This window comes from Momordica charantia, assembly GCF_013281855.1.
Source record: "Momordica charantia cultivar OHB3-1 chromosome 9 unlocalized genomic scaffold, Mcharantia_2.0 BLBB01000009.1, whole genome shotgun sequence".
Lineage (NCBI taxonomy): Eukaryota > Viridiplantae > Streptophyta > Magnoliopsida > Cucurbitales > Cucurbitaceae > Momordica > Momordica charantia.
The window spans coordinates 18,305,068-18,377,156 of NW_028275167.1; the positions used below are offsets into that span (position 1 = coordinate 18,305,068).

The following is a 72,089-nucleotide window of genomic DNA, read 5'->3' on the forward strand; positions in this document are numbered from 1 at the left end:
AGTGAGCTTCCAGGCTTCCAAGAAAGCCTTGATAGGCTTATCTCTATTTTTGCAAATAAGGGCCTTAGTGCACGAGATATGGTTGCACTATCAGGTAATTAAATCATGTACTTTTTGAATTATCTCCTCGAAATATTATTGGTACGCATGGACCTCCATTAAGTATATCAATATTAAATCTATTGCAGGTTCTCATACCATTGGACAAGCCCAATGCTTTCTTTTCCGCAATAGGATATACAATCAAAGTAACATTGATGCGGGATTTGCTAGCACTCGTCGAAGAAATTGTCCAACATCGGGTGGAAATGGAAATTTGGCACCACTTGATTTGGTCACACCCAATTCCTTTGACAACAACTACTTTAAAAATTTAATTCAAAGGAAGGGTTTGCTAGAAACAGATCAAGTACTCTTTAACGGAGGATCGACAGATAGTATTGTTACAGAGTATAGTAGAAATCCATCAACATTCAAATCTGACTTTGCAACTGCAATGATCAAAATGGGAGATATCGAGCCTCTCACCGGTTTGGAAGGCCAAATAAGAAATATATGTGGCGCTGTCAACTAAGTTCCTTTTTCTTTATTTGATGTCTATGCTCGTGGAAGATAATTATATAATCAATTTATTCATTTGTTATGTAATTTCAATTTCAATTACAATTATTTGGTAATCGGTTGTATTCATATCTTGTTTTGTTTGGTATCATTATTCAAAAGTGTAGTTATGTTTTTACTTCTAATTTAAATGGTGAGATATTTTAATCTCTTGTTCTCTTTTTAATTTACAAAGCTGCAATTTTAACTTGAAATCTGCATAACTTTATAAATTTTACTTCAATTACCATACTACTTCTAATAATGCTGTTTATATATATAAAAAAAAGCGAGGTGTCTTATAATTTTAGCGAGAAAATGTTGGATTTGTAAGGAAAATACAAATAAAATCCTACATTGGTTAGAGAAATGAGTGATCCATGGTATATACGAGAGGATAATTATCTCTATTGGTTCGAGATCTTTACGGTGGAACTAAAACCAAAGTCGGACTATGCCAAAAACGGACAATACCATACAATTAGTAGGATACAAATGCATTTATCTAGGGTTAGTTGCTGTTAAATTTTTTATAAACGTTAAAAGTCAAACGTAAAGGAGCTGACTTTCGGCATTCATGAATGGAAGCCTTTCACATGCTAAGTAGTGCAAGTGGAAGTAACATTTGTACGAATATTGGCCCTACTTGTCACCCCTTTGTTTTGACAACTTAACTTGGATACTTTTACCTCTTTGATAAATTATTTTTTTGACTTGTTTTTAAAGAACACGATGACAGCCGCTTTCATTTATGTTTTTGGTTTCCAATTATTCAAAAGTTAGGGAAAATGAAATGTTAGAGAGAGGAAATTCTATATAAATTGGGAGAAATTTTAGAGAGAAATGTGTTAGAGAAAGAAAGTAAACTAGAGAAAGAAATTGTAACATACCTTCTCAAGATGGTCGCTCTTTTTGACTCACTAATATTTTCTGGATCTCGTTTTTTGATTGAATGCTCATTTGAGGTTGTTGGACTTTGATACCATATCATGATTCATTGGGGTTCAATCTCAAACTAATTGACTATGAGAGAAGTAGTCATGTATATTATAAATCTTTCTTAGGTGGTTTATATATGCCCCTTAAGATGACAGTTCTTCTAGGCTCATCAATCTTTGGTCTGGTCCCACTTTTGGATCAGATGCTCATTTGAGCTTTTTTGACTCTGATATCATATCAATATTCATGGGATTCCATCACAAAACCAAGAGGCTATAATGATGAAACGTTGTATCGTCAATGATCAACAGCTGTGTTTCGGCGATGATAGATTTGACAAAATGATTTTCGTTGCAAAAACTGAACAACGACTATTTTTTGGCTTTCAACAACATTTTTTTATCGCTGAAAGCCTCAATTTTTGTAGTAGTATGTGTTAAAACAGAACAGTTCTCAATGCTTCAATCTTGGCGGTTAGGATCCTCTACTGTCAATCTTTACTAGCCCCCAAACCTCAATCTCCAATGGTCAACATCTCTCGCTAATTTTGTATCACAGCTAGAACTTTCGTTATTGACACAAGTGGAGAAAAAGAGAGGAGCAGATCATTGCTGAAATCAGCAAAAGTTTATGGCAAATGACAATCTGCAGCATACCCATGGCAAAAGACAAAATCTTTGTTTTGTCTTTTTTCTTTCCTTGTTTATGCTATTAGTCTTCTTTATTTTTTATGAATATTATGTATTAAAAGCCTCTCCATATTAGGAATGGATGATTGACCTACCATTGAGCGATTAGCGCTCCTTCCTTTTATTTATAGTGTTTTGTGCAGCCTTCTTAAGTTGGTTTTCTCAGCACTTTGAAATTCGAATTGAGCTAGCTTTTCTTTCAAAATTGATCTAGATTTTTTTCATGGTATCAGAGCTTAGGCTGCACGAAAATTTCTTTGATTAATTTTAGATTGAGTCCACTCATGACCAAAGTTGAAACTAATCTCACAATCCAAATATTCCATCAATGCTCTAGCCTAATATCGATCAAACTCAACTCCAACAATTATCTTCTATGGAAATCTCAAGTCCTACCCCTCATTAGAACTATGGGAGTGGAACAACATCTTTATGAAGAAAGGCCTCCAGAAGAATTTGTTGTGGACAATAAGGGAGAAAATGTAGAAAATCCAAACTACAACTTCTGGATCAACAATGATAGATTACTCACATCTTGGTTGTTGAGAATCATCACAGAGGAAGTTCTCAACATGCTTGAAAGCACCAACACATCACATCACATATGGAAATCTTTGGAAGAGCAGCTACTTGCCATCACCAAAGAAAATGAGCTTCATCTTAATGAAGCGTTGCTCAGCTTAAGAAAAGGAAGTTTAAGCCTTGATGAATTCCTAAAACAATTCAAGAGCTTTTGTTACAAGTTGGCAGCTATGAAGAAGCCATTAGAAGATACAACAAAGGTATTCCATTTAGCAAGGGGCTTGGGAAACAAGTACAAAACTTTAGGGTTGCAATACTATTTGTTGATACGTGGATTTCGGTCCTCCGGTTCTCCTCCTCGCACCCACAAAACTTGTTGATTCGAGACTAGTACCTGCAAAACCAAATCGAGCTAAACCGGTGTGACTCTAGTCACACGGGCTCCGATGCTTAAGTTAGCAAGAGAATAACGTAAATGTAGTCAACTTTTAGATGCCTGTACCTCTAAGGCTGGATCGCTACTTATAGCTGTGAAGTTGTTCCAGAACTTTCCGTAGCTAACCCCAATTTCGTTGGAGGGCCTGGGCGAAATCGTCGATCGAAGATGGGGAGCGCTGGAGGGCCGTGGGCCGAGCACGACTCGGGACCGAGCCCCGGGTCGAGACCGAGCTTAGGTCGGGACCGAGCCCCTCGCGGCCCAGTGGGCTTCCCTCCAATCATAACCTGTAGCTCGACTACCAATTCCCATTGCATAACACTGTCAAAGCCCCCTAATCCTACATATAACCAATTTGTGGCTGCCTTGAAAAATCATGAGGTTCAAGTTATGTCAGAAACTGTAGAAGTAGAAAAATCAAGAGCTGTTGACCAACATCAAGCGTTTCATGCTCAAAAAGGAATTTCTAGAGGGAGCTGAAGACATTACAACATAAAGGGAAGGGGAACTATCATGGAAGGAATTCAACATCAGAATCAATCCCCACAAAGAAAACACAGCAGCAACCCAAATATCAAAGAATCAAGTGTGCAATGCCAAATTTGTGGGAAATTTAATCATTTTGCACTTCAATGTTAGAAGAGATTTGATCATACTTACCAAAATGAAGATATACCGAAGGCCTAAGCTGCTTTATCATTCAATGAAATGGTTGCAACAGATCCAAATCTATATGCAGATTCAGGTGCATCAACACATGTCATAAGCAATACTGGTACGCTTTTTTGTGTTAAACCTTATATTGGGATTGAAAAACTATATATAGGTGATGGTAAAGGCCTAAATATCTCACACACTGTAAAACACGTAATAAAATCTGGTTCAAATAATCTAAGTTTGAATAATGTGCTGGTGGTACCTGAAATAAGAAAAAAATCTGCTTTCAATTAGTAAACTTAGAACTGAGAATGATTGTATTATTAGTTTTGATGTTGATGGTTTTGTGATTAAGAGCAAGCAGGGGCAAATCTTGGGCAAGGGGACTAAAAAGGAAGGATTGTATGCCTTAATTGAACAAAATCAAGAAGCTTTCAAGGCGTTTACTGCGGTTTCAAGCTCGAAGAAGGCCCCATACTCCATATGGCATATGAGAATGGGTCATCCTAATGACACTACCTTAAAGTTCTTGAATAATTCCCAACTTCTTAATTTAACTAGTTGGAAAAATGATGCTTCTATTTGTGATTCTTGTCAAATGAGTAAGAGTTATAGGCTTCCTTTTAAACTCAATAATGAAATCTCATCTCATCCTCTGCAAAAGATCCATTGTGACTTATGGGGACATTCTCCCATCCCTTCTTGTCAAAACTTTAATTATTATGTGTGTTTTTGTAGATGATTTTTCAAGATTTTGTTGGCTATACCCACTCAAAAAGAAGTCTGACTTCTTAGATTGTTTCACAAAATTCCAAAAACTAGTTGAAAATCATTTTGACAGAAAAATAAAAATTTTTCAAAGTGATGGAGGAGGAGAATTCAAATCCTTAGCCCTCAAACATCTTTTTGAAGAACAAGGAATATTTCACCAATTTTCTTGCCTTCACACTCCCCAAAAAAAATGGTGCGGTTGAAAGGAAGCATAGACATATTGTAGAAACCGGCTTAACCCTTCTTTTCGAATCTCAGTTCATAGTAGTCTTAGATACCATACTAAAGAGCCAAAAGACGATAGAGAATCAATCACCACACTTTAGACACCAAATTAGACAACTAAATTTCTTCCGACTTATTCATGCGGACGATTTATCATGTCGAGAAAGTACGAGGATGGATAGGAGATGTTTCGCTATACTATGTACCTTGCTTAGGAGAACAGAGGAGTTGATAGCGACTAAATATGTGGATGTCGAGGAGATGGTCGCTATTTTTCTCCATATCCTAGCACATGATGTCAAGATTAGAGTCGTAAGGCGACAATTTGCAAGTTCTAGCGAGACGGTGTCTAGACATTTCAACTCTGTCCTAAATGTCGTACTTAGACTTCACAATGTCCTTTTGAAGACACCCAAGCCACTTACTAACGGAGAGAGGTGGCACTGGTTTTAGGTATAAGAAATAAACTAGGTTCTTAATAGAAATGGGTTTTAAAATCACTTATCCAACGTTTGTATCTCTGCATAACAAAATTGCCTAGGTGCATTAGATTACACACACATAAAAGTGAACGTACCTGTCGGCGATCACCCGAGGTACAGAAATAGGAAGGTGGAGATTACAACGAACGTGCTTGATGTGTGCTCCCAGAATGGACAGTTCATATTTGTTATGCGTGGGTGGGAAGGATCCGCATCCGATTCAAGAGTTCTAAGAGATGCAGTATCTCGACCTAATGGTCTAAATGTCCCAAGGGGTAAGATGATGCTTAGTGTTATAGCATATACCATGTTGTCAATTAAAAAAAATTATTCATCCATGCACCACAGAGTGCTATTATTTGTGTGATGCTGGTTACCCAAATTCTGAAGGATTCTTGGTGCCATATCGTGGAGAACGATACCATTTGACTAAATGGCGTGCGGGAAACGAACCAACTGAAAGGATGTGAATCCCGGAGCGGAAGCAGATCTTCGTTGCTGATTTTCGGGATACAAAATAGAATTTCAAAGAAGAAAAATACAGAGGAAACTTTACCTTTGAAGAACGGTTCTTCAACGAGTTTCCCTCGAACACCACCACTATGTCTTTCTCGCCATCCTTTGGGTACGAGACCGTTCTTGTGGGAAAATTTCTTTGGAATGAGAGGGAGAGATTGAGAGAGCTCTTGAGAGAATTGGTGGGGGTTTTTCTTCTTTTTTTTGTTACTGTTCTGTTTTCTCCAACCCTTGAAAAAGAAGAACAATGACGTGGGGTAACTCCCCACGTCACAACCTCCCACTCCCCTCCAATATTGCAGGGGAGTTTAATATTATTATTATTATTAATAAATAATAATAAACAATATATATAAATATATATATATATAATTAATTAATCAAATTAATTAATAAATATAATTAAGTATTAATCCAATCAATAAATATATATATACATAAATAATTAATTATTTATTATTTATTATAAAATTAGAATCATATTCTAAAACATTTCTCTCGTATAACCTATAGTTTTAATGTACATCTTATGCACATTATTTTTAACCTATAGTTTTAATATGAATCTTATTCATATTAATTATATAGTTTTAATCTTATTCAATTAAAATCTTTCATAATATATAGTTTTAATTTACAATTAACTATATATTATAATGTATCAATATACATATAATCCCTTAAGTAATTTGAACAATTCAAATTCTTCCAAAAACTTGATCCTCGTTCTACCCGTTATGAGCTAGCAAGGGGACCTAATGGACCTACAGATCCGAAGCTTCAACGATGCAAGATTAATCGGTCAAACTCATTGACCGAGTTAATCTAGATTCGTTAACTATGGGTCATTCCACTAAAGACCCGCAGTTGCACTCTTCTCACTACAGAATGTTTTCGTGTCCATGGATATACGACCATTAATGACGAGTCAATCCTTCACTAGTGTTCGTAACTCAAGTTGGGTCAAATTACCGTTTTACCCCTGAGTTACATCTTACTCCTTAAACACCACTGCTCCTCTAATGAACAACCCGGTTATAGTCCAACCAATAATCGGAAGTCCCTCTCGGCCAATGAGAGGGTGGGGCCCCTTGTTCAAGTCTCGACGTCAGCATTTAAGGGAACACTCATCTACTCCCCTAAAGTCGAGCAGGAGTGAATTCCATCTTGTGAAGTTATGTTTCCAGCTCCCCACTCGGTCTCGTCCCCAAAATGGTAGGAATGTTGAGTCGGCGACTCGGGCCACTCTCACCCATACAAATCAAAGGACGAGCCCTCACGGGCAGGAGTCCATAACTCACTCAGGATTGAGAATGAGTTGTCTTGTCATCCTAAGAAATAGCAACCTATTAGTTAACGGTGTTACATCTAAAGATTGCCTATTTCGTGGTCCGGTCTTATACAAACTCATTGTACAAGATACCCCTACTCGCATGTCTCCATACGAAAGACCTGGATCGAGTCGTCTATAACATTTACAAAGTGGGCCGTATCCATAGTGTTGCCAAGATAAGGTACACAACCTTATCCATATACTATATAGACCCTTTAGGTTATTCACGGGACATTATCCATTCATATATCAGGGGTATATCAAATATATACCCCGTATATCAACTATATACCCAGTATATATACTGTCCCGATTACATCAAAATAACCTTGGATGTTTAGTTTATTGGATTTGGACAATGCAATGCTATGTTTCAACAACAAATTTATTGAATAAAACTTTATTGAATATACATTTGTTTTTACATAATACAAACTACGAGTTTAGGGCAACACACCCAACACCAACTACTCCGAAAGAGCTATTCAACATGAGACATTATTCTGCAAGAAATGTTATCGAGACGGCTTTCGGCGCTCTAAAGGGAAGGTGGGCAATCCTACGAGAAAAATCATATTACCCCGCCCAGATACAGTGTAGAACGATAACAACATGTTGCCTGTTACATAGCTTGATATGTAGAGAAGTGGGTCCAAATCCATCATTCGAGCAAGTGTGTCCTGTTGTCAATGAATTTGATGGTTCCAGTGGAGATAGCATAAACTTTGTCGAAACAACTACTGCATAGACTGCATGGAGAGATAGCCTCGCGAACGAGATGTTTGCTCAATGGTAGAATGCATAAATATGTTTTGTTGTATTATGTACGACGCGTTAAAATATAATTTTGTAGGATGTTGAATTTTGAACTACTTATATATATGAATGTATGCATGTGAATTGTTATAAACATATTACATAATTAAATGTGTTTTTCATTTTTTGTACATGTTTTAGTGTTAATGGCAGAGTATGGTACCAAACCCAAACATGTATGGAACTCATTTGAGGACGAGAAGTTAGTTGAATGTCTGGTGCAACTAGTGTAATCAGGTTGATAAGACTTGATTAAAGGTTAAAAATAGTAGTTTTACATGCTTAGTTGGGAGTTAATTATGATGAAAATGTATGTTCAAGCATATAATTTAGGGAAAATGTGCATAATTTGTGATTGGGGACTTTGGAATTCAGTTATAGCTAAATGAAGGCTAATTTGTGTAAATATGCTTATTTTGTAAGGAAAAGTGAAAATTGATGATCAAAATGCGTCAGGCACATTGTAGGACCAGAATTTCCAGCTTACTAGAGGAATGCACCAGCCAAATTGCTTTAAAGTTCCAGCTTCACAATGCTTCAGCCACATTCAATGCCTAGATTGTCAAAACAGAAATAACAACTTTTGACCAAGTAATTGGTCCAAGATTTGTTATTAGTTCCTAAAATCTCTACAACCTCATTTGGTTCCAACCTCCCATGCATTTCTCAACATCTCGTTACCTCCATGGCCTATAAAAGGAGCTCCCAAGCATCACTTCAACACATCTCATTTCCATGCTTTTGTTTTCCTTTCTACTTTAGTTTTGTAGTTTTTTTTTTAAGTTTTGTTTTCAATTATTTTTCTACAATTACTCTTGTCTATTTTATTGTAATTCAATTTTATCCATTTTGTACTTTCTTTCCAATTCTAATTAAAATGCTTTCTTTTGTTATCTTCTCTTGTGTTTTAATTTCTTTCAATTGCATGAGTAGGTAAATTGTTTCTTCAACCCTCCTACGAGTTTAGTTCATCTATTTAAATTACATCTATCAGTGAGCACGGCGTATTACGCTCTCTTTTGCTTATCTTGATTGATCTAATTTATCCAGTTGATTTTCTTGTTGGCCACTTGTTTAAATCACATTAGTTTGAATTTAATTCTGAAAAGGTTAGAGTCAAACGGATCTCATCAAGGTAAAACGGGAAGTTACTTAGAAATAAGAACTAAAACAAGATCCTAGATATAGGCTCTCTTACCCGTTAAACGTAAGTTGGAACTTGATTTATTTAGGATTCTAGAGTTGCATAGACATATGGAAACACTAACCTAAACTTCTAAACAAACCAAAAGTGGTACGGAATAGGAGTTGAACCAGTTTACATAAATTGAGTTTAATTATGGGCACATTTGATAGGTGTAATTCATCTTTTAGAACTAAATCTTAGTAGGGTGGTTGGCCTATTAATTTCCGTGTTTCTAATTCGTGTTCCCAACAATTCTACCAATTTTTATTCCCAAACTCGATTGCTCATTCAAGCAGTTTACAAAATCAATTTTGAAAGAAAACTAGTCCCTGTGGAGATGAACTTGGAATATTTCCAGATTATTACTTGTGACAGTGTGCACTTGCACTTATCCTCTAGCTATTAAGCAGAGGCGCAACACGTTTTTGGCGCCGTTGCCGAGGACTTTGTTTTTGTTTTAATTTTATTTCTTTGTAAATTGTTTTTATGTGTGATCACTCCACTGTTCCTGTTCTGAAAATATCCCCCTATCTAACCTCAAAAGTGAGCATTAGTGCATGAGCACAAATCCGCACTTGCCACCATACGATCCCAAGATCGAGAAAAAACTTGCAAGAGGTTAAAGCGTGAACAAAGACTTAAAAAAAACTGAAAAAGAGAAGGAAATGAAAAGTAGGAGAGGTTACTTGTATTGAGCCAATAGCTAGCAGGAGTGATTGAAATGGATCCAGTAGCTCGTTCAGAGCTCCTGTTAATCAATATTTTTGTTCATATTTGTGGTGATAATTGCCATTCATTTGAATATTGTCCATCTAATCCTACATCTCTTTATTATCCAGGTCCACCAAGGATTCAACAAGAGTTCACTCCTTATTCAAATTCCTACCACCAAGATTGGAGCGATCATTCGAATTTCTTGTGGGGAGAGCAACAACTTGAAAGTAGCTATCCATATGAGCATGCACTCCCACAAGAATTTCCAATACAACCTCAGTAGGAGTACGCTCAACCATGGGATCTAAAGCAAATACAATAGTGGGTAAGGTCTTGCCTTGAATAGACGATGATAGATCTTATGGCGAGAAATGAAGCAACAGTACGCCACAACATGATAGATCTTATGGCGCGAAATGATGCAGCAGTACACAATCTATAGATTCGAATAGATCAATTGGCTGCTGAGCTGAGAAGCCAACAGTTTGTCCTAATGACGTGGAGATCCCAAAGCAAGAAGGGGAACAACAAAGTGAGGCAATAAGCGTATGGAGCAAGCTCGAACATGACGAAGCAGAGTTTCTAGTGGACAATGACGACCCACCATCCCCTAATGTGATGAATGAGGTAGGAACTTATAAGGAAGTTGAAAAAGAGCAACCAGTAGAGGTAATTGAGCATAAGGTTGCAAAGGATGACTGTATGGTAGTCGGAGAAACTTTACTTGCGGACTTCAACAAGGTGAACACATTCCTTGACTTCCCACCAAATTGGAAGTACAGGTACTGCATGCGTCTACTTGCAAGGAACTCATAATCGTGATACTCTAACAATATTTTCATATATTTTTTATATGATATAATTTTGTGGACTAACTTGCTACTACAATAATTTTTAAGCTTATTTTTTTGTAATTACATGTTGGATACGATGTAATTTTGTGAACCAGTACGTATTCCAAGACTTTTGAAGCTTTTAATTATGTTGTCTGTTTATGCAAGGATATGCACAACAGTGTATTTCAGATTGCAGCTCGAACTCGGCCTCCGGACCGACCTGAATACTTGGGCGGACCTGCACAAAAGGGTGAGCACTCCGACGATCAAGTCAGTATAGGTCGGATTCCCAGTTTAGTTCGAGGTCAGAAATCATCGTACCTGATCGTTGAGTGAAGTCTTCTACTTATGGGTGGTAGTCCCGCTAATCTCGCGACGGTTACACCCGGTAATCTCGGGACCGTCGGTTACACCCGGTAATCTCGGGACCGTCGGTTACACCCGGTAATCTCGGGACCGACGGTTATACCCGATAATCACGCCGCTGACAGTAGCTCACATCGGCCCCCACCGAGCTTCCCGGTAGGTCGGACCTCGGTCAGGTTCACCTCGGCCCTCATACTTAGCATCTGTCAACGCCAGTGGTGGTGATCTCGGCCGTCCGAGCTGGGCATGACTCACGAGTCATCTTGGAGCACCAATAGGGGTCCTCCACGTCTCCATGGTATTCTCTTCCCCAAACATTGGCCCCCTCTCTGTCAGGTCTGATCTCGACCTGGCAGAGAAGTTCATTCGATTTGCTTTGGACGCGTGATTACGCTTGTTTACATGCGTAAAAAGAAGGTTTTAGATGCTGTTTTTACAACGTTTCAGCTTTGTTTCAGATTTTTCTCGATCGCTTGAGTTCCAATTCATGCAAAATTCATATATTATGGTTTGTGGTTGGCTTATATTGTATTTATGACATTTTAGGACCATTTGGGAGTGCAAATTAATCAAAAGAAGCAAAAAGACGGAAAAACCATCATGGGAGGCGCCAGACGCCTGGGAAGCCTGCAGAAAAACTGTTTTTCTTCCAACTTTGCCCTTAATGAAACGCGTCTTCCAATGCGTTTTGGTGGTTCCAATCGATGCATACGTGTAGAAGAAGTGTTCCACTATCAGTTTGAGCACGATTTGGTCAGTCAAAAGAGTTGGAAATGGGTGATTCACCATCGTTTTAGGACCTACCTAACCAATTCTGCACAGCTATAAATTCCAGCAACTTCTCCACCAAATTCATCAAGCCTTGCTTCCTTCTCTTGATCATTTTTAGTGTTTCTTTGTTGCTTTCTAAATACTTTTGAGTTGCTTTCATTAGTTGCTTTTGGTTTTTAAATCCCGAGTACTTTACATTCTTTTATTGAGCTTTGTTTTGTTTCCATTTGTACTTAGTTATTTACTACTTATTCAAATATATAAAAATCTAGCACTTTGCTTATCTTCCCTTCGCCTTTACTTTATTTTTAGTTAAGAGAGTTGTGTTTTTGGAGGAAAGAGCACGTGGCACTCTCCCTTGCTTGAAAGAGAAGGGCGAAGCTCTCAATCCCGATAAAAACTCTCCGTTAGTTAACTTTTGTTTTTCACACATGCATTCCACATTCAACCGTTTTACTTGCTGTATTTTCTTCAATATGTCTTTCTAAATTCCCGTCTCTAGCCCGGTTATGGATAGTTAGCCTTTTATGTCTAAAAAGGGTTGCTAAGAGGTAGTGTTTTTGCTTTCCATTCATTGCTCAACGTGTTTTCCCAAAAAGTTAGGATTTAGAGAAGGCCACTGTAAGTCTTAACAAGTCAATACTGAAAAGGTTGCTTATTTGCATTGTTGAGTGGTTAAATCGAGGAGAGGAGCGCCTTAGACATAAGGGTTCCGCTTAAGTAGCCTAGACATAGGACCTTAACCCGAGGTTGCGACTATTTCCATCCTAAAACTAAGATATATCTCATAATAGACATATTAGGGAATGTCTTAGGACTTTGAACTTGCTTAGACATAAGTAAAGTGAGAAGCGTAGTCGTTAGTTTCTAAAGTAAAATGTATATTATCCTTAGCATGTCCTTGATTCTTTGTTGGCTAACTTGAAGTAAATCGGGCTAGGTTTTATTATTATTAGTCCAAATACCAAATCCAAAACCATTATTTGTGACTACTTCCCATTTTACAAGAATCACTCATTTCAACATTCACTATTCTTTAAAACTTCAGAGTTTGGAAATTATTAGAAGTCCTTGAGGATCGATACTTGGATACTCCATCCATTTTATATTACTCTGACAGGTGTGCGCTTGCATCTATATAATTGTTACCACGCTTAGTGCGTGCGTTCAGCATAAACACCCAGTCAAGTTTTTGGCGCCGTTGCCGGGGACTTTAGTTTTAAAATTATTTTCAAATTCTTTTAGTTTTTATTTTTGTGAATTGTTGTTGGGTGTAATTTCCATCCACCGTTTTTGTTCTATATTTTTGGTCGTCTATCTCACAAGGGTAAGTTAAAGTGCATGAGCACAAGATCTTTTCTTCTACCCCTTGACCCTGAGATTGAGCGGACCCTTCGAAAAACTCGAAAGGAGCAAAGACTTCGAAAACAACTAGAAAAGCAAAAAGAGAGACAAGGTGAAATCAGTCCTGAAAGTGAGGTAGAGAGTACGAGCACATCAATGGCAGATATTCCACCTCGTGATCCGGTTGATCCACCTGCTGTTAACGGTAATATGAGGGATCATGCGAGAAATGATGAATTCAACCATATCCAGATGGCGGACAACAGAGACGTGGCAATGCGAGAATATGCCGCCACGGCTTTTCAGAACTTTGATTCAGGGATAGTCAACCCTATTCCAGCCCACGCAAACTTTGAGCTTAAACCAATGATGTTCCAAATGTTGCAGACAATTGGACATTTTGGAGGGCAGGAACATGAGGATCCACATGATCATCTGAAATCATTCATTCAAATTGCAAATGCATTTCGATTACCTGGTATAACAGACGATGCTCTGAGACTAACACTTTTTCCATTTTCTTTGAAGGACCAAGCTAGAGCATGGCTCAATGCATTTCCACCGGGATCCATCACCACATGGGGGTCGTTAGTGGAGAAGTTCTTAACAAAATTCTTCCCACCTACTCGCCACGCTGATATCAGAGAGGAGATCATCTCCTTTAGACAGTATGATCGTGAACCTGTTCACGAGGCGTGGGAGAGATTTAAAGAACTAATCAGGAAATGTCCGAACCATGGCTTGCCGGCATGCATCCAGATAGAACATTTCTTTAGAGGTTTAGATCATCCTACTAAGATGATGCTAAACAATGCTGCCAACGGAGCCTTTACAAAGAAGACATTCAACGAGATAGTTGACATCCTAAATGACTTAGCTTCACACAACGAACTATGGTGTTCGCAAAGATCTAGGGCAGCACCAAAGAAGAAAGATCCAGCTGGAGTTTTGGCTCTGGACATTGCGACCTCGATGCAAAAAGAGATGGTTACAATGAACCAGAGGCTAAAAGAGATGGCATTGGGAATAAAAAATCCATTAGCCACGCCGATACAACCTGTGCAGTCGGATTATTGCACTCCTGCCCCTGTTTGCCAAGTCAACGATCTCATTTGTTCATTTTGCAGTGAAAACCATATTTATGATAATTGTCCACATAACCCTGCTTCTGTTTTTTATGTAGGACATGGGAACAATAGGAACTTTAACCCATATTCGAACACCTACAACCCAGGTTGGAGGCACCACCCTAATTTCTCATAGGGAGGACAAGGAGGTTCGAGCGGTTTTAATCAAGGGCAGAGCCAACAGAACAAGCAGCCCTATGTTCCACCTACACAGCAATACATCCCACCACCGCAACAGCAGTACAATCAGAGAACACAGACTCCACCAGTTCAAAATAACAACTCAAATCTTGAGAATATGATGAAGGAGTACATGGCCCGAACCGACGCAGTGATACAATCCCAAGCGGCATCAATGAGGAATTTTGAGACCCAATTGGGACAGCTCGCCAATGAATTGAAGAATAGACCACAAGGTTCTTTTCCAGGCCATACTGAATTACCAAGACGAGAAGGGAAAGAACAGTGCAAAGCTGTCACCCTCAGGAGTGGACTGGCGTATGATGGACCAACAATGCCAACAACAAATGTACAGATTCCGTCCACTGAACCAATTGTAAAGATACCAGAAAATCCAACAACACCAGAAAAAGAAAATATTAGAAAAGGTAATGAGGACACCTCGAGTGTTCCTCCACAGGTACAGCCTTCTTTTACCCCTACTCCCCCGTTTCCACAAAGATTAGTTAAGAAAAATAATGATTCCCAGTTTAGAAAATTTTTAGATATTTTAAAACAACTGCATATAAATATACCATTAGTAGATGCTCTAGAACAGATGCCAAATTATGCTAAGTTTTTGAAAGATATAGTTTCTAGGAAGAAAAAAATAGGAGAGCATGAACTGGTAGCCATGACAAAATGTAGTAGTGAGGCTGTAGGCAGCCCGCTACCCATGAAATGTAATGATCCTGGCAGTTTTACCATTCCATGTTCCATAGGAGGAAAAAACTTAGGTAGGGCATTATGTGATCTAGGCGCTAGCATTAATCTTATGCCATTATCAGTTTTCAAATCTTTAGGCATAGGAGAAGCTAGACCTACTACGGTTACCCTCCAACTAGCAGATAGATCTATCATAAGACCTGAGGGAAAGATAGAAGATGTTTTAGTCCAGGTGGACAAATTCATTTTCCCTGCGGACTTTATCATTCTAGATTGCGAGGCAGACTTAGACGTTCCCATTATTTTGGGAAGACCATTTCTAGCCACTGGGGATACAGTTTTTAATGTGAGGAAGGGAGAAATTACAATGAGGGTAAATAATGAAGAAGTTAAATTTAACGTTCTAGACGCCATGAAATTACCAGGAGACTTTGAAGAGTGCTCTGCTATAAATAGCTTGAATCCTGTTATGTTTGATGAGTTTTATGACTTATTAGTTACAGAGATTGAAGAAGAGCTTGATAAGATAGCAGAAGGACCAGAAGATGTGGCTAATCCTATTGAAAAAATACAAAAAGAAGAATGCAAGTCGTTACTTCCGTCCATAGTGGAACCACCCACGTTGGAGCAGAAGCCATTGCCGTCGCATTTGAAATATGCGTATCTAGGGGATAACGACACTTTACCAGTTATTATAGCTTCCAATTTATCACCTACTAATGAATATTCTTTATTGCAGATTTTGGAGAAGCACAAAAAGGCCATTGGATGGACGATAGCAGATATCCGAGGGATAAGCCCAGCCTTTTGCATGCACAAAATTCTATTGGAAGAAGATGCTAAAAACTCTATTGAGAGTCAAAGGCGGTTGAACCCGAAGATGAAAGAGGTTGTAAGGAAAGAAATTCTTAAATTGCTTGACGCCGGTGTTATATACCCAATATCCGACAGCAGCTGGGTAAGCCCAGTACAGTGTGTACCAAAGAAAGGGGGTATAACCGTGGTGGCCAACGAGGAGAATGAGCTCATCTCAACCCGAACTGTGAGTAGGTGGAGAGTTTGCATTGACTATCGCAAACTCAATAAGGTAACAAAGAAAGACCATTTTCCTCTCCCGTTTATTGACCAGATGCTCGACCGTCTGGCAGGTAAGGATTTCTATTATTTTTTAGATGGATATTCGGGTTATAATCAAATTACTATTGCTCCAGAAGACCAAGAGAAGACAACATTTACGTGTCCGTATGGTACGTTCGCTTTTAGGCGAATGCCCTTTGGACTATTCAATGCACCCGCGACTTTTCAGAGGTGTATGATGGCCATCTTCTCTGACATGGTAGAAAATATTCTAGAAGTTTTTATGGATGACTTTTCTATTTTTGGAAATTCTTTCGACGCTTGTTTAGTTAATTTGGAGAGAGTATTGGAGAGATGTGAACAAACAAACCTAGTCCTAAATTGGGAGAAGTGTCATTTCATGGTACAAGAGGGTATTGTTTTGGGTCACAAAATTTCCAAGCAAGGAATAGAGGTAGACCACGCTAAGATAGACATCATTTCAAAGCTACCTCCTCCTACAAATGTCAAAGGGATTAGAAGTTTTTTAGGGCATGGGGGATTTTACCGCCGCTTTATAAAAGACTTTGCTAAAATTTCTAAACCCTTGTGTCAATTGTTAGAACATGATAGACCATTTGTTTTTTATGATGACTGTTTAAAATCATTTGAAATGTTGAAAGTTGCTCTAAGTTCAGCTCCTATAATTATCGAACCTAATTGGGATTTACCTTTTGAGCTCATGTGTGATGCCAATGATTATGCAATAGGAGCTATGTTAGGACAACGTAAAAACAAGATCTTGCATCCTGTGTATTATGCTAGTAAGACTCTGACTGGTGCACAACTCAATTACACTACTACTGAAAAGGAACTGTTAGCAGTTGTGTTCGCCTTTGATAAGTTTAGGTCTTACATGATAGGCACATAAGTCATTATTTTTACTGACCATTCTGCTTTAAAATATTTATTTGCTAAAAAAGATGCTAAACCACGTTTGATACGGTGGATTTTGTTACTTCAAGAGTTTGATATTGAAGTTAGGGACAGGAAGGGTACTGAAAACCAAGTTGCTGATCAGCTGTCTAGATTGGAATCCCCGCTCTGTGATGATGGAACTGTTATACGTGAACAGTTTATTGACGAGCAACTCTTGCGAGTTGATTCTGTTCCGTGGTATGCCGATATAGCAAATTATTTGGTAAGTCGAATAGTTCCTTATGAGTTCAACAAGCAACAGGTAAAGAAATTTCTAAATGAAGTTCGATGTTATCGTTGGGATGAGCCTTTTTTATATAAGCTAGGACCTGACAATATCTTACGCAGGTGTGTCGCAGAAGAAGAGCACGAGGCGATATTAGACGCTTGTCATATGTCTCCATATGGAGGACATTTTGCAGGACACAAAACCGCAGCCAAAGTTTTGCAAAGTGGGTTCTTTTGGCCCACTTTGTTCAAAGATGCACATAAGTTTGCCCAGGTTTGTGACAAATGCCAACGGACAGGTAATATATCTAAACGCCACGAAATGCCTCAAACCCCGATCCTGGAGATTGAAATATTTGATGTGTGGGGTATAGATTTTATGGGTCCATTTCCATCTTCTAATGGTAAGCTTTATATATTGTTAGCAGTAGATTATGTTTCGAAATGGATAGAAGCCATTGCAACTGCTACCAATGATTCCAAAGTTGTCATTCGTTTTCTGCAAAAGCACATTTTTACGCGTTATGGAACCCCGCGTTGTCTGATAAGCGATGAGGGGGCTCATTTTGTGAATAGGTCTATGCAAAAGTTGCTGACTAAATACAATGTGCGTCATAGGGTTGCAACAGCATATCATCCTCAGTCGAATGGGTTAGCCGAAATATCTAATAGGGAGATAAAAAACATTTTAGAAAAAACTGTAAATCTTAACCGTAGGGATTGGTCTTTTAAGCTTGATGATTCACTTTGGGCATATAGGACAGCATTTAAGACTCCCCTCGGCATGTCCCCCTATAGGCTAGTTTTTGGAAAAGCATGTCATTTGCCTCTTGAGCTAGAATATAAAGCATTTTGGGCTACTAAGAAATTAAATTTTGATTTGTTGACTGCAGGTGAAGCGAGGAAGTTACAATTGTTGGAATTAGAAGAACACAGGCACTTTTCTTATGAGAATGCTAAGTTGTTTAAGGAAAAAACTAAATAGTGGCATGATAGACGTCTTCGGCTGAACAATCTTCAAGAAGGTGATCTGGTTCTGTTATTCAACTCTAGGTTGAAACTTTTCCCTGGAAAACTTAAGTCTAGATGGTCTGGTCCCTTTCAAATTTTTAAAGTCTACCCATATGGGGCAGTGGATCTAGTTGACTCTAAGGGAAATGTTTTTAAAGTAAATGGGCAGAGACTTAAGCCGTATTTTGGAGAACCAGTGGATAGAGGAAAAACCTCTATTCAACTTTCAGGTCAATAAATTTTTGCGAAAAATGTTTTTTTCCTTCTTATCCGTTTTTGAAAGAACAAAAGTAAAGGAAGGAAGTCTTTGTATCTTGTATTTTCTTTTTGTTTAATTATAAAGTTTTTCTTATTAAGAGAATGTTTGTGAAAACGTTGAAAAAAAAGAAAAAAAGAAAACGTTGAAAAAAAAAAGAATTATGCAGGCGCCTGGCGCCTGCCCTGTTTTTCCAGCATTTCGAAAACTCTCAGGTTCGAGAAGTCGTGCAACATATCTACAACTTAAGGGCTTCATTGGATTTTGCGGTTTTACCTTCATGGCCTCCAGCGCTAGCTGCTATCCTTGGTCATCCATCTCCCAGCACTGACACTGATCCTAGTCCACAACCTCCGACTTCATGAAGGGGAGGTTCCTTCTTTGCTATTTTTTGTGTTTTCTTCTTTTGGTTAATGACGTAGTTTCCATATTCTAGCATTACTACGCATGTTTTTTTTGTATTGATTATGTTTCGAGCTCAGTTGAAGCATGAATAAATTAGTATCGTTTATCTTCTGATCACTTAAAGTATGCATTCACTTAACCTTAGTTTAGCTTTTCACATGCCTATTTTGAAGCATCTGTGCTGTGCATGTGATTTCATGTCGATGATGATTATAAGAGATTGTTGAGTTTTCTGTTCTATGCCTGACTAAGCTTTGAGCTATTTCCTTTGTTTATGTGATAAACTCATTTTCTTTTATGTCTTTTTGATCTTTACAGACTTTAAGCTTTTTCTTTGCCCCTATATAGGAAGTCCTTGTCCTTTTTACTGTTAAGCATTTTTTCATCTGATGCAAAAGTCTTTTCCCAGTGAGGACACTGTCTCTCTTAAGTTTGGGGGGGACAGTCGTTGTGTCAGTCGTTGTTTCAGAAAGATAAGGTGTTATTTATATTTGAAAAATCATGCTATTTTCTTTTGAAAAAGAGTCAGTTGGAAAAACAAATGCTATTAAAAAAAGAAAGTGTTGAAAAGAAAAAAAAAACACAACAAACAATAAAAAAAATTGCAAAAGAGTAAAAAGAGTCTTGTTGAGAGAAAATAAGAGTGGGGAAAAGACTTGTGTTAGAAAGAAAAGAGCGGTAAAAACAATGAGAGTTAAAGAAAATGTATTTATGATTCCCGAGTCCTACTGTAGACACCCATTTAGTTTTAGGTTGGGTGTTGACTTTGAAAATAGCAGTAAAGATGGTGATAAGTGACTTCGTGTTTCTCATTGTCGTCGTTTTATGACCTAGCTGTTAGTTCAAAGTCTTTCTACGAGTAGCTGTGGTTGAAACCGATGTTAGTGTGTGGAAACCTCAGGGGCTAGTAGCCGGTCTGTCAGACGTAAAAGTCTTAGTGTAAGGAGGGAGTGTGCAGATTCCTTAGGGGTATTTGAAAACGTTTTCTGTTTTTGAAAGAGAAAAAATATTTTGAAAGAAAAAGTTTTTATCATTTCAAACTTGGTTTATAGTGACTAAGTTTACAAAGGCAATAGAATGGTAGGCTTTGACATCTTTTCCCTGAGACAATTTATGATTGAACATCTCGGTTGCTTTTGCTTTTCCTTGTCCATGTGTTAGAAAGCTGATTAAAGTTGCTAAGTTTTGCTTGAGGACAAGCAAAAAGTTAAGTTTGGGGGTGTGATTACGCTTGTTTACATGCGTAAAAAGAAGGTTTTAGATGCTGTTTTTACAATGTTTCAGCTTTGTTTCGGATTTTTCTCGATCGCTTGAGTTCCAATTCATGCAAAATTCATATATTATGGTTTGTGGTTGGCTTATATTGTATTTATGACATTTTAGGACCATTTGGGAGTGCAAATTAATCAAAAGAAGCAAAAAGACGGAAAAACCATCATGGGAGGCGCCAGGCGCCTGGGAAGCCTGCAGAAAAACTGTTTTTCTTCCAACTTTGCCCTTAATGAAACGCGTCTTCCAATGCGTTTTGGTGGTTCCAACCGATGCATACGTGTAGAAGAAGTGTTCCACTATCAGTTTGAGCACGATTTGGTCAGTCAAAAGAGTTGGAAATGGGTGATTCACCATCGTTTTAGGACCTACCTAAACAATTCTGCACAGCTATAAATTCCAGCAACTTCTCCACCAAATTCATCAAGCCTTGCTTCCTTCTCTTGATCATTTTTAGTGTTTCTTTGTTGCTTTCTAAGTACTTTTGAGTTGCTTTCATTAGTTGCTTTTGGTTTTTAAATCCCGAGTACTTTACATTCTTTTATTGAGCTTTGTTTTGTTTCCATTTGTACTTAGTTATTTACTACTTATTCAAATATATAAAAATCTAGCACTTTGCTTATCTTCCCTTTGCCTTTACTTTATTTTTAGTTAAGAGAGTTGTGTTTTTGGATGAAAGAGCACGTGACACTCTCCCTTGCTTGAAAGAGAAGGGCGAAGCTCTCAATCCCGATAAAAACTCTCCGTTAGTTAACTTTTGTTTCTCACACATGCATTCCACATTCAACCGTTTTACTTGCTGTATTTTCTTCAATATGTCTTTCTAAATTCCCGTCTCTAGCCCGGTTATGGATAGTTAGCCTTTTATGTCTAAAAAGGGTTGCTAAGAGGTAGTGTTTTTGCTTTCCATTCATTGCTCAACGTGTTTTCCCAAAAAGTTAGGATTTAGAGAAGGCCACTGTAAGTCTTAACAAGTCAATACTGAAAAGGTTGCTTATTTGCATTGTTGAGCGGTTAAACCGAGGAGAGGAGCGCCTTAGACATAAGGGTTCCGCTTAAGTAGCCTAGACATAGGACCTTAACCCGAGGTTGCGACTATTTCCATCCTAAAACTAAGATATATCTCATAATAGACATATTAGGGAATGTCTTAGGACTTTGAACTTGCTTAGACATAAGTAAAGTGAGAAGCGTAGTCGTTAGTTTCTAAAGTAAAATGCATATTATCCTTAGCATGTCCTTGATTCTTTGTTGGCTAACTTGAAGTAAATCGGGCTAGGTTTTATTATTATAAGTCCAAATCCCAAATCCAAAACCATTATTTGTGACCACTTCCCATTTTACAAGAATCACTCATTTCAACATTCACTATTCTTTAAAACTTCAGAGTTTGGAAATTATTAGAAGTCCTTGAGGATCGATACTTGGATACTCCATCCATTTTATATTACTCTGACAGGTGTGCGCTTGCATCTATATAATTGTTACCACGCTTAGTGCGTGCGTTCAGCATAAACACCCAGTCAACGCGTGGCGACTTCCTATTCGTGGGAAAATATAACCGTTGCGGTAGATTTATCGTCGGAATATTCAAATATTACGACACTTCGGATCTTAGGGAGGATCTTAGTCGCTCGTTGATTACACGTGTACGGTGGGGAAATTTTTCCGACGGGCTATAAATGCCCCCAATCCTTCAAGTCATACCTTACATTCCCTGAATTCTTGGAGTTCGATCTGAAGGCAGCTCGAACCCTTGGTAGGTTGGTCTCTTCCCTCACTTTCTCTTTCGAACGTAGTTGCCATGTCGTCCTCTTTTAGCAGCAACATAGGATCCGATAAGGATTTAGCTCGTAGGTTAGAGTCCGAGCTCGAGGAGATAGAAAACTTTAGATTCTCCGATGACGGGGAGGATAGTGACGCCTCCACCTCGGGTCAGGGTTTGGAATACCCTTCTAGGATACCTGAGCACTACCTCGGATCCCTTCGTAGGGGGTTCGCTATCCCTGAGAACATCCTCCTCAGGATTCCGGAGGAGGGGGAGAGAGCTGACAATCCTCCAGAGGGATGGGTCACTCTCTACTTCAAAATGTTTGAGTACGGCCTCAGACTTCCCCTTCACCCTTTTGTCCAAGAATTTCTCTTCCGAACTGGGTTGGCTCCGGCTCAAGTGGCCCCCAATGGGTGGGGTGTCATTTTCGCTTTGGCCATCCTTTTTTGGCTACGAGCTCGGGATAGTGAAGAGGTCGAGCTGTTGGACGTAGACCAGCTCCTCGCGTGCTTCGAAGCGAAAAGGATAGCTAAGAAGCCTGGTCAGTTCTATATGTGCGCAAGGAAAGGTGCAGGCGGTATAGTTAAGGGGCCGACCTCCATCAAGGGATGGGTGAGGAAGTGGTTCTACGCTTCTGGGGAATGGCTTGCAAAGGATGAGTCAGGTCGTTCCTTCTTTGACGTCTCCACTAGGTTTGGGAACCTAGGTACGGAGTAGTTCTTCCTTTTTGTGATTTTCTTTTCTGTCATTCAGGTCTAACTCGGATTTTATCTTCGTGCAGTTTCAATCCGACCAGTCCCCGAGCTTATGCAAGCCTCCTTCGACACGTTGAAATATTACAAGGAGCGCTTTCCGAGGGGTAGGAAGGTCGGAACCTTGGTGACCGACAAGCTGCTGCATGAGTCCGGGCTGCTAGATTACAACCCCGCTGTTTGTCCCATTGAATCCTCAAGGCCGAACTCCGAACTTGGTATGCCGAGCTTGCTTCCCTCCCTTTTTCCTCTATCCTTGTGTTGACCCCTGTTTTATTTTACAGCCATGGTTTGCGGATTTGCAAGCAACGTGAAGCGCAAGTCCAAGGGCCGAGCCCATGCTCTTGAGGCCGCCCAGAGTTCGAAACCTGCCACTCCTACTGTGGTAGGGCCTGCCTCGGAAGATCCAGCCCCGGTGATCGAGCTGGAGTCTTCTGGGTGTCCTTCGAGGGAGAAGCGCCCAGGGATCAGACCGAGGCGGTGGACGCCTTGCCCTTGGGCGAGGAGGTGAGGGAGGAAATCCGTCTGAAGCGAAGGAAGAAGAAGAAGAAGACGACCTCCCTGTTGGAGGTCGGAGCTCGTGGGGTCTTGCCTGCGAGCTTCGCAGATCGGGTGGACGATCCTGAGGCCAGGATAGGCGGGACGTCCGACGTGACGGCACGGTTCAGAGTCCAGCCGTCAAGTTCTGGGGTGAGAGACCAGGTGTCCCGCATCTCGGCCGCAAGTTTGGACCGCTGCCTAAGGAGGGCGTCCAAATTTGTGAGCGACCCAGGGTCCGTTCTGCAGAGGACCATCGACTATGCCGCTGAGGTAAGATTGGTGTTTTTGCTCGATTTACCTAACAAGTAGCTCGGTCTAACTTCTTTTTCTTACCTTTCCTCAGGCGTTCGTTGCTTCCATTCAATCGGCTCTGGCCGTGAAGGCCGAGCTGGATGGGAGCGAAGGAGAAAGAGGAGTTCTCTGGTGCCTTGGAGGCTGCTTCCTCCACCATGAAGGATGAGCTGCTGAAGGCTCACTCTGAGGTGGAAATTTTGAAGGCCGAGGTGGAGACCAAGGTCGAGCTGCTGAAGAAGGAAGAAGACAGACGCAAGGCCCAGCTCCAAGCTGCCCATGCTATCACTAGGGCCTTGGAGAAGGAGAAGTTCCAACTCCTGAAGGAGAAGGACGACATGCTCCAGGCACTTGAAGCGAAGGATAAGGAGCTGAAGCATGCGACTGCCGAGCTGGAGACGGCAAAGGAGCGTCTCAGCAATGGAGTCCTATTGGAGGAATCGTTTAGGCAACATCCTGACTTCGATGGATTTACCAAAGACTTCTCTGACGCGGGCTTCAAGTTCCTCATGAAGGGCATTGCTTCCGACATGCCTGACCTTCAGATCGATCTCAGTGGTCTGAAAAAGAGGTATGCCGAGCAGTGGGCGTCTGGGCCTGGCGGCACCCCTGGCCCCCAAGCGTTGGTGAATAAGTATGTCAGAGATCTGGACTCTGACGACTCTGATCTCGAAGGGGACCAGGTCGGCACCACACAGGAGGGCGCTCCTCAGGCGGGCTCTTAGGCGATCATCCTTCATGAGGCCTTTCTCTGTCTTTCTTCTCTTCTCTTTTGTTTGTAAATGTCAAGGCAGAGCTGCAAGGTCTATAAGCCTTGGCTCTACTCTTCATTCAATAAAGAGGCTCCCATTTGTTTTTACTTTGTCATCGGCAACATCTTTCCTTTGCCTTTTCTTTGAACTGCAGCCAATGTCACCTCGCACCTCTTACTTTTGAGGTCGCGCCTTCAATTATAATTTGAAAGTTCGAATTTGAATCTCTGTCTAGCATTCAATGCATTGCACCAACTCTGGATTTTTAACATCGCACCCTTAACTTAAAAACGTTAAATGGCTAAAATCCTAAGTCCTTAGCTATTCTTCACATCGCTCCTCGTACGCTCAAGTTCGGAGGCTTGACCATTTTGAACTTTCCACATCGTCCCTTTATCTTGAAGGTTTGATTTCAAAGTTCATCAGTGGTTTTAACATCGCACCTCGTACCCTTAGGTTTTGGAGGATTAAACTTTAACCGACTGCTGGAATGTGACCGCGTGGGAGTCCGTGGCCCCCATTTAATTTCTGGTCGAACTCGGAATAATGAAATTAAATCATCACATTTATTCCGATCATAATTCTTTTGAAACAGTGTTTACAGATCCATTGAAAACCCTTCTGGCATTTCAAGGATAATAACGCTTCAGGTGCTCCGCGTTCCACGGGTGCGCGAGGACGTCTCCTTTCAGATCGACCAATACGTACGTCCCAGGTCGGACTATGCCCTTGACCTCAAACGGGCCCTCCCAGGTCGGATCAAGGGCACCCACATGGGTTTGGACCCTCCTCAATACCAGATGTCCGACCTGAAAGGTCCGAGGTCGAACGCGGGCGTTGTAATGTCTGGCCATTCTGCCCTGATATTCTGCCAGGCGTAGCTGGGCCATTGCTCTTCTTTATTCCAACAAGTCGAGGTTGAGGAGCAGCTCTTCCTCATTTGCCGTAGGCTCGTAATGCTCTACTCTGTCAGATGGCATGCCGATCTCAACCGGGACTACAGCTTCGGAGCCGAAGGCCAAGGAGAACGGGGTCTCACCCGTCGATTCTCTTTGGGTGGTCCGGTACGACCATAGAACATCTGGTAGCTCCTCGGCCCACCTACCTTTCTTGGAGTCCAGTCTAAGTTTGATGCCTCGCTTGATGATCTTGTTCACTGCCTCCACCTGCCCATTTGCTTGCAGATGTGCGGGGGACGAGCTAAGGTGACTTATGCCAAGCTTGCTGCAAAAGTCTTTGAACTTGGCGTTGTCAAACTGCTTCCCATTGTCTGTCACAATAGCCTGCGGTATACCAAAGCGACATATGATATTTGTCCATACGAAGGACGTGGCTCTGGATTCCGTTATGTGGGAGAGCGCCTCGGCCTCGGCCCACTTTGTGAAGTAATCCACAGCAACCACAGCGAACTTGGTCTGACCCTTGCCCAAAGGGAAAGGACCAATGATATCTACTCCCCACTGCGCGAATGGCCACGGGGCCGAGATGGGGGTGAGCAGCTCCGGAGGTTGGTGGATTATGGTTCCGTAGCGTTGGCAATTGTCGCAAGTTCTAACGAACTTCTTGGCGTCCTGGCTGAGGGTCGGCCAATAGTATCCTTGTCGGATCACTTTGGCTGACAGCGACCGGGCGCCTGAGTGATTGCCGCACACTCCTTCGTGGATTTCCCTGAGGACGTACAGGCCCTCTTCAGGGGTTAGGCATCTCAATAGAGGCAGGGAAAAGCCGCGTCGGTACAATGTTCCATCTCGGACCACGAACCGAGCTGCTCGCCTTGCCAACTTTCTGCGCTCCTTGGGGTCTTGTGGTGAGTTGCCCCTAATGAATTTCCCAATCGGGTCCATCCATGAGGACTCTGGAGCGCCGATCTCCATCAGATCTGGCTCTGAGATCGAGGGATTATCTAAGATCTCGACGAGGACCGACCTGGCCAGTTCGGTCTCGTACGCAGATGCTAACTTGGCCAAGGCGTCAGCATTAGAATTTTCTGCTCGGGGAACCCGGCTTCCTTCATAAGTTCGAAACTGGGCGAGGTACGATCTGACCTTACCCAAATACTTCTCCATTCGGGAGTCTTTGGCTTGGTACTCTTCCTTGATCTGGCTCACAACCAGCTGGGAGTCGCTGAAGACCTTAACACAAGAGGCCCCCAATGCTCTAGCGATTCGCAGGCCCGCAATAAATGCTTCATACTCAGCCTCGTTGTTAGTAGTCCGGAAGTCGAACCGCAAGGCATACTCAAATCGCTCGCCTCCTGGTCCGAGTAAGAGGAACCCGGCCCCGCACCCCTTCTCATTGGAGGATCCGTCGACATAGATTGTCCACGGTAGGTCGGACTCGCTCAGCTCGGAATGTGGTGTGAGCTCGGCTATGAAATCTGCCGCTGCCTGTCCTTTCAACGCAATTCTGGGTTCGAACTGGATGTCGTACTCACTTAGCTCTATTGCCCACTTCATCAGGCGTCTAGAAGCTTCTGGCTTATGGAAGATGTTTTTTTAGGAGCAAGTTAGTGAGCACCACCACAGTATGGGCTTGGAAGTATGGTCTAAGTCGTCGGGCCGAGGTGACTAAAGCAGGAGCCAACTTTTCCATTTGGGGGTATCTGGTCTCGGCTTCGGTCATAGCCTTGCTTGTGTAGTAGACCGGGTTTTCCCGCGCTTCCTCTTGCCCGATTAGGGCCGAGCTGACGGCGCTGTCAGACACTGCTAAGTACAATTGGAGCTTGTCCCCTGGCATGGGCTTGGCGAGCAAAGGTGCCGAACAGAGGGCATGACCTTGTAAAAGTACAGACCTTGGTCCGTTATGAATGCGGTATGATCTTGATCCGGGACATGCATCTTGATTTGGTTGTACCCAGAGTAGGCATCCATGAAAGTGAGCAGTTCGTGCCCGGTGTGGCGTCCACGAGCTGATCAATCCTCGGCAGTGGGAAGCAATCTTTCGGGCATGCCTTATTTAAGTTCGTAAAATCTACGCACATTCTCCACTTTCCGTTAGATTTTTTAACTAATACAACATTGGAGAGCCACTCGGGATACGAAATTTCTCTTATGTATTCAGCTTTCAAAAGTTTGCTAACTTCCTCAACAATTACATCACTCCTCTCCTTGTTTATAGGTCTTCTTTTTTGTTTCACAGGTCGGAATGATGGATCTATGCTGAGGCGATGCGTCATAATTCGCGGGTCAATGCCAGGCATGTCCTCATGGGACCACGCAAAGACGTCCGAGTTGGATCTGAGGAAGTGGATTAGCTCCTCTCTGTCGGTGGCCCCTAGCTTGGTTCCTATGCTTACCTGCTTCTCGGGACTAAGCAGAGGAACAAGCTCGAGCTCCTCAGTGGGTGCGGCGAACTCCCTCCTTGGCAGGTCGGCCTCGAACTCGAGCATCCCATCCCTACCGGCGAGAGTTTCGAGGGCGCAGACCGATGAGCCTTTGAGTGCGGAGGCATAACACTCCCTCGAAGCGGTCTGTTCTCCTCAGACCGTGCCCACGCCATTGGGGGTGGGATACTTCAAAACTTGATGAAGTGTCGAGGGAATGGCCCGAAATGAGTGGATGATGGGTCTCCCAAAGATGGCGTTATAGGCTGATCTACCGTCAATTACCACGAACTCAGCCATTTGGGTGACCTGAGTTTGGCCCTGCCCCAGCGTGACCGGTAAGTCGATGCAACCCTCTGGGATGACCGATTCTCCAGAGAACCCAACCAGCGGTGTCGGGCTTTTCTTCAATTACGACCTTGTCCATCCCAGGGCGAGGTAGGTCGGTAAGGACAGGATGTTAGCAGATGCGCCTCCGTCTACCAGCACCCTCCTGACCACCACATGATCAATCAAGGGAGCGATCACAAGTGCATCGTTGTGGGGCAGGTGGACCTCCTCCAAGTCTGCACCGTCGAAGGTGATTGGGCAGGTCGGCCCCTGCTCCCTGATGATGCACACCTCGCGCCTGGCGGCACGAGCTAACTCCTTTCTTTTATGTCCGGACTGACCCCCGCTTGGCCCGCCGAAAATGGTATTGATGACCGCAGGTCGGTCAGTGCGCCGAGGCGACGTCCTTGAACGCTTTCGCTCTTCCTTTTTCTCTGCCGAGCTGGTCCTGGGCTTTCCCACAAATTTCTTGAAGTAGCCATCTTGAATTAGATTCTCAATTTGGCGCTTCAACTCCCAGCAGTCCGACGTGTTGTGGCCGTGCTCCCGATGGAAGCGGCAATACTTATCCTTGCTGTGCCTCTCCGGGGCTCCCCGAAACTTCTCAGGACGCTTGAGTAGTTTTTCCATTCCGGATTCCTCGATGTTCGTTAGGATCTCGGAAATTGGAATCGTGGTCGGGGTGAAGCGTTCGTAAGGTCGGCTCCTGGTGGGTCTGTTCTCCGCCCTTCGATACTCAGCTCGGCCGCTGGAAAAGGATCCCTTGTCCTTGGACTTGGGATCTGCCCTTTCTATATCTTTTCCACTTCTGCCCCGGCCGATCTTTCGTTCCGGTCGGCCGGTTTTGGTTCGGAGGAGCTCCTGTCCATCGATGACTTTCTTCGCCTTCTGAAGCACCTCGGCGAAGGTGGCCGGGGCCTCCTCTCCAAGTTTCACCGTGAGGGCTTCATCGGCTAGACCGGTGAGAAAATAGCACATGGCCGAGTCATCGGAGCAGCGTGCGACCTTCAACTGCTCCTCCTGGAATCTGGTGACATATTCTCGCAGCGTCTCACCCTCCTTCTGTCTGATGGTGGCAAGATGGGTCGCTATCTTTTTGTCATAATGCCGAGAAGAGAACTGGGCGAGGAACTCCCTTCTCAGCTGAGAGTAGGTCGAGATCGACCTGGCTGGCAGTCTCCGATACCACAATCGCGCGCTGCCAGTAAGCGCGATCTGAAAGGCGCGGCATTTGATTGCGTCTGATGCCGCTTGGAAGTCCATGAGGCCTTCAAAGACCTCAACATAATCCTTGGGGTCCTTCGACCCATCATAAGGCTTCACGGTAGGAGCTTTGAACTTCGGAGGGATCGGTGCTTCCAAAACGTCCGAGGTGAAGGGCGATTCTCCCAAGTCGCCATCGTTCAGTGAGCCTTCTTTCTGCTTACATTTGGCCTTTAAGGCCTCCACCTGAGCATCAAGTTTGCCCCTCAGCTGGTCGAACTCCTCCCTTGTGATCACCCCTGCAGGAGTTGCTGGGTTGTGAGAGGATTCAGCCTGCTGGTTGGAGCTCCTGTGTGAGCAGGATGGTGACTGTCCTTTTCGGAGAAATGAGCTTCTCTTTTTGTTGAGATGCTCACGGAGGTCTCCCCTCTGGCGAGTGTGTCCCTCGCTCTCGTTGTCTTCGGGACGTTCCTCCTCGACTGGGCTGAGGTGGGAACCCCTTTGCTCGCGTACGTCCACGCGCGTCACTCGATTTTCAGATCGGGACCCTGCGCCTGCAGCTAGTATCATTTCGTTATACATTTCCTCCATGGACCGCATTTGTCTGCGCATTGCCTCCATTTCTCTCTGGAGTGCATCAAAGTTCTCACTTGTTGGAGCCGGGGCTGGACCCCGGGCGCCCTTCCTAGAGGTCCCACATCGGCCACGGGTGGCCTTGGATGTCCTCGGGTGCGCAGGCGGTAGAACAGGCGCGGTGATTCGTGCCGACCTGCGTAGGGGTTCTGTTGCTAGGCCGTCGTGACCTTACCCCTCTACCGCTGCTGCTCCGACCTCCCTCTGGTGGGCATCACTGGCAGCTAGGGTCCTTCGGTCTGCCGTATTGGTCGAGTTTGCGGGTTGAACCATTTTCGCTCGCGTGTTGGTTCTAAAGACTTGGGATGACTTAGATTGTCCTTCCCACAGACGGCGTCAAATGTTTATGCAAGGATATGCACAACAGTGTATTTCAGATTGCAGCTCGAACTCGGCCTCCGGACCGACCTGAATACTTGGGCGGACCTGCACAAAAGGGTAAGCACTCCGACGATCAAGTCAGTATAGGTCGGATTCCCAGTTTAGTTCGAGGTCAGAAATCATCGTACCTGATCGTGGAGTGAAGTCCTCTACTTATGGGTGGTAGTCCCGCTAATCTCGCGACGGTTACACCCGGTAATCTCGGGACCGTCGGTTACACCCGGTAATCTCGGGACCGACGGTTATACCCGATAATCACGCCGCTGACAGTAGCTCACATCGACCCCCACCGAGCTTCCCGGTAGGTCGGACCTCGGCCAGGTTCACCTCGGCCCTCATACTTAGCATCTGTCAACGCCAGTGGTGGTGATCTCGGTCGTCCGAGCTGGGCATGACTCACGAGTCATCTTGGAGCACCAATAGGGGTCCTCCACGTGTCCAGGGTATTCTCTTCCCCAAACATTGTCTATTATGTAAATTTATGGACTATATTAGATATGTCAAGAACCTATGATGTAATTTTGTGGAATATCTTAAATATTTCTAATTAATTTTCTGGAATGTCTTAAGTATTTCTAATTAAATGTACAAGTATTATGTATGTTATATGAACACATTTTTTTCAAATAAAACATTTTTTTTTTACTTTAAATTACAGGATCTTGCCCCAAATTATAGTGAACTATTTGTCTGATTTTAAAATTAAACTTCTGTGGCAGTTCAACAGAACAAATGAAGAAAAATATGGTTCAAAAATATATAAATTAACAAATGTAAATTTCGAAATAGATAGATCAATTTTGCCTTCTAAAACACATTTACAAATTTAATTAGACTATATCAAATATTTAACATTTTTTTAAGAAACAAATAAAATTTTTTTACTAAACCCAGGCTACCCAACCCTGCACCCCAAACACAGACTACACAAACCCAGGGTACCCAACCCTGCACCCCAAACACAGGCTACACAAACCCAGGCTATCCAACACCCAACATCAAACCCCCAGGTTACCCAAATCCAGGCTACTGATTCGGAACCCCTGGGCCAAACCCCCTTAGACAACACAAACCCTCGTTGTTCTTCCTATAAATAAGAGTCTTCCCACCTCCATTTCTCTTCATCAGCTTTCTCATTTTCAATATCACCAAATCAAAGCCTTCCCTTTCAACCAAATGGATGCTGAAATGTGACAACTAGTTGTCGTGGCATTCGTGTTGTTGCTTACGGGAATAATAACATGTGATGCCCAACTTTCTTCTACATTTTACGACCAAACTTGTCCTACTACTGCACTTACTACCACTAGTAGAAATTCGGTTTATCGTGACCATTTTTTAACTTCACAAAATCTTTCATGACGTTTTTTAGGCCGTCACGTATACGCCCATCACGAAAGGTATATGTGACATTTAAAAAACGTCCCGAAAATTAGCACACGTGACGGTTAAAGACCGTCATGTAAAATATAGGCTTCCACAACGTTCTTTAAATGTCATTAAAAATGATTTCGTGACGTTTTAAGAACGTCACGATTAAGACTTTTCGTGACGTTTAAAAAAAGTCACCGTAAATGAGTAACCGTGATTGCATTTGATTTCGTGACGGTTATACAACGTCACGGAAAGACCTTGCGTAGCGAGGAAAGATCATGTGACATCCTTTCGTGACGTTTAAAAAACGTCACGATAAAAATATTTCATGACGTTCAATAATCATCTTAGAAACATTTTTATACGTTTTAAAAACGTGACGAATGATTTTATTTTGTGGCGATAAAAAAAATCACAGAAAATGTATTTGATTTTAGTTGTAGATGTCGCATAATAGAAATTTCGTCATATAATGAAATTATCGATCGAACACGCAAATATATTAATTAAGATAACAAAGTTGAAATATATTAAACTTGAACAAGGAATCTAATATATTAGTATTCTCAAAGTATTCTTAGACTTGCTAGTACATTATGTTAAACATGTTCAAATTCATACAAACACAAATTACAGAATTAAACAAGTCTCACACACCAACCCCAACAAGGAAGCTCATCCATCAATTAGTTGCATTCCTAATTGTCGACTTATATTGGGGTTGTGAAAGACCTAATGAAAAAAACAATACACAAGTTAGATAAATGAATAATGAAAGATAGATAACGGAAGAAAGTCACTTCTAAAAGAACATGTCTATCTATTAAAAATTGCAAAGGATCGTGATCTATGCAAATAACATTATTAAATAAATAGGAGTCTATCACAATAGTAATCTTTGTAAATACAGATTCCAACAGAACAAAATTGATTAAACAAAAACCAACTTAGGTACACTTCTTCTACATCGTTTAGTAATATCGCATAATATTTAAAATTTTAAACAAGTATCACAATGATTGAAAACGTACATTAATCTTCTTCAACACTACAAATAATCAACATTCATAGTCTTCCTTATCAACATACTCAATAATCTGATAAAACAACCAACATAACGACTAAACAATGATCCCAACAGAAGAAGCGCGATTAAAATAAACGACATGCCTATATTTTTTCTACATCCTTAAATTACATAGCACAAAATATCAGTACAATCATAAGATTTGTAAACGTACAATCATCCCATAATGAATAATAATATTGTAAATAAAACTTCAATATAAAAATAAAATTTATTGATATTAAATAAAATGACATAAAGTGTAGACACCGTTATTGGTCTAGCTATTTTTTAATTATTATTATTTTTAAATATCTTCGTTAAAAAAAGATTACTTTATTATTGTTTATAAGCTAAAGTTTTAATTTTAATAAAAAAAAAGGTTTTCTTTTTAAAGATTTTGATTTTATTAATAAAATTACAAATTTAAAAATAAAGATTTTATTTTAAACGTTTGATATTAACAGTCTTTTTTTCTCTTTTTGATTTTTTCCCGGTCAAAACCACGAACGTGGCCTCCTCTCCTTTTACTCCCCTTCTTTTTTCTCTCCTCTCCCTTCCCTTCCCTTCTTCTTCTCCCTCTTTTTCTCTCTTCTCTTGCCTCTTTTTCTTTTTTACTATTATCTTTAGGTATATTTAAAGAGGGCTGTAGTGGAGAGGAAGAAACACACAGAAAACCATACAGAATAGAGGAAATTTGAGGCTTTCATCCCTCCCCTACCTTTCTCTTTCTCTCATCTTCTTCATAATTCCTTCATACCCTCCTCCCCTGTACTTCTCAATCCGTTTTCTTTACCATCCTGGACCACAAAAGTTTGACACGCTAAAATTTGCCAATTATTGTGTTTGAACCTACTCCTCCTCCATGCCTCAATTTCATCATCGTCATCGGAATTGGCAAATTGAGAAATTTTCAGCCTGTTCCATTGTCAAAGTTTGATCATGGAAAATTCTATAAGCAGGATAGCTACGTAACGTCTCCGTGTTTGGTCGGTCGATCGATCTTGATCATTCTTTTCTTTCCTAAAGGCGGCAGTGGGCTTCATCGACGCGAGCAGAGACGATAGGTTTGCTTCTGGTGGCAAAACCCAATGATACAGTGAAATCCAGGATACTTCTTTTTAATAAAAGATTTTATTTATTTATTAATTTCTTTTTTTTTAAAAAAAAAAGGGCTTGTTGTGAAGAAATAAAACGTTTCAAAATAAAAGCAGAATTTTCTAAATCAAGATTTCAAATAAGTTTTAGAAATATAAAATTTGTTTAAAAAAGAATTATGTTCTGCAGAGATTTAAGAGGAGGAAGTAAAAAGATTTGAAGATAATCTTTTATTTTTAAAAATACATGATTGAAATCTTTTTAAATTTGTTAATTATTCTTTGGGGAATCTCAACAAATAAAATATGTTTTAAATAACACATTTTGTTGAATTAAGAAATAAAGTTTTCTTTCAAAAATCTCTTTAATTTTGAATTAAATAAAATTTTTGTTTTTATTTTTTTGTTTTAATTTAATAAATTTCGTTTTTTTAGTTTTTAAAAATAAATTAAAAACTTTGTTTTTTAAAAGAATATTATGTTTACATTTTAAGGTGTTGGCATAGTGGTAAGATGTTAGGTTTTTAATATACATGACCCAAGTTCGTAGAGTTTTTTTTAAAACAAAATTCAAAAATACAAAAGATGTATTTTAAAAAGGTGCATAGCTTATATCCCAAGGTGGTGGTACGTTGGTGAGACGTCGGAGTGTCATCACTCATGTCTGGGACCTTCCAATATTCTCGAGGTATTAAAATTTTGCTAATGGTCTTTGTGCCACTCATACCTATTAATTCAAATCTTATAACAAGGTGTAAATTAATATAATATGAGACATTTAAAATAAAATAAAAACATTTTTCTTTGGACCAAATAAAATAATAGGATAATTTTTTGACAAAATGTGGTACCGTTTTCGAACGGGTGTCTCAGTCGACTCCCGAACCAACAATTTGTTTTCGCAGACCTTGCCTTTATTTTTAGGTGACCAATCACATCTTGTAGATGATTGGTGGCGACTCCAAACCCTTATCTCGAAAGAGACTCTTCAGGGGATGACGTCGGCCGCTCTGCGTCGCGATGACGTTGCGACAACTTGGCGACTCCACTGGGGACTTTGAAAGTCAAGCCATTTATTTTGTCATTTATTATCCAATTGTAATATGTTTTTGGGTCCATTTTTTTGTTTGTTTTTTTCTTCATTTAATTGTATTATTATTTTATTTTGCATCATCATGCATCTCACACACATTCACAAGCCTCCTACCCGGGCTTTACCTTTTAGGATTAGATCAGAGACTGAGTAGTGTGACCTTCGTGGAATTTTAGTTCCCCTGCAGGCGCATGAAATTCTCCACTCAAGTCGACCATACTGCCAAAGAATATGGAAAATTTGGGGGCCATTATCCTTTAGGATGCATTAGTACATAACTTCACGCCATATTCATATTACATTTATGTTGGTTGTTATGTTATTCATTGCATTTTGTTTGTTTTAATAAAAAATTTAGGGTTGATAACCATAAGGCTTTAAATGAACCATTTTTTAAAAAAATAAAGGAAAAGAATAAAAAATCATTTACCTTGCTTCTTCCTAGCTATTTGTTTAAGTTTTGGTTAGAAATGTTGCCTTTCAAAGGGATTTTAATCGTCCCTATGTAGGCCCACAAAAAACTTTCAAATTTATTCACTTCTATCGAAAACTTAGGAGTTTAGCTTTATAACCCTAGAGTTTAATTTTATGTTCATGTTTCTCTCTCTTAGGGTGAATTAGAGTCTACCATTACATTTGCATGCATTTAGAATGTATTAATGATTGCATCAAGTACTTATCATATTCTTCGAGCAATTTGTAGCACATTTAAATAAGTTTTTTTTCTTGTAGGGAAAATTAAAAAAAAAAAAAAAACTCAATGTCTTTCGCATGCATCATGTCTCATGTGTCAAAAAATTAAAAGAATATATCTCGCATTTATCATTTTACATGTCCATCGTTCTCACGCATCACTAAAAAGAAAAACTCTATATCATCGTATGCATGCTTCATTTCATATGTTCATAATCATTTCAAAATTTTCCCCTAATTTATATCCAACATTTGCATAAAATCATCTCATGCATATCAATTTCTATCTTAAAAAAATCAAAATCTATGAATTCTCCATTACATCATGATTAATACAAACTCTTAGAGAAATAGCTCAATAACCACATATTTACTATTCTTTATATACAAGGTACATAAAGCAGCATAATATGGAAGAACTTAATGCTGAGCTAAAGAAAATTAGAGATGAAATCCACGAACAGGTCATGAAAGAATTGAATACTGAGCTAAAGAAAATAAGATACGAGATTCAAGAACAGGTCATAGAGGTTCAGGATTGAGCTAAAGAAGATGAGACAGGACATCGATAAGATTCAGGGGCAAGTCACAGAAATTTTCAATGTCTTAAAGAATATTGTTACAGTTGGGGACATTTCTCAACCTAACAATTTAGTCGAACCTCATGATAATTCATCACCTAGGGTGGACCCATCTCTTTGTTAGCCAACAAAGGGTTTCTCCCTGCATAATTCGTCACGTGAAACTCAGCTTTCCAAGAAAAGCCAACAAGCTCCTACAATATGTCAGATTGAATTTACACTCCAAGATGGACAAACATCAAAGGTCATTTACTCAAATATTTTAAAAGGTAAAGAAAAAGAAAATGTTACCAATGGAAATGCTGAAGAAACTGCAGGGAAAGAATATGCTCAAAGATGGGGAGAAGCAATAGAACAGCTGCCAGTGCCTTTAATTAATAAAAAGTCGCGTCCTGAAACGAATAGAAGCTCTACTAAAAGGAAAAATAAAGTCAAGGCAGTAATCTCGAAGCGCAAGTGGATGCACTAGCAAGGACCTACGATATACAATAATCCATCTACAGTACCCATAAACTCACTGGCTCTGCAGTATGACCCACAACTAAGGTTACCAACATTACCAGATAATCATAGTAGTCGGAGACAACTAAAGTGAGAGAGCTTTCATCTGATCCCAATATCCTATACTGAGTTGTTATCCCAATTATTTCAAGGTAATCTATTAGCTCCCGTACCCGTAGAGCCATTACAACCACCTTATCCAAAGTGGTACAACCCGCAAGTTCGCTGTGATTACCATACAGGAGTCATAGGTCATTCAACTAAGAATTGTACTTCGTTGAAGCATAAAGTGCAAGTTCTAATGAAGGCAAGATGACTAAAGTTTTCAAAGGAAGATGGTCAACACATGAAGCACTACAATCATGAGTGTACAAGATTATCAAAATCAATGTTGACCTATTGCTTTGAATTATCAACAAAGTTTATTTCTTCTTTGAAGTCATCTTTGAGATTGCTTGCTAGTGTTAAAACAGCAATGAAGCTTTAGTCACCCATGATTTAGTTAAGTACTTGAAAAAAAGAATGTGAGTGTGTGAAAATTGAGCTATTTTTCTTTAAAAAAAAAAAACAAAGTCATACATTCATTCATGCATCACTCATATCATATCATTGGTTGAAAAAAAAAAGTTTTCTTTGAAAGGCTCTCGATAAAAAGGAAATTACATGTTCTGAAATTTCTCAATAATATTTTTAATATGGTCTACTCTTATCATTCTTGTTAGTTGAGACTTTAGCAAGAATCAAACAATCATTGTAAGTCACTTGGAAGAAACGGAAAAAAAAAGTGAAAAAATAATAAAAAAAAGGTTGTGAAAAAGAAATGAAAAATGAAAAAATTGAAAAATTGTGAATGCCTTAAAGGTCCTCAATGAGATATAATTTTACCAAGATTTGTTCTCAGGCTAAACCCTAATTATGTTAGCCTCCCTATTTCTTCCCATGTGCGAACCAGTAAACCACTAGTTTTTCATGCTGGGGCCAGAATGCTTTTTTGAGGTGAGAGTCCAAAATTACTCACTCCTAATAAACCTTGAGCCTAGCTTGCTTTAGGCCTAATCTACCTTGAGCCTAAACTACTAATATATGGTAAATATGGTCAACATTGAGCGTTGACCATTTACTGCAAAAAATCCTTTGCTCAGCCCGTCAAATACAATCTTTGTGACGAATATTAATATTTGCCTACTTACCATAAAAGCCTTTTGCTAAGCTTGCCACATCTAATTGTGTGGTAAACGTCCAAAATTATTCACCTAGTGTTATCCTGAAAACTTAGAAGGTAGTAAAATAACATTAGGCTCTCATGATTTACTGCTTCATGAATTGGTACTTGTAGTCGCACAAGCAACTCCCTATTTTGACTGCCTTTTATTCATATCTAAATTTTTCTTCCCAACTCTCTTCCATCTTGTTCTTCAAGCTTAATCCTTCGTCTGTTCCTTTCTTTTGAGTAAAAAGTGATTTCAAGATCGAGGATAATGATTTTGAGAATTGGGAAGTTAGCGACCTGACAAAGTCTCAAGATCTCAGTCTCCTTTGATGAGTTTCGTTTGAGAGCAATTTTTACTGGAGCAACAGCAAAGACATAATTTGGAACAGCAATAGAGGCGATTACAAATGACCATCTTTTTTATATGTAATTGCACCCTATTTTGCTTGTAAAAAGAGTATGTCTGGCAAGAAAAAAAATGATAATAAAAGCAAAAAAATAAAAGGGAAAAATAAAAAGAAAAAAAAAAGAAAATGTTTAAAACCATGACAATCTTTTAGTTCAACGTGTAACGCCCTAGGATTTTCAATATTTCCAAACAGGGATGGTTACTAAGACTACCTAAAATGTTCACTTAAACAAGAGAATTATCTTCACAACAAGACTAAACAATAAAACTACCACACTTCTTCTGTGCTACTCTGATTTAAATACTCACGAGAGCTTGAACAATTAAAACAACAACACTAAAGATTTAAGAGAACTCAAATCCTTTTCAGATAATCCATTTAATTACCAACTTCACATTATCCAAACTCCTCAAGGAAACCTTTACTAACCATAGACCATCCACTAAATGAATATAACCTCGAATGACAACGAAGCAAAAGCTAACTCAAGTTCGATCAACTTAAACAAATGTATTCATAAGTATCCTAAGAAGATTACAGTCCCAGAGTTCAAGAAGCTAACAAAATTAATGTTCTAAAAAGAATAATGAATTGGCCACCTTAAAACATCCTCTAAACCATAAAACTAAACAAAACCACCCATTAACAACACAACTACAACATGAAATAATTTCAACTATCCTAACTAAAAGAATTAGATGCATGCAGCACAGCTAATGGTCTTTCCGATCAAGCCTCCTCCTCGCCACCACCATTCCAAAGAGTAACCCTTTACCTACAAGTCTGGTGAGAAAAATAAGGGGTCAGTACAACCACGGTACCCAGTTAGCATTACATACTTGAAGGGTCATGCACAAACAGCATGCTTTGCAAAAAAAAAAAAAAAAAATCCACACATCATGCTTATCAATAACTTCAAGCTTTAAAAAAAAAGAAACATATTGAAAGAAGTAGTTTATGCATAAGTTTAACTAAACATACACCATGCATGTCAAACTCATCCTTACATCTTAACTCGCTAGTTCTCTTTCTTAGTTCCTTCAAGACTTACTCCTTCGAGTCGTACCAACCTCTGACCTCGCATAGCCAAGGCATCCACAATTCTCTACGGTGCTCGACGTTGGACCTTGATATTTATCCCCAAGGCCTCAACTACTACTAAACGTAATGGTACTTGGCCTCCAAGCAACTTCTAACCAATCACATCATGTTAGTCCTCCAAGTCTAACTCCTCGAATCATATCGGCCCTTGCCATTTATCCCCAAGGCCCGACACTCATCTACAGAAGCTTGGCGTTCGACCTTGCCATTTATCCCCAAACCCTTGAACTGTGCATCGACCCTTGACATTTATCCCCAAGGTATCGACGACTACTCAACGTATTGGTCCTTGACCGCCACTACAGCAAGACCCAATACTAATTCAACAAAATAGAATCACCGTGCCAACCCCCGACCATTTGTACCCGGAACCTCGACACTCAACTCTACCAAGTTAGGGTATCGATCTCCAACCTTTGCACCTGAAGCCTCGATACCTAACTAGTGACGTGCCAGCCTTTTTGGCCTTGTTAGTTCTCCATTTACTTTATTACATCGCGGATCTGTCACCAGAGACCTACATGCTTTTCAACCATGACCCATGCAGCACTCAACTTACAATAAAACCAGCATGCTTCAAGGACAAAAAAAACAGTAAGCTAAAAATGAGATGACATGTCCAACATGCATGCGCAACACAACAGATTTCTCCCACATTATTTCAGTATGCTTTTATGAACACAACTATACAACGATAAAGCCATTCATAATCCATAATGCTTCCATGAATACCACTAAGCACCAAATCCAACAATGCAAAGCGAATCAGTTATAAACAACCAGAAACAACATGATTTCATTCAAACTACCTATAATCATTAACCAATATTCACAAAGACACAATCAACTTACATATTAATAAATAATAAACACAAAGCTCCAAACCATTCATACATATTCAAACAACAAACATCCCCAAGTAAGAACTACTTACAAATGGCCATAACACTACTAAGCTCGCCGAAGTATTCCCTAAAAAAAACGAGATTACATTTGCATTAGAAATCCATTGGAAACACTTAAATTAATTGAAACCAAGCTTGAGATGATTCGTTACCTACTAACTCACATTAAAAACTCTTGGGTTAGGAGTGGGTCGTTGTCGAATAAGCTCGGCACTTCAAAACTGAGTTCGAAAATTCTCGGGCTTGTTGGTCCTACGCCGAAAAGGAATGGGTAACTCAAATCAACCTTCGTTTGAGTGTCGGCAAGTGCCGAAAGGATGCCAAAAGGGTTGGGTATCATGGATTTGGCTTCGAACACCAGTGGGTATCAATAATCAAGCTTCGTACAAGGGTGGGTAAGCGTCGAAAAGATGCCGTCGGGGGCGGGTATCGCAAATCGACTTCATACAAGGGTGGGTATCGTGAATCAGGCTTCGTTTGGTTATGGGTCAACACTGAAAGTCGTCGGAACAAAGGAATCATCATGAATCGGGGATGAGCATCACAAATTCAAGCTTGGGTCGCCGGATCTGAGCCAACACCGCGGCTGCTGTAGGGGTGACGCGCCATATCTGGCTTGTGGAGGCAGAGCCGCCGCTGCAACGAGGTCGCGCGCCACCGCCGACGGGGTCGGAATCAAACTGAAGTCGGAGCCCCCGCGTGCAGACGCCGCCGTCGATGCCGTCATGGGGACTAGACCATTGAAACACCGCACGATTCATTCGCGAACTGCTACCGAAGCATCGCGTCGCTGTTGGAACGACAACAGATGAGGTTGAAGTCGCGCCGCCGCCGCCACAGCTGTGTGCTATCAAGTCGCCTATGGTATCGCCGGTTGCCAGAGGAGAAAAATCCAATGGGGGGGGTGGTGGCTGGGGTTGAAAAAGAAGAAGGAGAAGAAAACTTGGTGGAGGCTAGGGCTTTCTATTTTAATTGTTGTTTTGTTTTCTTCCTTTTCCTTTTCTTTTTACCAAAAACCAAAAAGGAAAATAATGATATTAACCAAAAACATTACTAATGTCTTTAAATAAAAGGGATTTTCCCTGATCCTTTTTGAAAAAGAAGACCCACTGTAAAGGATTTTGATAAATTAATTAAGAGATTAACTTAATTTAAAACTCAAAATAAAGTCCCAAAACGGAAAAATTAAATTTCCAAACATTGAATTAAGATTTAACTAAAAGCTCTTCCCAAAATTTGAAAATCATAATTAATTTAACTAACGGAAATAAACTTAAATTTTAATTTACCGAAAATTAGAACTTCAAATTAGAAAACTAATAATTTAATTTAACAGCTTAAAGGAAAATCCAAACGCTCAATTTAAAACTTAAAAAAAAAATAACCCAAAAACTCGGGACGTTACAGACTACCCATCTTACAACACTTTCGTCCTCGAAAGTTCGAGAGTCGCACTACTCTAAACACCAGGGCGTTACACAACGACTGGGGCAATCAATATAGATCACGAACGTCAGTTTCAAATGCTTCCAAGTCTTTTTTACAAATCTTCAAATTGGGGCAAAGTCAAGCAATGCTACATTGGGGCAAAGTTGTAATTGCATTTTGCAAAACTTCGAAACAAAGATCGTCTTCAGATTGAGAAGGTCTCATTTCTCTCACAAGAAATCTTTCGATCCTTCACTTCACAAAGCGGGCTATCAGACAACATTTCCATAGGAAACTAGACGTTAAAGTTGAAGGATGGAAAGAGAGGTCATTTACATTCAAAAATTGAACTTCCCATGAAGAACTTCAATTGGAAGCCAAGATTAAAAAGGGAGTCTTACATTCAAAAAGTGCGTTGCAACAAGATGGCTATAAAGTGAAGCTAAAGGGGAAAAAGAATATTTTTATCAAAGATCTTGAGCTAAACCCAAAAAAAAAAGGCGAGATACACGAGATGGACTCTTGGGGAGTTACGCAACCAATTCTCAAAGTTACTTATCCAAAGAAATTGAGTCATTTCTACTCTTTTACTCATTTGATCATGCTCTAATCTCTCACCAAAGCTTTTAAAAACATATTTTAGTCTCTTATTGTTCGAGAAATTTGACAAAATATCCTTGAACTCTTGGTTTCCTTTTCTTTAAAAAGGAAGCTCGCTTTTCTCATCGTTAAGCTTGATGGAAAATCATGATTTCCATCCTCGTTTGTTCATAAAGTAATATCTATTTTCTTGTATCCAACATTCTTGTCAACTACAAGGCTGAGTTTATGAAGCAGTTTGATCAAACAAGATGTACAATGCTATGAGTTACTAAAGATAGTTCTCTAAATTGGCACATGGGTTACCACCTCTACGAAATAATCCCCCACCAAACCTTAGATGTTTGAGAAATTACCTTGATATATATATCTCCTATCGAGTAAAGGCCTTAAAAAAAATTCATATCATGGGTAGATTATGAAAATTTAAGTATCATGCATTGTGCATTCATAATCGCATTCCATTGTCAAAACAAAATTAACATCATGCATACATGTTGCATTCTAGCTTTCAGTATGCAAATACATTATTGCATCATGCATTGAGGATCAAATTCATTAGTTAAGCTAAATAAAAAACAAATCATATGCTGTTACATATTTTTCAAGTGATAAAAATAAATGCAAAATAAAATGGAGCATCATTTGTCATTCATGATATTGGGACAATACACATTTGTAGATGCACCAATCCATCATAAGATAGTTGTGTCAGAGGTCGCGCAGCAGCTTCCCGCGGCGCTTCCTACGGATCTCTTTAGCAATTTCTCGGCCATTTAGAGTTAAAGCTAGTTGATAGGCCACACTCAATTGTTAGCGACAGGGTACCCGATCTTCATTAGCTATTTCTGGCAAGAGCTCTTCCATTTACAAGGGGACGCAATTTAATATGAGTACAGCTTTCCACTGCATCCATTCCTATCCCATACTTTATGATCTTTAGGCATTCCAGTTGTTGACTCCTCACGCCGCTAAGGGCGTTTCTAGGACCGACCATCGCCTCACCTGCACAGGTACCTACGTAGTGTAGTGTTGGTTTGTTAGGATGAATTGGATTGGTCTAACCTCTCGCTCAGATGTCAGAATTTCGCTATAATAAGTACTACATACTGCCATTGGTGTTAGTCTTATCATTATGCGTCAAGTGCATATCTCATGCACTTAGCAAGTTTAAAAGAATCTCTAAACCCTGCACTTAGGTTAAGAGCTTTCAAGTAAATCAAATCCCTTCAGCCTTTTTTTGGGAAATTATCTATTAGAGGTAGTTTTCCACCTCGAACGTGGCACATCCTTATTGGAAGAGAAAAACACGCGTGTCATTAAGTTTGTGAAGCCAAGTTTTATCACCTAGGTATTTCGACTGTCTTCCGAGCCGGTGCCGTTATGACCGATCCGACCAAGATTTCCTTTGGTCCCGTTTTCATTCTTTGTTTGAGCCGACCTAGACGTGTCTTGCTCAGCCGCAGATTTCGACCTATATATAGAAATCATTTGCCTCTACCCCAGGTATGCGAACATTGTATTTTCTCTTGAATACAACTTGGATTCTTCCTGACTTGGACGTCGGAGTATTTTATTTTGCAGGTCTCTTGCTCAACACATTTATAGCTCATCCTCAAGGTCATACTTATGTCCAAGCCGAGTTCACAAGCTTGGTCATTTTGTGATCAACATTATATCTTTGGTTAAATCGAACCCGATCCAAGTCGAGGTCGAAGTCTGTGTTATAGCCATATCCATTGCATTTTCTCATTCGATTAAATCAAACCCGATCTAAGTCGAGGTCGAAGCCTATTGTTAAAGCCAGGTCCATTGCATTATATTTCGGTTAAATCGAACCCGATCAAAGTCGAGGTCGAAGCCTGTGTTATAGCCAGGTCCATTGCATTTTCTCATTCGGTTAAATCGAACCCGATCCGAGTCGAGGTCGAAGCTTGTTGTTAAAGCCAGGCCCATTGCATTATATTTCAGTTAAATCGAACCCGATCAAAATCGAGGTCGAGGCCTGTTGTTAAAGCCAGGTCCGTTGCATTTTCTCTTCGATTAAATCGAACCCGATCAAAGTCGAGGTCGAAGCCTGTGTTAAAGCCAGGTCCATTGCATTTTCTCATTCGGTTAAATCGAACCCGGTCAATTGCATTATATTTCGGTTAAATCGAACCCAATCAAAGTCGAGGTCGAAGCCTGTTGTTAAAGTCAGGTCCGTTGCATTTTATCTTCGGTTAAATCGAACCCGATCCAAGTCGAGGTCGAAGCCTATGTTATAGCCAGGTCCATTGCATTATCATTTGGTTAAATCGAACCCGATCCAAATCAAGGTCGAACTCTATCGTTAAAGCCAGGTCCGTTGCATTTTATCTTCGGTTAAATCGAACCCGATTCAAGTCGAGGTCGAAGCCTGTTGTTAAAGCCAGGTTCGTTACATTTTATCTTCGGTTAAATCGAACCCGATCCAAGTCGAGGTCGAAGCCTGTGTTATAGCCAAGTCCATTGCATTATCATTCGGTTAAATCGAACCCAATCCAAGTCGAGGTCGAAGCCTGTTGTTAAAGCCAGGTCCATTGCATTTTTCTTCGGTTAAATCGAACCTGATCCAAGTCGAGGTTGAAGCCTGAGTTATAGCCAGGACCATTGCATTTTATTATTCGGTTAAATCGAACCCGATCCAAGTCGAGGTCGAAGCCTGTGTTATAGTCAGGTTCGTTGCATTATCATTTGGTTAAATCGAACCTGATCCAAGTCGAGGTTGAAGCATGTGTTATAGCCAGGTCCATTGCATTTTATCATTCGGTTAAATCGAACCCAATCCAAGTCGAGGTCAAAGCCTGTTGTTAAAGCCAGGTCTGTTGCATTTTATCTTTGGTTAAATCAAATCCGATCCAAGTCGAGGTCGAAGCCTGTTGTTCAAGCCAGGTTTGGTACATTTTATCATTCGGTTAAATCGAACCCGATCCATGTCAGGGTCGAAGCCTATGTTAAAGCCAGGTCCGTTGCAGCTTATCTTCCGTTAAATCGAATCTGATCCAGGATCGAAGTCGAAGCCTGTGTCAAGTACAGGTCCTTCATGTCTAGATCCCACCTAGTGTCAAGCTGAGTCCATCTATATCATACCTTCTCTGAACAAAAATTTCGCCTTCCCAATACTTTGTCTACCCTTTTAGTTCTACAAGGATACACAAAGGGGGGCAAGCTGTAGACACCGTTATTGGTCCGGCTATTTTTTAATTATTTTTATTTATTATTATTTTTAAATATCTTCATTAAAAAAAATACTTTATTATTGTTTATAAGCTAAAGTTTTAATTTAAATTAAAAAAAAAAAGTTTTCTTTTAAAGATTTTGATTTTATTAATAAAATGACAAATTTAAAAATAAAGATTTTATTTTAAACGTTTGATATTAACAGTTTTTTTTCTTCTTTTGATTTTTTCCCAGTCAAAACCACGTACGTGGCCTCCTCTTCTTTTACTCCCCTTCTTTTTCTCTAACGTGGTCTCCTCTCCCTTCCCTTCCCTTCTTCTCCTCCCTCTTTTTCACTCTTCTCTTGCCCCTTTTTCTTTTTTACTGTTATCTTTAGGTGTATTTAAAGAGGGCTACAGTTGAGAGGAAGGAACATACAGAAAACCATACAGAATAGAGGAAATTTGAGGCTTTCATCCCTCCCCTACCTTTCTCTTTCTCTCATCTTCTTCATAATTCCTTCGTACCATCCTCCCCTGTACTTCTCAATCCATTTTCTTTACCATCCTGGACCACAAAAGTTTGACGCGCTCTAATTTGCCAATTATTGTGTTCTAGCATACTCCTCCTCCACGCCTAAATTTCATCATCATCGTTGGAATTGGCGAATTGAGAATTTTTCAGCCTCTTCCATTGTCAAAGTTTGATCATGGAAAATTCTATATGAGGGATAGCTACGTAACATCTCCATGTTGGGTCGATCGATCGATCTCGGTCATTCTTTTCTTTCCTAAAGGCAGCAGTGGGCTTGATCGACACGAGCATAGACGATAAGCTTGCTTCTGGTGGCAAAACCCAATGGTATAGTGAAATCCAGGATACTTCTTTTTAATAAAAGATTTTATTTATTTATTAATTTCTTTTTTAAAAAAAAACTTGTTGTGAAGAAATAAAACGTTTCAAAATAAAAGTAGAATTTTCTAAATCAAGATTTCAAATAAGTTTTAGAAATATAAAATTTGTTTGAAAAAGAATTATCTTCTGTAGAGATTTAAAAGGAGGAAGTAAAATGATTTGAAGATAATCTTTTAGTTTTTAAAAATACATGATTGAAATCTTTTTAAATTTGTTAATTATTCTTTGGGGAATCTCAACAAATAAAATCTGTTTTAAATAAAACATTTTGTTGAATTAAGAAATAAAGTTTTTTTTTTCAAAAATCTCTTTAATTTCGAATTAAATAAAATTTTTGTTTTTATTTTTTTGTTTTAATTTAATAAAATTCGTTTATTTTTAGTTTTTTAAAATAAATTAAAAACTTTGTCTTTTAAAAGAATATTATGTTTATGTTTTAGGGTGTTGGCATAGTGGTAAGATGTTAAGTTTTAATATCCATGACCCAAGTTCGAGTCTCTAAATGTCTTCTCATTTTATATTGTTTTTACTAAATAATTATTTTAAATAAAAGATTTCGTTTGTTTTTACTAAATAATTATTTTAAATAAAAGATTTCGTTTAGAGTTTTTTTTATATGTATTTTAAAAAGGAGCATGTGTCATCACTCAAAAAGGTATGAATTAATATAATATGATACATTTAAAATAAAATAAAAACATTTTTCTTTGGACCAAATAAAATAATAGGATAATTTTTTGACAAAATGTGGTACCGTTTTCGAACGAGTGTCGTAGGGTGCTAACACCTTCTCTACGCTCAGTCGACTCCCGACCAATCACACCTCGTAGATGTTTGGTGGCAACTCCAAACCCTTATCTCGAAAGAGACCCTTCAGGGGATGACGTCGGCCGCTCTGTGTCGCAATGACGTTGCGACATAAAGTATAACTAAAACTATTTTAAGCAAGTACTAAAAAAAATATTTTAAATAATATAATACAATTTTAAATTAACTATCAATATATTAACTTATTCTGTATTATATATATATATATATATATATTAGCTTATTCTAGTAATATCTTAGGTCTGATTTAGATTTCAGATAAAAGTAAACAACTTGGTTTCCGATTTCGATTTCAATTACAATTTCAAATAAACAATGTTAACATCAAAAAATAACATTCACATTGTCATTGATTTCATTGTGATTGCTTTTCATTCTGATTCATTGTCATTCTAATTCCAGATAAGTAAACAAGGAACTAATTTGAAAACATATGACACTAAAAATTCCAGATAAGTAAACAAGAAACTGATTTGAAAACATATGACATTAAAGGTGGGGGAGACATAAGGACAGACTAATTTGAAGCTAAACAAACCAAATTAATGACTCAAAATAACCACATAACACATGAAAAACTCACAAAATCCATAAACATAAATATCTAAATTAAGAAACTGAGTATTTCGAAAATGGGAAACAAGTGTGTGAAACCTTACATGACATTTTTTAAGATTCATGGAAATTTTATGACCTTTCGTAACGTTAAAAAATAATTATAAAGTATCAAAAATCCCGCATATGTAAATATTTCAATCCGAAGTCCTTTAGCACAAAAAATGGTCAACACATTTCGTGACTTTTATTAAAGGTCACGGAAAACATAGTTACTTTCGACATTTCTTGACGGTTAGAGAAACGTCACAAAAAGTCAAAAATTTGGAACACTCCGTTATTTCCCGCCAAAAACGCGCCTCAACCTTTCGTGATGTTTTTTAAACGTCACTAAAAACCAACTTTTTGACGACCATTTCGTGACGGTTAGAGAAGCGTCACGGAAAGTAAAAAATTCAGAACACTCCGTCATTTCCCGCCAAAAATGCGCCTCAACCTTTCGTGACATTTTTTAAACGTCACAGAAAATCAAATTTTTGACGACCATTTCGTGACTGTTAGAGAAACGTCACAAAAAGTCAAAAATTCGGAACACTCCGTCATTTCCCGCCTAAAACGCACCCTAACTTTAGTGACATTTTTTAAACGTCACGAAAAATAAATTTTTTTCCGACCATTTCGTGACGGTTTAAAAATGTCACGAAAGGTAAAAATCAAGAAATCTCCGTTTTTTCCCTCCAAAAATGCATTTTTTACCTTTCGTGACGTTTTTTAATAATCTTCAACAGTATTTTACTGTTCATGAGCATCACAAAAACCCAAAATTCTAGTAGTGTACCATAAGAACTGTTATTAGGCAAGCTATTTCTCAAGAACGTCGAATGGCTGCATCTCTTATTCGCCTCCATTTTCACGACTGTTTTGTTCAGGGTTGTGATGCCTCAATATTGCTCGACGATACTCCTTCGATGATTGGCGAACAAAATGCAACACCCAACATAAACTCTGCAAGAGATTATGGAGTGATACATAAGGCTAAGACTAAGCTGAGAAGATATGTCCTGATGTGGTATCTTGTGCCGACATTCTTCCTGTTGTCGCAAGAGATGTATCTTTTGTTGTGAGTATTTTTTTCATATGCAGGTAAGATCTATGCTAAAATATAACGAAATTATTTTCCTTATATATGGTATATTATTGCAAAATAGGTGGGTGGTCCGTCTTGGACAGTAAAGCTTGGAAGAAGAGATTCTACCATAGGACAAGCCCAATCCTTTCTTTTCCGCAATAGGATATACAATCAAAGTAACATTGATGCGGGGTTTGCTAGCACTCGTCGAAGAAATTGACCAACATCCGGTGGAATGGAAATTTGGCACCACTTGATTTGATCACACCCAATTCCTTTGACAACAACTACTTTAAAAATTTAATTCGAAGAAATGGTTTACTAGAAACAGATCAAGTACGGAGGATCAACAAATAGTATTGTTACAGAGTATAGTAGAAATCCATCAACATTCGAATCTGACTTTGCAACTGCAATGATCAAAATGGGAGATATCAAGCCTTTCACCAGTTTGGAAGGCCAAATAAGAAATATATGTGGCGCGATCAACTAAGTTCGATATCTCGTGGAAGATAATTATATAATCCATTTATTCATTTGATATGTAATTTCAATTTCTATTACAGTTATTTGGTATTGTGTTGTATTCATATATTGTTTTGTTTGGTATCATTCTTCAAAAGTGTAGTTATGTTTTTACTTCTAATCTAAATGGTGAGATAGAAATATTCGATCTCTTATTCTCTTTGATTTCCAAAGCTGCAAGTTTAACTTGTAGGCAGCAAATTTTTTGTTTTCATTTCAGTAGTAGTTCCAATAATAATACTATTTATATAAAGAACCAGAGTGTCTTAAACACTAAACTATACTCATGTTGACAAAGTCAGTATTTTCCACACATATTTGTATGCATATAACAATGTGTTTCTGTAGGCAATGGTACTAGCTGCCATTGTAAACCTTAACCAAATAAGAGCGTCTCTCTCATTGGCCTTCGTTCAATTTTGGATCAAAGATCAAAGTCAAATGAAAAGGAGTTGACTTTCACCATTAATGCATGGAAGGCATCCACATGCTAAGTTGTTTTGACAACTTAGTTTGGACTTTTACCTCTTTGATAAATTATTTTGACTTTTTGTTTTTTATATGTTCTATTGTTTAAGAATAAAATGACATCCCCTCTCGTAAATATTTTTGGTTTTCAAACGTTAATTTTTTACCATGGTGACTCACATATTACCTCACTAAAAGGAGGTTAATCTTTAATTTGTTCTAACCCATTAACCGTCCCATCCAAATATTGTGTAACTGGCTTTTGAGAGTTACCCACTATTTTTAGCAGCAAGCTCTCTAAAGAATTGGTGATTGTAACTTTTGATTCTGATCTTGAGAATAAAACACTCTTTCTAATCTTGCACACTAGACGTAGAACTCTCTTAGTCGAACCACTTAAAATTTGTTTGTTCTTCTTCTCTAAATCTCTGATATATGTTTTGTATTGAATTTCTGGAATTCTGTTTTCTTCTCAAATTTGTTTCTACAAATTGGTATCAGAGCCAGGTTGGTTCAAAATCTTGAAGCTTGCTTCACTAATCTTCTGCATACTTTTGGTTCGAAATCTTTTGCCAAGATCATGTTTGCACGTTTGAGCTAGATAAATTTGATGGCAAAAGGGATTTCTGTTTGTGGAGAAAGAAGGTGAAAGTATTGTTAGTACAGCAGAAAGTGGCTATAGCCCTAGAGGATCCAAATAAGTTGTCTGAAATTATTGCTGAAAAAGATTTGAAACAGAAGTTTGAAATTGCTTACTGTACGGTAATATTGTATTTGGCTGATAATGTACTTAAAAGAGTCATAGACATTGAAACAGTTTCAGAACTTTGGAAGAAATTAGAGGCTCTATATGTCTAAATCTCTTACAAACAAGATATATTTGAAAGAAATACTCTTTAGTTATAAAATGGATACCTCAAAAGGACTAGAAGAAAATTTAGATGAATTCAACACAATTTGTGTCAATCTTACAAATTCTGGTGAGAAAATTTTAGTTGAGAACCAAGCTGTAATCCTCCTTAATTTGTTACCTGACATTAAATCTGCAATTAAGTATGGGACGGACTCTCTAATCTTGGACCTAGTTCTTGATTCTTTAAGGTCAAGGGAATTAGAAATGAATTCAGAGAAGAGGGAGAATGAAGCTTTGTTTGCTAAGCAGAAACATAACAAAAATCGTTTTAATCGTTGTTCCGTACAGAATACCAAACCACCAAACAAGTATTTTACAAAGTAAAAAGATAAAATCACTTGCCACTACTGTCATAAGGAGGGACGTATGAAATCTGACTGTCATATTCTGAAAAGAAAGGAAAAATTGCCAATAAGAAAAGAGAACAAGGTGGCTGCAAACGTTCAAGAAAATTATGAGTTTGGTGAAGTATTAATGATTTCTGATATGGATCCCAATGAAGAATGGATCTTAGGTTCTGGGAGTACGTTTCATATGACACCACATAAGCACTACTTCATTGAATTGAATGAATTTGATGGGGAAAATGTAGTAATGGGAGATAACCATATGTGTGACATAAAATTAGAAGTTGGCTCAATTAAATTAGAAGTTGCTGATGGAATTGTAAAAATCCTATCACATGTGAGATTTGTTCCAGGTCTTAAACGAAATTTAATTTCCTTGGGAACTTTAGACAAAGATGGTAGGCATTATACATCACAAAATGGAAGGTTGATAGTTTATAAAGGATCTGATGCAAAACTTACTGAAGTATTACAAAATGGACTATATAAACTTAAGGGAAATGCACTTTTGGGAGAAACAAATTCCATTTTGAACCAACAAAACAAGGAAACTCATATTTGCCATAGCAGATTGGCACATATCAGTGAAGCTAGTCTAAAACAACTATGGAAGCAGGGACTTCGTGGAAGATTAAGCTCAACTGAGCTAGCATTTTGCGATCATTGTTTGTTAGGTAAATCAGCTAGACAAAGTTTCCAATCAGCAGTATACAAAACAACACAAAGCTTGAATATATATTCACTCAGATTTATGGGGTCGAGTCCAACTAAAGTTTCCACTCATGGAGGTGCTAGGTATTTCTTAACTCTCATGGATGATTTTTCTTGAAAGCTTTCGGTCTACATCATGAAAACTAAGGATGAAATCCAGGAAAAGTTTGTTGAGTGGAAACTCCGGGTTGAAAATCAAACTGGATTGAAAATTAAGATTCTTAGAACTGACAACAGACTAGAATATCTGAGTGAAAAGTTCAGTAATTTATGCAAAGCCTCTGGCATTTCTAGACATTTAACAATACCTCGAACCCCACAACAAAATTGTCTTGCAGAGAGATCTAATAGGACCATACTCGATAAAGTTAGATGCATGCTCTCACATGCTAAACTACCTAAAGTATTTTGGGGGGACGCTGTGAATACTGCTGCTTACTTCATTAATCGAAGTCCATCAACTGCTTTGGGGTTTAAAACTCCTCAAGAAGTATGACTGATAAACCTCCCAAACTTACACACTTGAGGGTATTTGGTTGTGCAGTCTTTGCACATATTAATCAAGGAAGCTTGAACCTAGAGCAAGAAGATGCATTTTTTTGGGATATGCTCAAGGGGTAAAAGGCTACAAACTTTGGAGCCTTGAAACAGGGGGAAATAAATGTTTTGTGAGCCGAAATGTTACATTTAATGAAGGAAAAATGTCTTGGTCTGAAACTTATGAGCCAAAACAATAAACTCACCAGAAACCTTTGAAATTGAACTACAAAGGACTTCTGATACTAGTGAAACAACCTCAAAAGTGCCTATTATGGATACTCTAGTAGATGATTATGAATTAGTAGTTAGCACCAGTCACCCTGAAGTACAAGAATTAGTTGAAGAGGGTGCTCAACCCACTGTCACTCTATGAAGAAAATCTGTAAAACTATCAACTTGCAAGGGACAAAACTAGAAGAGTAATAAAACCATCTTGTAGATTTGAAGAAGCTGATTATGTTGGCTATGCTTTGAATTGTCTAGAAGAAAACTTCAGTGCTGAGCCAAATTCTTATAAAGAAGCTCTAAATTATACTGAATCACAACAGTGGATTCAAGTAATGGAACAAGTGATGAACTCTCTATTGAAAAATAAAACTTGAGAGCTTGTTTAGAGACCTTTGAATCAGAAGTTAATTGACTGCAAGTGGATTTCCAAGCTAAAACCAGTAATGTAAGGTTTTGAGCAACCAAGATTCAAAGTAAGGCTTGTAGCAAAGGGATTGACTCAAGAGTAAGGAGTGGATTACACTGAGATATTTTCTCCAGTAGTGAGACATACGTCTATAAGAGTTTTATTGTCGTTAGTTGCTCATTTTGATCTATAACTTGAGAAGATGGACGTAACAACTTTTTTTTATGGATCTTTAGAGGAGAACATATTCATGTGCCAACCTACTGAATTCATCAAATCTGGAGAAGAAAACTTGGTTTGTCATCTAAAAATGTCTCTCGACAGACTTAAGCAGTCTCCAAGACAATGGAACAAACACTTTTAATGCCTTCATAACTTCTAAAGGCTTTGTGAAAAACTCATTTGAGTGCTGCAAAGGTTGAGATTCAAACTTAAGCCTACACGGATAATAAGCTACGCACCTCGCACTGTGCCTGAACACAAAATTAATACACGTGCACAATTTGTATTATATAATAGATTAAATATTATTATTACTATTTTTCAAATGCCACGTTGAAGAGATAACCATGTAAAAACGTGTCTAGTTGGTCGTCTTTTCGAGAGATGACCATATTTTAATTTTTTTCAAAAAATCAGGCATGGACGGCACGTCTGCATGTCGTCTCGACGACCTGCAACTGCCTATTCATAGGTTGTCTCTTCAAGAGACGACCAACTATTTTCCAAGCATTATTCTTGGAAGTAGCTTGGTAGGTGATATACCTTTGAAATAAGTTTTATAAAAAGACATTATTAAAAAAACATGCAAGAGATATACTGGAAAGTAAAAGATTATTTAGTAAAACATAAAAGAAAAAAGTTATAAAGAAAAAATGTTAAAGAGCAAGAGGTAGGTTACACATGAAATTCCAGTGAGAGAGAGTGAGAGTAAAAAAAGATCATATAGCGAAAAAAACATTTTAGAAAGAGAAAAGCGAGAGATAGATAAATTACAAAAAGGAGAAAAAGTTGGCGGAAGGAGACATTTTAGAGAGAGATGGGTTATAGAAAGAAAGATAAATTACAGAAAGAAATCTTAATATGCCCTCTCAATATGGTCTCTTTTTTGGTTCACTAATATTTGCCTGATCCCATTTTTTGATTGGATGCTCATTTGAGCTTGTTAAGCTTTGATACCATATCAAGATTTGCGAGATTTCATCTCAAACTAATTGACTATAAGAGGAGTAACCCATATATATTATAAATTATTCTTAGGTTGCTTATACATGCGCCTACTCAAGGTGACGGCTCTTTAGGCTCACCAATCTTGGGGTCTGATCACATTTTCGGATTAGATGGTCAATTGAGCTTCTTGAGCTTTAATACTATGTCAATACTCATGGGGTTCCATCTCAAAAACCAATTTGCAATAGCGATGAAAATGCATTTCGTCGCAAATCTTTGTTACGAAATGTTGTATTGTCGCTGTAAAGCACCAACAACTATGTTCTAGCGACAATGGATGCAGCACATTGTGTTTCATCGCTTAACATCAACTTTTTTTTTCTTTATGTTTTCAGTGACGGTTTTTTTTCGTCGTTGAAAACCTCAATTTTGTAGTGGTATGGGGATTTAAATATTTGATCTAAATAAAAGAAGGGAGTACTATTTACTACTAAGCTATATTCCTCATGTTGTGATGTGTCAATATTGCTCGACGATACCCCTTTTGTTAGGACCTCAATCGTAAGCATGCAACATGGCTCGACTGGCATTGCACGAGACAATGTCATGGTGTTGGCTAGTGACACACTAAATGACAGAGCAAGGTAGTGCAGCAATCACAAGCAAGACGCGAAGCATGCACATAGGCGTTATTGGGTAGCTGGTGTCACCATACATGCAGGCAGGAGGCTATCATGAGGCCAAGTCGCGATGGCCAAGCGTAGGTGTGTGTAGGTGGCGCGCATGGCTGCATGACACTCATGCATGTAGGCGGGTACGCAGGTGAGCGGCATAAGAGGCAATAGGCGCGCGTACGTGCAACAAATGCAGCTCACAGGCACACGCAGAAGGCGTGCAACCATGCGAGCATGCACGTGGGCGACAAGGTGATATGCACAAGCACGCAGACAACGAGGTGCGCTGGCAACACGAGACGGTGTGCGAGAGTAGCACACACATGAACGTTCGAAGGCGTTCAGGCATGCTGGTGTGCAGCATCCACGCTGGGGCATTGGTGGATTTCTTTAGGCTTAATATGGCGGGAGAATTGGTCAAAGCATGAATGGGTCTTCCATAAGGATAGTGTCACATTCCTAAAATGGTGGATAGTGGACTTAGTGGGAGAATGCTTCTTATAATAGAGGAGAACATGACGGCTAAATTTAGTAACACAAAAATTTAGCCAACACTATCTTTAGAAGAGTTAATGGTGTAGTGGCACCATAATTCTCTCCAACCTCCCAGTAGGAAGTAGACCAAGCCTTGGAGTGGATCCAAGTAATGCTACTGAATTTGGCATCCCCTGTCTAAATTTAGCATCTTCTCTACCTATAAATTGGAGAGCTTGAGGAATGTTCAAGAATCCAATCCAATCCAATTGTATTCATCCAATCGAGTAGAAACCAATCACAAAGTGTCCATTTGTAGCCCAACTGGCACGAGAGAGTGTAGGCTCCCTAGGGGAAGCGTTGTTCCTCCAGGGAGAGCCAAGTTCCTTACGTGAGAGAGCGTTGTCCATCAATATCCATCTTGATAAAAGACTTCAACTAGGGAGTTGGAGTCGGGTCTTTTGTGAGCATAGCCAAGCCTTGAACAAGATCTTGTTATCCTAAGGTGGATGCCTTAGGGCGTGTCCGTGAGAGAGTGACATACGTTGTAACATGTATACTGTATACGAGATTTGTATATAAAGGGTGGGAAAGAGGTGCCCGTATGATTGACTTTGTATGTGTATGTGTTGTGTTGCATTGATACTCGACTAACGAGAGTTGGGAGAGTAGTGGTGATGTGTATTTCCGCACTAACATTATGACGGAACCATGGGTGTGTGGTGTAGACTGTATTAAGGCGGTGTCCTTAAGCTGCACAAGGTGAAAATTTTTATGGGGAATGTAGCCTTGTGACACCTTCTATGATTGGCAAACAAAATGTCACACCCAAAAGATACTCTACAAGAGGTTGTGGAGTGATACAAAGGATAAGGCTGAAATTCATAAGACATGTCATGTTGTTGTATCTTGTGCAAACATTCTTATTGTTGTCGCAAAAGATTTATTCTTTGCTGTGAGTGTTTTTTTTTATACACATGCAAGATATATGGTAAAATATCATTTAATAATTTTCTTATTATATCGTACATTATTACAAAGTAGGTGGATTCCATCTTGGACAATAAAGCTTGGAGGAAGAGATTCCACCACTGCAAGCAAAACTCTAGTCGAGAGCGAGCTTCCAAGCTTCCAAGAAAGCCTCGATATACTTATGTAACAATCGAATATATATATATATTTAGATTTGTTGTTGTTGTTTTCTTTTATTCTCTCAAAGATAAACCTTCTCTGTTCTAAAAAAAAATTTAAAAATAATTTGTTTCTAAATTTAAAAAAAAAATTTAAAAGAAAGATTTTTATTAAATCTTTATCTTTTTATGTTATCCTTTTTAAAAAAGGTTTCTTTAGGGTTTGTTTTAAAAGCCCTTCAACCCTAGATTTTATTTTCTTAAATTGCTAGACCTAGTTTTCTCTCCAAGAGAAAAAGAAAAGAAAATAAGAAGAATTTTGGTATTTTCTCTCAAAGATCAGTAAGTTTTTCTTCCTCATTGTTTTAGTTTTATTTTTCTTGATATGTAGTTCTTTAATTGAGTTTATTGGGAAAAGTTTTAAGGTCTTTCTTTTTAAAATAAACGATTTGAAGGACTTTTTATCCTAATAATTTTCCAGAATTTTTGGTTTGAATCTTGTTGTTTATGAGACTGTTTTTGGGCCATTTTGAGACTCTTTTCACATAAAAAGTCTACCTATTAAGTATCTCATAAACTATAGTTTATTGTTCTGATTTTTACATGAAAAATTATATGTTTTTACCAAGTTTTAACGGTTTTTTTGTACAGTCTTCAAATCCGATTTTTCTATAAAAATCAGTAAATTGTTAATTGTTTTGTGGAAAATTATTGAAAGTTTTATTTTATAAAACATAAAATTTCCAGATTTAAAATTCCCAAATTTTAAATGATGAGAAGGTTTTTAAGCTTGTTTTGTTGAGAAATTTTTTGTAAATTTGGTTCGTATGATTTATACCAATTCTTGTAATGTTAAAGTTTGTTATTTTTTAATTTAGAGGCTTTTTAACCCAATTTTCAAATGTGGTTTTGTAGCCCTAAATCCATATTTTTTCCCAATTGTTTTGCATAAATAAGTGTTTTGAATCGGAAAATTTGGTAGATAAGATTTTCTTAGTAATTGGTTGAATTTTAAAGGATTTAAGGATTGATTTTGGATATTGGTTGTTTTTAGACCTCTAAGTTGACAACTACCAAGGAAGAAGTTAAATTAGATTTGTAGGATTTTCGAGAGAGGTGAGTGATTTACCATATCCCTTCCAAACTAAAATTTATTTTGGATTTGATATGAAGATTTAAAATTGATGTCTTGCCTATGAAATTGAAATTTTGTTATGGATTTGATAAATATGTTGGTAATTGATATTATGGTTATTTGTAAAATATTTGAAATTATGTTTTGTATTATTTGATAAAGTTTGTTTGAAATTATTTAAATGTTTTGAACTTCGTATTGAAAGTATGTATTTGTTTTGCATATTTATTTGAAAGATATTTTTTATTTATTTGATAGTACTATTAGGATATGTCATATTTTTGTTTTGAGAAAGGTTTTGCTTATTTGGGACAGTAGCCTAATTTGAAACTAATGGATTTCTGTTATGGCTTATTTGTGGGAAGGCGCTTTTGTAGTTTGACATTCTTGGGAATGAAGATTTGTGTGTTATTCACTCGCATGACCCTCCACTTAAGTAACCGTTCTGTTTGTTCTGGTCGATATTATTTCGACAACTCTATTCTGGTCGATATTAATTCGACAACAATGATGAAAGCTTCTGATTGATTGGTGTTACCGACGGCTAACCACATATCTTCTATAGGCTACCCAAAGAATGCAACCTCTCACTCTGATTTTGAAAGTATGAATGAATGTAACATTGTTTTGAATGTTTGAATGATTTAGTTTGTTCGAAAGTTTAAAAGTTATACCAAATGTTTTAGAAGGAATTTTGAAAGTTTTGATCAGTTGGTATTTTTGTTACAAATGTTTCGAAAGAAAAATTGAATTTCAATGTTTGATATGGTAATTTCTTATTGAGTATTTTTGTACTCATTTTTCTGTTTTCTAAATGTTTTCAGATGAAGATTCAAGTGACCGTTTAGATAGTGATTGAGGAATAGCGTTCTGACATGAGGAGTTGGAAATCTTTAATATTTTCCATTTTTTTAACCTATGAGAACTTAGTTAGTTCTGATAGTTATTCTTTGGCTTCATTATAGTGTAAGGTTTTGTTTCAAGGTTGGACTTGTCCTTATCTTTTTCATAGTATCAAATTAAATAAAGAAGTTTTTCCTTTAATATAGTGGTTATTTGTTTACGCTTCCGCATTATTGTTAGAATGGCCGTATTCGAAAATACGGGTTGTTATAACTTATCTCTATTTTTTAAAACAAGGGCCTTAGTGCATGCACACCCGTACACATGGATGGGCATAGAACAATATATTAAACAGAGAAAAGGTAGGTACATGTGTAGAGTAGCTATAGGTGAGCAAATAACATAAAATAAATGCACAAAAATAAATAACAATTTTTCCTAATAACATCAAAATGACAATGTATAAGCGAAGGCTATGAATCTCCGATACTGGGATTTTTTGGCTGGCATGTATTTTTAGAATTCCCCTTTTCGACTCGTTTTCTTCTCTGAACGTCACTTCTCTGTGTATCGACAAGCCGAGCATACATTGGTCTTGTCTTTTGCCTTTTAAGAGAAAAGACACTTGTCATTTTTCTCAAACTTATGATTCCTGGACTTCAAGATTCCTCTACATCCATATACTTCTAAGTTAGGCTAAGAACTTCATTAAAAATCGTGTCTGACTTCTTGCCAAGGCACTAGATGAGATCTTTGTCTCTTAGGCCAGTGATGAAGGTTGAGTTGGCCATGTCATTCGGGGAATTGATTACCTTGATTTGCTAAGCCTTGAACCTTTTGACGAAGTCTCTAAGTGTATCGTGTTTCCACTGTTGAATGGTGATGAGGTGTGTTACTGGCCATTTGCTATCATGAGGAGCCAAGAATTGGCTGATGAACACTTTCTTTAGCTGCTTGAAGTTCGCGATGGAGTCAGGCGTTAGTTACCTAAACCTTGTTTGAGTTGATCAGTGACTCGTAGGTCCCATGTTCTCTACTAGGTCGATTGACCCATCATAGAAACTCATTATAGGTATCTTGTACTTACTTGATGATAATTTGGCCTCCTACCTCGAAACTCCATTATCCTGCCCTTTCGCTCATGGGGTGTGGCGTTGATCAATGCGTAGTGTTGGTGACCCTACCCTTCGTGTATAGAATTGTCGGTCGATGGTGTTGAGCCTCATTTGTAGATCCACCTTTAGACACAAATTTTGAGGGTCGTACATAGAATGACACCTTGAGCCAAGGTTGAGTTTTTTGTGGGTAGGGTGAGGCACATATCCCTTGAGTGGTTGATTTAGGTCGGTCATACCTTGGCCTCATTCTAGATCTCATGGTATAAATGTTTAAAGTTTGTCAACTCATCCTCTCACATTCTGAAATGCACAGGCCATCGCAGCCATCTTCGACGTCTTAGATGCAAGCTTACCACAATTTCTTGGTCAATTAGGGCCGACTGTGTCACCTGATCGATTGGTCATGTGATTTGTCATCTGATCCTCTTACTCCTCAGATGGAAACTCACGTTAGAAGTGTTGAATTGGGTTTATGAAGTTCCCAACGATAGGAACGATACCTTATCACCTAGAATTTCTTGATTGCTTGGAATGCTCGTCAGCCATTGCTTAACATGGTAATAATTAATGACTTAATTGATTCCTATAGATGACGCAAAATGTTCCTGCCGAATTGCGATCTTCCATGAGCACATGCAAACTTACTTAACTATGCATGAACCTGCACAAAGAAGAGAAAAGACTCCAACGTTCAAATCAGTAATAGTCCAAGGTATTCATTCTCGAGATCAGAACTTAAATTGCATCATTGCGTATGAAACGAGCCTCTGTATTTATAAACATTGGCTCGTGGGTCAAACTTACCCGTCACTTTCCGCAATTGCACAATTCCCAACGTGATATCCATGATGACAGTTGATAAGCAGTTATCAAGCACGACACATTCCTTTAGCTCGTCCTTTATTTACGTCAGAGTTGGTGATATCTGAACTATATTGAGGTTTTATGGTGTTATAGGTCGCTTGCAATTGACGAGGAGTTTTGTATACCTTATAATTTAAAGACTTTTGAAAAAAGAAATTAATAGGACATTTTTTTTTTTTATCAAAATAGGTTTCATTAAAGTGATTCTCGGTTGTTGGAGGCATAAAACGACACTGGAACGTGAAGGACGCAGAGTGGAAAATAACACCACAGTTCGAGATGGTCGAGTTAGAAGAGCAGAACGATTAACCGATAGGTTGGTCATAGGTATCTGTTCCACCCAAGCAACGACCAACGACACTTAGCTAAATACTGGGTGCGGAGATACAAACTTAGCACGATCAGCGTCAGCACCACCGATATGAATAGCAGAAACTCGACATGCTCAACTGCCGGTCGGATACACTGTCGGACACCCAAACCTATAAAAGGGGCCCCATTCTAAGTTAAGTATCTCATTCTATCTCGTTCTTAATATCAAGGTTGATCTCCTTACTGACTTGGGCAGTTTTATCAAAAAATTAAAATATGTAAATGAAAAAATATTTAGTTACAAGAGTGAATTGAATTCAAGAGACTTATGGACACACCAAACACCAACAAGCTATGATGATTTTATGAAATTTTTAAGCATAGTATTAGTACAATAATGATTTTTTCATTCTAGGTAAATTAAATTAAATCAAGTGAAGTCCTTTTGCCATCTGCTTTCTTCCTCCTATTTTTTCGATTTGTTTTAAAAAAATCTAAAGTTTATTCATCTCATTTGCACTATTTTGCATTCACCATCATCCTTCATTTTCCTCGCTCCGTCATTTTCCTCGCTCCGTCGTTCAAGATCGGTTACCTAGATGGTGCAAATAGTTCACAAAATTGATTGCCAACACTACAAGAATTATCAGTTTTTTCTATGCTTTTATTATGTACACTGGACAAACATTTTTCTCCCGACTAAAGAATAATAGTTGGGACTTTACCGACTATTGACTAAAATAATCAAGAAAGTAATACATATCCTGACTCTATTTAAAACCCATCCGACTATATTATTCTTTCATAATTTTTTAAGTAATATAACTCCCAACTATTTTAAGTTAGTCTTACCGACGCTTTTGCCTAATAGTCGGGTAATATTACCACTCCGAACGGTTTTTGAAATAGACAAAAGATGTTTATATTCGTCACTATTTTAATATATAGTCGGACAAAAATTTGTTCTTAATTTTGTTTTAAAATGATCACTCCCGAATAGTTTTAGAAAAAGTTGGCATAAGAGGACTTAACACCAATATTTTAATAAATTGTTGGATTACTTTTTTTCAAACATTACAATTCCTTACTATTTTCGAAATAGTTGAGAGATATTAATATTTCCGACCATTCTAAAAAAGCATCGGTAATATTATTTTTAATTTTTTTTAAATACTACAACTCACGACTCTTTTGAGAAAGTGTCGAGAAAAGTGAACTTTTCCGATTATTTTAAATATTTTAATAATATTTTTATTGTGTTAGTTTTTTTAAAAAATATTACGACTCAATTATTTAGAAAAATAGTCACAAAAAGTGAATTTTACTGGCCAACGATTGTATATAAGAGTCTGGAGATATATTATTTATAAAAATATACTTTTGTTTTTAAATTAAAAAGTTTTTAAATTTTTGTTTTTAAAATAATTACCAAATTAAAGATTTTTACCATTTTTTTAATTTTAAATAAATTGTTGGAGAACGGATTTTAAAATCCCTAAATCCCCTTTTCTTCTCCCCCAATTGAACTCTCTTCCTCATCTCCTTCTCTCTCGAAGCTGCCAACATCGTCGCTCCGTCGTCCGTCGTCCAAGCTCGCTGTTGCTCCATTCCCTATCCCCTCCCCCCCCCCCTCGAAATACACTACAACAAATATCATATACGATAGCATCGAAAAAACGTTATCATAGACTTTCTATAGCGTTTTTGAGATGCGATAGTAGGCGATGTTATTAAAAGTCTGAGACTTTCCATAGCTTTTTTTCATGCTATGATCAACGTTCAATTCTAATTACATATTTTAAATGTTATAAATTCTTTACATAGCATTAATGAAAACGCTATTATAAACTTTATATAGCTTTTAAAAGACGTTTTATAGCTTGTCATGTACGCTATAGTTGATATTCCATAGCATTTTATATAGCATCGTTTTTACGATATTATAAAGATTTCATAACGTTTTTTCAAACGATGCAGTAGCCGATGTTATGGAAAGTTTCTGACTTTTATAGCGTTTTTTTGTAATTATGCTAAACGCTATTAAATATTACATAATTATGTTATTATTAATTTTTAATAGCTGTCATAAAGTGGTGTGACAAAATTTTTTTAACTTTGCAAAAATACTATAGAAATGCTTTCATAGCATTTTTTTTATTTACATTTGCAGCATAATATTCACATTCCCAAAAAGGAACCTAATTTGAGATATTTTTCATAATTAAGCATAAAGGGAACCTAATTTCATATTCTGAAAAGTACATAAATACAAAATCTTCAAATTTCAAGAACGTACGCATCATAAAAAGTTCATATATTAAGTCTAGATCCCAAACTATATATGAAGCTAAATAAAATACATGAATGTAGCTCAGACATTTATTCTGAAAAACTGAATAGATAATTAGAAACATGACCCAAAAAGTACTGCAAATGAGTGCCAAATATCCCCACCTAAAAAAAAACAAAACACAAATATGTAAGATCAAACTTTAGTTTTGCTTCCACATAAACTAAACGAAATTAAACTCAAATAAAAATTTACTTACATATTTATATTTTTACTTTATCAGCAGGCCAAGCAATCGTAGTACCTAGAGCATTATCAATAACCATCATATCAGATGTGGGCCTCCATAAATACGAATTTGGTTTTTTCACTGTATCAACCCACACTCGTACAACATTTGGACCGAGAGGGATGTGATGCACAAGTACTGATGGATCATTGGAAGACCATCTTCCTTCAGCAATTACTTTTCCAGAACCAATCCAGTCGAGCAACATGCACTTTCGTGGAGCATTATCATTGATGGTAACACTCTAATTTCACCAATAAAGGAAATCTCAAAGAGTAATAAATTTATGTACTAGTTCAATACAAACTTACATATAATACTAAACATACCGGTGGAGAACTTAAGTTTGCTGGTGGAACATGTGCTGACGTCGGTACATTTCCAGTATGATTGGAATTTTGTTCGCTTGACTTGGCCTATATGTACAAAGTATAGAAATGATGGAGTCTGAAAGAATCATTTAAAATACCAAACACTAAGTAACTTTACCTTATCTGCTAGTAGGGAAGATACCAAATACTTCAACTCAGTCATTTCTGATGTCATTCGGTCGCATTCTTCTGGAAAAAAAGTAATAGTATTATCCTTTTGACTCATAGACAAAAACTTTGATTTTGTCACTCCATGTCCATATCCTCTTACATAACCATGATCATGACCCAATACTTTACCGATTGCATCATCTACCACATTAGTGTTAGTACTCATACCTTCATGACTCGTATTCTGATCCAAACGCTCCTAACATTACGTTTCAAAACATCCACAAGATTAAAGATATTAAATAGCTTTCAAAGACTACCATGGATAAACTAACACACTCAATAATACATATCAATTCTATATCTACAAAACCACACAATGAACAAACTCACGAGAAGAAAACAAACTCAATGATAGTCTGGGGGGGGGGGGGGGGGGGGGGGGGGGGGGCCATAATAAAAACATCTAGATACACTAAACTTCAAACATATAATTGAGATGAACTCCATATTCAGAAAAGTCATTCACAACTAATGATACCAACAAACTCAACATAACCACAATAAGACAACAACATCTAGATGCAATAAACTTAAACTAATGATACCAACAAACTCAACATAACCATAAGAAGACAACAAACTCAAGACTACCACTAATAGTGAACTCCACAAAGAAGAACAGTCATACACAAAGATAGCATAATAATAGTCTATGGAGGGGGGGGGGAGGAGGTCATAATAAAAACATCTAGATGCAATAAACTTAAAACACCTAATTGAGATGAACTACATATTCACAATGACAGTTCATTTGAGGGAGGGTAATCATAAGACATGGATACACTATTACATACTATGGTCTCAGCAGGGTAATCATAAGACATGGATACACTATTACATACTATGGTCTCAGCAACTTCTGAGTCAACGGGCTGTCCATCCTTTCTCATGTGTGCTTTTGTCCACACTATTACCCACGTAACCTTATTTGGAGTAGAAGAGATATTTCTCTACATGTATAAATAATTAAAAGTTATTTAGTTATGTCATATGTAATACTAATTATCAAAATTATGTATCTAATACCATCTCTTCTGCCAGTCGAGCATATCCTTTATGACTACAAGTGTGTGGTAGCTGTTTTTTCTTTATCTCCTTTAATTTTTCACTCTTTGCCTAATAATGATGTTTAAAGTGTTAATACATACCTACATGTGAATAAGAAACAAAGAAACAATATGTTTTCATACCAAGAATTTAGCACTTGTCTTCTCCTTCACAAAATCCATCCAATCATCCATTGAAGAAATATTGTCTGGCTTTAGTTTAGCCAACTTCTCATTAGTTGAAGCAGTTTGAATTTGACTTACCAATTGAGATTTGCTTTCCCTCCATAGCCCACTTATCTTCTCAAAAAAATATTTCTTCTGCCAAGCTTCATGAATATTATATCGTGCCTAAATAATATAGTTATGCAAAAAGTATACTTCATTATAGTAGTAAAATAATTCAATATTAATTGCAAAATAATATAAATAATTTCTTCGATATTGAATGCGTAAATATTTAATACAATACCTGAATAGAATGCCATAATTCGTTCTTCTGCCTTGTTGATTGCTTCTTCCATGTTTCAAGATTCATTGGCACTACCTCTCAAACAAGTGAACCCAAAAATGAAGCCAACCCAACAGATGCATCACCAACAGGTTTGTCCAAACTTATTAAAAGATATGCTTAGCTTTGATTGTGGCTCAACTGCTATTGTTTTCATTTTGGTAGGTCTTCTTCTTCTTTTAGGTTCTAGTTCTTTGGTAGAAGGTTCAGACCCTTCTCCATTTTCCTCTGTCTCAATATGAACCTCCTTGATAGGTGTTAACCTACGAAGTGTTCCCCTTGTTCGAGTAGCAGGAGAATCTAGTACATTAGGTTGCCTTGTAGGGTTCTCGTGTAGCTCATTAGGATTGGGATGATCGACATGAGTTTCCCTTTCTTCATGTATGTGTGTGGGAGGAGTCATGGGTTGACTATCCGTACCATTTTCATGATTTGGGTTTTCAGAAACAAGTGGGATCTCACTTTCTCTCACTCCACTATACTCCCTAATATTTACGTCATCCACTATCTTTCTTTTAACACTCTTTGACGATGTCTGAATGGATGATGCATTGTCATCACAGTCGGTTAAGTCCATACTAAAGGACGTTGCAAATCTCCAAAAATTCTTTTCAGCGTTGCGCTCAGAACGTCGTGGTTCAACGACATATGGTCCTGTAGTTGACGACCTCTTCCATTTCTTGATAATGCCCTTCCTTTTTAGCAAGTCCTAAAGAAACAAAAAAGTAATATTTAGTATATACTAATTTCATAAATAGGAAAACGATTAAAGTTAACTTACCGGTGCATTTGTCTTCATGATGCCAAATTGTGAATTGTTGGGCCTACGAATTTTACCTGAAATAGAAAATACTAAATGACATAATAAGAGTTAAAACAACACACAAATAAATTATCATATTCATATTCACCTTTACAAAATACCTACAAACTTGCCAATATACAAAATGGTCACTAGTGTTATCAAAATATGACATATTAATCCTACATTTGTGCAAGTTTACAAAATGGTCACTAGTGTTATCATATACAAAATGGTCATTAGTCTTGCAAATTTACAAATATTGTGACATAACACTACATTTGTGCAAGTTTACAAAATGGTCACTAGTGTTATCAAATAAAGGTGCCTTTACAATCATCTCGTGTATAGTTGCATTCTTTAAAATCTACATCAGTTTCTTTGAGTGTAGCAAATTGTTGTCCTTCACCCACAAAACTTGTGTGTGCATTCTCATCATACTTGTCTAACTCACAAAACCCCCTAGGAGGTGCTTTTAATAAAACATACCAATTAGATATGGCATGTTCTCTGGCGTAAAATACTTGTTTCGCTTGTGATGCAAGAATAAACGGTTCTTTTTTTCAAATTGACTTTGACTTTGATGCAAGTTAACCAATGTAAATCCATCTTCGATTTTAATTCTATTATGGAGTTTTGCCCAATCACACTTAAATAGTGGGAGTCGATAGATATAATAACCTAGTAAGAGAATTTCTGTCAGAACTCCATAATACGTAACTAGATCAACAATCAGAACTCCATCTGTAGCACTTGATCTACATAACGTAGTCGCCTCAATAGAAACACCACTATTTTGAGTTGACCTTTAAATGCTCTTTATGTGAAACCGTTGCCCATTTATGATGTACCCTGAATAAGACATCGCACTCTTCCGTGGTCCATTGGCAAGCCACTTTAATAAATTTGAATGCATCGTGTTATCAGAATCTAACGAAATCTATTCCAATAAAAAATCACATATTTAGAATCACTAGTGATAACTACACTATCCGTGGAAGCGCATAGTATATTACCTTGTCTTTCAACCAAAGTGGAAATTCCATTGTGTGAACCTTCATTAGAAGATTGTTGTCAGCACTCAATCTTCTATTCGAACTCAACAACTTCGTTTTATGCATCCTTATATATATTGATGAACCACACATTAATATTTGTATTACATTCGCTCAATGCTAATGGGCAAATAAAATGCTCACTCTATATATGGTTCCACCATGGCTGAGTTGAACAACACTATTGATGAGCTATTTGGAGTACATCATCAGATAATATAATTTGGGATCCAGATGATATAGGACGGCCTTCAAGAATGACATCGTTGTTGAACTCCTCATTACGACATTCTCTGCTGTCAAGTTTCGTTGAATCTTTGACACAATTCTTATAAAAATGAATGCACTCATTAGCTAAATAACGCTCTGCAATGCATCCTTCTGGACGTGAATTATTCTTAACATACCTCTTCAACGTCTTCATGTATCTAAAAATATCACAATACATGTAAGATGCTCAAATTTCCAACTCATGGACACTTAAAGTTTAGAATGTGATAAATAACATACCTTTCAAAAGGATACATCCAACGAAATTGAACTGGCCCACATAATCTAACTTCACGTGCTAAATGAACGACCAAATGAATCATGTTGTCAAAGAACGAAGGAGGAAAAAACCTCTCCAAAAGGCATAATGCATGAATCACTTCTTTTTCAACCTCCAACATATTTTCTCTATCAATCATACGTTGGCAAATTTTATTGAAAAATGCACATAATCGTGTGATTGAGTGTCTTGCACCTTTTGGAAGCATTCCTTTAATTACAACAGGTAGAAGTTGTTGCATTAACACATGATAATCATGAGACTTCATTCCAGTTATCTTGCACTCTTTTAATGAAACACAATTTGAAATGTTTGAACTATATTCATCAGGTAACTTCAAGTCAAATAACCTCCTTAAAAATAATTGCTTTTCAGATCTTGACAATTTGTGTGGAGCCGGAGGAAGGTAAACTCGACTTCCACACTCTTCTAGGTGTAAGTCATGTCGTATATTCATATCTTGTAAATCTTTTCGAGCATTGAGGCCATCTTTCGACTTTCCACTAATATCTAACAATGTACTAACAATGCTCTCACATACATTCTTTTCAACATGCATTACGTCCAAATTATGGCGCAACACAAGTTCCTATATTGGTCGACAACAAATGAAGTTAGTAAACGATGTATGTCTTCAAGTTAGATCAAATATACAATGATAGTATAAAGATGCTTTTACCTTCCAATATGGTAGCTCGAAGAATATAGATCGTTTCTTCCACAATTCGTTTATCCCTTTATGTTTCTTTCGTTTTTTCTTCTCACACTTCCCCCAATGGTTGAAAAAATCTTTAAGTTCACCATAAATTGCATTTCTGTTCATGATTCTAAGAGCTTGCCGTTCTTCCAATCTGCCATTAAACCAGGACTTCTTCCTTCTATATGGATGAGACGAAGGTAAGAATCGTCTATGGCCCATAAAACATACTTTCTTGCTATTGTACAACCATTCAGCTTGTGTGTGCTTCCTACAAATAGGACATGCAGTTTTGCCTTTCGTTATGCACCCGACAAGATTTCCATAAGCTGGAAAATCATTTATAGTCCACATAAGAATGGCTCTTAGATTGAATTTTGATTTGCTTACTGCATCATAAACTTTAACTCCTTTCCATAACTTTTTCAAGTCATCAATTTATGGTTCCAAGTAAACATCAATGTTGTTACCAGGTTGCTTGGGACCAGGAATCAATAATGCCAGAATTATATTCTCCTTTGCCATACATAGTCATGGAGGTAGTTGTATGTCACAAGCATTACTGGCCAACAACTATATGTACTACTAATGCCAGAAAATGGGTTAACCTGGATAGGCCAAATCATAAGTTGCGTGAATCACTAGAAAAATCTGGCCATTTTACATCAACTGACTCCCATGACACACTATCAACTGGATGGTGCATCTTTCCATCATTGCTCTTATGATCTATATGCCACCGTACTAATTCAGCTACTTCATGAGTTCTGAACATTCGTCTAAGTCTTGGGATGAGAGGAAAATACCTTAGCACTTTAGCAGGAACACCTCATTTCATTCGCCTGGTGCATTTATCTACCATCCATCGAGAATGCGAACAAATTGGGCAACTATCCAAATCTTTGTTCTCCTTAGTAAATAAGCAACAGTCATTCCCACAGGCATGAATTTTTCTGTATCCTAAATAAAATACTTTTAAGAACTTCTTCACTTCATAGGTAGACTTGGGGATGATATTATCAGGGGGTAGAATGTCATGTAAGAGCTCTAAAAGACTTGTAAAACTCTTATCAGTCCAATCATTAGCACTCTTAATCTTATATAAGGATACGACAACTGACAATTTTGTATATTTCGTACACGATAGATACAATGGAGTGTTCGCATTAGAAAATTTTTTGGTGAAAGCCTTGTCTGTAGAAGGTCGAGGTTCATCTATTGGTTCGTCTCCTATGGGTGAAGCATTACTAAAAGTTTCACCATTAAATAAATACTGGCATCCAATTGAAGGCAATTTTTCACCATGATGATACCAAATCTTATAAGTCAAATCCATACCTTTAATAACCAAATGTTCATACACAGAATCAAAGGTTTGGTGATTCATGTTCCTACATAACTTGCAGGGACATAATATTTTGTCCACCCCATCCGACTTACTTTTCACTTGTTCGACAAAGTTTCATGCACCCCGCAAGTATTCATCCGTAGCTCTATAAATTAATAAATAAAACTCAACAAATTAATATAACCAATTTGTTCAAGCTATTACTAATTAATATTTGATATACTCATACATGTTCAAATGAATCCAATCTTTATCAAACATTCTTCCAGACAAAATTGCAACAAGGACAAAATAATACAAAAGAGTTCCAATATCTTAATTCACTTCATCACAGACACAAAATTCATAATCCAAACTTGCCATTCTAATTCATAATCCAACAATTTCATTACCTTCGCAAAATAATCATTCTTGACTCTATAAACAATTTGATGTCCCCAAAAATCAAATGCCTTGAATTTTGCTTTTCAATACTCAACTCCTCTGATGTTGGGTACTAGGTACAATGGTGCAGATCAATTAGCCTCTACAAACAAAATCAAACCAAAGCAAAGAAGTAAATAATTTTGAGTCTAGAAATAAAAGACAACAAAAAGTTTGGCATTAAGAAGGAAAATAATCCAAGGAAATCAGGTTAACCTGACAATTTAGAAACACATCAGTCCCATGTTATAAAAAGTATTATTTGTTGTAGTAATAATATCATGGAATAATCTTGAAAAAGAAGACAAAACCTAACCTTGATAATCGTCCTTCTTGGACACGATCCAGCGGCCTTCAAAACTCTTGTTGAAGGACTTGTAAAAGATCTGAACTCCACGAAAACAGAAAAGTTAGGACATGTAAATTATAGGTTCAGATGTAGAATATTCTCATTAGATCTTAATCTGTAGTAAGGAAATGAAGGCATAAAAAACTCAAACCAATAACACAAATCTCACTCTCTAGATTAAGTTTAAAAAATCAAACTCTCCTCTAAACCCATCTTCTTCAAATCTAACACTCCAGATTAAGGTAGAAATAGATAAATAATAAAGATAACAAAACACATAACTAGTAATTTAATACCAGAAAAATAAGCCACACAATACCATAGAGCATATCAGTAATTTTTTATTTTTTCCCTATCATGAGCACATGAATAGAATTCAAGGAAAGTACATAAATTGCATAACTCTCACAAAAATTCTAGAAACAATTTGCTATCTTAGCGACATTATCTAGATAATAATCTATATTTTACAAAAAAGCTCATAAATGTTTCATTGCATAAACAATCTAACCATCATCTCCTCATTCAGCCAATTACCTCGGTCTAAACATAATCTCTATCCAAATAGGACAACACAATAATAAACCATTATCGATGGGGAAAAAACACTCCCCTTTACTTGTCAAGATGTTTATCTTTGTTGAATTAGCAAAGAAAAATGACAAGGGAACAAATTATGTATACGAAAAATAATTCACAATGACCATTATTTTCTGAACGAAATTCTTGTCAAGTCTTCCCTCGTACCTCAAGTCCTTGAAAAAGGCATCCTTCCCTGTACAGAATCAGTTGGGAATATTGCAGACAAAGAAGGTAAATCAACACCAACTAGCAGAGCTACTTCCACCTCCTGTTTATGTGATCTATCTGCAATTTTTGGCCTAAAATGAAGCTTTTAGCGAACATATTGATTTGGAGATAATAGGAAGTGTCAAAGATGCCCAAGATTTTGCACACCATCAAGCAAATAAAAACTGGTACGTGGGTGTTTATTTGTTCTACGACCATTAGTTGAATAATTAGAGCATATCTAATAACGTATCCAAATCCTATGCCCGAATAATGAAGTATATAATAAGAGATCATGTTTAGCTAGCTAATCAATTAAATTCTACCTATGATAATTATTTATTGTTTAGATAGAGTTTAGGCAAAACACAAATTCTTTAAGATCACAAATGCAAGTCCAGGGGAAAACTCAAAGTCCTTTTTCATTTGGGACATACACATTCAACAAAAATTCAGGAAGTTGAGCATTTAATAGGCC

The 72,089-nt window shown here is 38.1% G+C and overlaps 1 protein-coding gene, 1 non-coding gene and 3 pseudogenes across 3 annotated transcripts in view; 2 read left to right on the plus strand and 3 right to left on the minus strand.

The window, feature by feature from the left end:
- The window catches only part of LOC111025414 (lignin-forming anionic peroxidase), a 1,419-nt gene extending 667 nt beyond the window's left edge, over positions 1 to 752 (plus strand). Inside the window, exons 2-3 of the mRNA XM_022303278.2 lie at positions 1 to 94; positions 189 to 752. The exon at positions 1 to 94 is cut by the window's left edge and continues 72 nt beyond it. Coding sequence (XP_022158970.2) covers positions 1 to 94; positions 189 to 574 — 480 coding nt within the window. The 3' untranslated portion in view covers positions 575 to 752. The remainder of the gene's footprint in view (positions 95 to 188) is intronic.
- A 13,087-nt stretch (positions 753 to 13,839) lies between these two features.
- Positions 13,840 to 13,946, minus strand: LOC148209123 (small nucleolar RNA R71). Its single transcript, XR_015787547.1, has one exon. It is a non-coding gene; the product is annotated as a small nucleolar RNA R71 (small nucleolar RNA).
- Positions 13,947 to 31,581: 17,635 nt separating this feature from the next.
- Positions 31,582 to 49,552, plus strand: LOC111021586 (lignin-forming anionic peroxidase-like; annotated as a pseudogene).
- A 13,664-nt stretch (positions 49,553 to 63,216) lies between these two features.
- On the minus strand, positions 63,217 to 69,227 carry LOC111021601 (uncharacterized; annotated as a pseudogene). The gene is made up of 15 exons (XR_015787188.1): positions 69,173 to 69,227; positions 68,685 to 69,031; positions 67,966 to 68,594; positions 67,661 to 67,883; positions 67,252 to 67,340; positions 67,082 to 67,206; positions 66,380 to 66,435; positions 65,560 to 66,307; positions 65,232 to 65,438; positions 65,068 to 65,157; positions 64,836 to 64,991; positions 63,986 to 64,237; positions 63,826 to 63,912; positions 63,467 to 63,740; positions 63,217 to 63,371 (listed from the first exon to the last, which is right to left on the minus strand). The product of XR_015787188.1 is annotated as an uncharacterized LOC111021601 (transcript).
- LOC148209124 (uncharacterized) lies at positions 69,057 to 70,459 on the minus strand (annotated as a pseudogene).
- Between the last annotated feature and the right edge of the window lie 1,630 nt (positions 70,460 to 72,089).